This window comes from Delphinapterus leucas, chromosome 1 (assembly GCF_059928025.1).
Source record: "Delphinapterus leucas isolate spDelLeu-1000000601 "Yukka" chromosome 1, BTC_Dleu_Yukka2, whole genome shotgun sequence".
NCBI classification, from domain to species: Eukaryota; Metazoa; Chordata; class Mammalia; order Artiodactyla; family Monodontidae; genus Delphinapterus; species Delphinapterus leucas.
The window spans coordinates 112,050,493-112,122,581 of record NC_143129.1 but is presented as its reverse complement, the minus strand read 5'-3'; the positions used below and the strand labels follow the sequence as shown (position 1 = coordinate 112,122,581).

General features: G+C 37.7%; 1 protein-coding gene across 2 annotated transcripts; it reads right to left on the bottom strand.

The window, feature by feature from the left end:
* Positions 1–40,695: 40,695 nt before the first annotated feature.
* Positions 40,696–62,361, bottom strand: LOC111164036 (guanylate-binding protein 6). 2 transcript variants are annotated; one of them, XM_022553330.3, is made up of 11 exons: positions 62,235–62,361; positions 50,703–50,919; positions 49,777–49,904; positions 47,413–47,522; positions 47,014–47,210; positions 45,413–45,658; positions 44,394–44,674; positions 43,459–43,671; positions 42,454–42,556; positions 41,924–42,117; positions 40,696–40,976 (listed from the first exon to the last, which is right to left on the bottom strand). In XM_022553330.3, exons 2-11 carry the CDS (start codon positions 50,890–50,892, stop codon positions 40,749–40,751), a joined length of 1,890 nt encoding a protein of 629 aa, XP_022409038.1. In that variant the 5' UTR covers positions 50,893–50,919; positions 62,235–62,361; the 3' UTR covers positions 40,696–40,748. The 2 variants fall into 2 exon arrangements, with proteins under 2 accessions (XP_022409038.1, XP_022409040.1); XM_022553332.3 differs by having other exon boundaries at positions 50,703–50,905.
* Positions 62,362–72,089: the final 9,728 nt, after the last annotated feature.

Below are 72,089 nucleotides of genomic sequence, written 5' to 3'. Positions count from 1 at the left end.
GCTCTGCTAGTTTAGAGTCTTAATTCCAGAGGTAGGGACGCTTCTACAAGGAGACACAATAAAGATTCCAATGAGCTAGAAGTTAAGACTGCCATCTGGCCACTTTGGTGTCCTTGTGCCTCTGAATCAACAGGCAAAGAAGGGAGTGACAGTGTTGGCTAGAATGATTGACCCTGATTGCCAAGGGGAAATTGGACTACTACTCCATAATGGAGGTGGGGAAGAGTGTGTCTGGACTATAGAGGATCCTTAGGGCATCCCTTAATATTACCATGCATAATTGTTAGCGAAAGTGGGGTCCAGCTGCTCTCCACTTGAAAGCCAATAAAGAGGCAAGGTTGGTGGAAAGGACAGTTTGCTTTATTTTGGAGGCCAGCAACTGGAGAGAGGTGGACTCGTGTCCAAAGGCCAAATCCCCCCACCGATAGTCAGTGGGAAAGAGCTTTTAAAAGGAAGTTTCAGGGATGTATAGGCAGGAGAAGGGGGCTACATGCAGAAGTAGCACAGTAAACTCTGACAGTCATCTTGAAATTGGTTGTGCAATGGGCTCAGCATCATCTCGATTGTTTTAAGTAGTGAATCTTCAGTTCCAGGATCGGTTTGTTCCCCTTCCCCTGAGGCCAGTTCTCAGAATTGTGGCAGCTTATGTCATGGCTACAGTCTGGTCATCATGTAGTTAACTTCTTTCTCCTGGTGGGGGTCTCAGTACCTAGAAGACAGCTCACACGATATGGCTCCGAATATTATCTATAGCCCTTGAAGAGGGAACTAAAGGTCCTTGTCTTTGTTTAATGTCTAAACTAATATTATTTGGTCTTGTTTGACTGTTTTCTTTGCTTCTATATTTTCTCACTTCTCTGATTAAACTTATTCTTTGCATAAAGTTTTCCTACAGACAAAAGGCAGGCAGAGGACATGGTGGGGAAGGACCAGAGGCCCTGCTCCATTTCATAATGATTAAGGTCAACAGAACACTAAAACAACCCAATCCAGGCAGGACTACTAATGGTCCAGACCCTTCAGAAATGAAGGTTTGGGTCACCCCATATCATGTAAAGAACCATGACCAGCTGAGATGCTTGTTAAAGGCAAAGAGAATATGAAGTGGGTAGTAGCAAAAGGTAGTTATACATACCACATGACTAGTTACAGAAACACAGACTGTAATTGTCATGAGTATTTCCTCCTTATTTAGCTATAATATGTTTGCATGTATGTGTATATATACAAATTTTTGTTTTCTTTCCTCTCTTAGTCTTTCAAGTAACATAAGACTTACTGATTTTACATCATAGTTTTAAGCACTGTTAACTTTACATCACAGTATTTAAGTTATGGGATATCAAGGAGAAGAGTAAACATTACTCAAGGACTTTACCTCCTTTTCTGGGGAAGGGATTAGTGCACTTTTGAACGTGTGTACTATAGCTGTATCACGTTATATGGAACTATGACCTTGTTATTGTCTTTATTTGGAGAATAACTATGATTTAAGGAGCTGTGTATGGGTGCCAAATTGACAAAAGGTGAATTTATGATGGTTAATCTTACGTTTCAACTTGACTGGCTTTGGACTGCCCAGATTAAACAATATTTCTGAGTGTGTCTAAGAGGGTGTTTCCAGATGTGATTAGCACTTGAATCAGCGGACTCAGCAGATTGTCCTCTGTAACATGGTGGGCAAAATCCAATCCACTGAAGACAGGAATAGAACAAAAAGTATTGGAAGGAGGAACTCATTCCTTTTTTTCCCCTGCTGCTTCACTGTTGAGCTAGAACATTTCATCTTCTCCTGCCCTTGGAATGGAATTTACACTAACGGCTTCCCTGGTTCTCAAGCCTTGGGACTCAAACTGAATTCATGACCAGCTTTCCTGGGTCTCCAGCATGCAGATGGCAGGTCATGGGACTTCTCAATTAATTACAAGAGCCAAATCCTTAATGTGTGTGTGTGTGTGTGTGTGTGTGTGTGTGTGTGTGTACAGATAGATACATAGATAGATAGACATATTATCTCTTTATTTTTATATCTATCTGTACACACACACACACACACACACCCCTACCTCTAGATAGGTAGGTAGGTAGACAGATAGATGGATAGATAGATAGATAGATAAATAGATAGATAGATAGATCCATCTCCTATTGGGTCTGCTTCTCTAGAGATCCTAACTAATACATCCCCTAAAGGGAAAATCAGATCAAAGAATGACTCCATTTTATTCCTGTGATATGACATTTAGGTGGTTCTCCAGGACTGGCTGAGACCTTACTGAGTCATTGTCTGATCTATTGTAGCATGAATTTTCAGTCATGGTGAAGGTGAACACTCGGTTTTTGGATTGGAATTTATCTGAGGTAGAGTTGGAAACAGCAGCTCTTATAAACCCTACTCTCAAATGCAGGCTATATAAAAATCATGCATTAAGTGTAGTAGATTCCATTAAAGGTGTACTGAAAGGGGCATCTCTTTTCCTAAGACTTCTTTTCTCATCAGAGCTTTGATGGGTATACAAGCCTTCTGCTCCACCAAAACTCATTCTCTTTCTACCTTGATGACTCCATTCTCTCTTCCTTACTCTGTCTGCTTTCCTCTACTCACTACCTTGCTTTTTGGAACAAACAGGTTTCTACTGGGACTTACATCCTTGTATTTGCTACCTCTGCTCCAACAGGCATGTCAATAAATTTTTACAGACATGCACATTTCCCCTTCCAGCAAGAATTTTGGTGTGAAATGTTCACTGCTAAACATATGCTTTACCTTTTTATAATATGTTATCCCAGTAACTCTTCCACTGCTAGAGAGTAGGAGGCTGAATTAAAAATGTGGGGCATTGTAAATTGTGCACAGACACCTGTGCTCTGGAAACCATGTGAAAAAATGTCCTACAGGAGTCCAGAGGCATGCGGCTTAAAATGAATTATACATTTTGTGAGCTCTGAGCCTTTGGTGATGTTTCCAGATAAGCAGAAGCTGCATGTGAAATTTTTCTAGCCAGGGAAACACAGGGGGCCACAGTGGAAAAAGGAGGTATCTAGTAACCATCTTCGAAGCCATCCTCAGGAACAGTGGCTTCATTGTCCTTTGAACAATTTTTATGCAGTCTGGTACAAGTTTAAATATTTTAAGAGTCATGTTCTTGTTTTGCTAGAACAGAAGAGCAGCTGATTTCCTAGAATTGAGCCTGTTATACAAGTAACTGTTTATTGCTTTCAGTTTCAATCTGAATTCCATCCCAGAACATGCTGTTTTGAGTAACCTTGAATTGACCTAAGGGATTATTTTCCTGGCTGGAAAACATTGAGTAGGAAAACATTTACAGTAGGTCATTTAACAACATAATATCTGGAAATGCCTGTAACTTTTGGGGGCTAAGGAGGGAGTTCCAGCGCTTCCCTTTTTATTGTTGCTTTTCAGGAGCAAGTGTGTGGCATTTAGATCTTTTAAATCTTTCTACAAACAGGCTGGTCAATACAGGAAGCTGCAGAGGGAACAATTGATAGGGCTGATATCATGACTTATAATCATTATTTTTGATTGTTTTCAATTCATTCTCCACTCAGTAGGCAGTGATTTAAAAAAAAAAAAAAAAAACAATGAATCCTGTTGTTTTTATGCCCAAAAGTTTTAAAAAGTTAAAAGCTTCCAGTTGCAGTGCGTATAACATCTAGTCTCCTCTGTGACTTGCAAGAATCGACATAGTCTGGCTCCTGCCTACCCCCTCTCTAAACCCAAGCTATCTCTACTTTACCACATGGGCCTTCATTCAGGACCAAACACACCAAGCTGTTCCTCAGTGAAGAGTTTTGAACAAAGTCTCCTTCTACTTGGAACTCCATTCCCTCCTTCCTTTCCTGACTCAATTTTCTCCTAGTAAAAATTCATCTTACATGGAAGCAACCTGAATGTCCATCCACAGATGAATGCATAAAGAAGATGTGGTATATATATATTCCATGGAATACTACTCAGCCATAAAAAAAGAATGAAATAATGCCATTTGCAGCAACACAGATGGACCTAGAGATTGTCATACTAAGTGAAGAAAGTCAGACAAAGACAAATATCACGTGATACCACTTACATGTGGAATCTAAAAAACGATACAATTAACTTATTCACAAAACAGAAACAGACTCACAGACATAGAAAACAAACTTATGGTTATCAAAGGGGAAGCGGGAAGGAAGGATAAATTAGGAGTTTGGGATTAGCAGATATAAATAACTGTATATGAAAGAAACAACAAGATCCTATTGTATAGCACAGGGAACTATATTCAGTATTTTGTAATAAACTCTTGATATAATGGAAAAGAATCTGAAAAAGAAAAAATATATATATATAATTGAATCACTTTGCTGTACACCAGAAACTAACACAACGTTGTAAATCAACTAAACTCCAATAAAAAAATTCATCTTAACTCTCATTTTCTCAGGGAGGCATTTCTGACCAACAAATCTACATTGGTTACCCCTCTACACTTCTTCATGCATCCTGGACTAGTCCCTTACAATGCTTTTCAGAAGCTGAAATATTACACTTATTGGTGTGACAATTTGTTGATGTCTTACTTGTGAACTAAAAAACTGCATGAGCATGGGGACCATGGCTGTTTTACTAACCACAGTATTCCTCCTGTTTTCCCCAATGCCTTCCACAGTGTCCAGCACATGGTCAGTGGTTGATAACTATTTATTGAATAAATAAATGCAATCATGTTTAAAAGCACATGCCCTATGTCAGTCAGGTCTACATCTGAGTTTGGGTCACAGCATCCTGGGTGTTTGACCTGGTAGGACATAATGTGGGAAATCTACCTCAAGATGCTCAAACATGACTTCATGAATATGACCTCCTTTACTATTGTACTTGTTACCATCATTGTTGTCATCATCATCATTATCATCTTCTCATGGTAGATTTAGCTTCATGGTTCTATGACCGAAAAGAAACCCTTGTCTCTGAAATACGTATGTTGTACAAGAGGCAGCAACCTTAGGGGTTTTACTTAGATTTGTCTTATAATTTTAATGATGGTGTTGGATTTTATTCTGATATAAGTTCTTTACTTAATATTATTCTGAGTAGAAATAAAAAGGAGAATTACAAGATGCTTCTGATTCTGGCAACATTTTTTTCTTTTTTTATTCATTTTTATTTTATATTGGAATATAGTTGGTCAACAGTGTTGTATTGGTTTCAGGTGTATGAGTGCTCTCTGAAGGGTCCAGGGCCCCAGGTCGTAGTGGGTTCTGGTTGTCAGATGGGCTAATTCTGTGTTTCTTGAGGTGCTCCACCCCAAACCTGACCACCAGAATTAGGTGACAGTGGCAGAGCTACCCGGCAAATATTCTTCCCAAAGTGTAGGAGAAATGATCAAACCTGAAGAAAGAGATCAAGTCCTTATAACTGAGGAAAGCTGTAGCTAACTTTTGCTAAGATTGTATGCCCAGTATATTTCACCAAAGTTTGACAGAATCAGCATCCTTGATGCCTTTTTTCTTTCTCTTTTCCTTCTTCTGTCTTGTTCTCTTCCTCTTCTCTCCTTTTCATCCATTTTGCTCCTCCCACTTCCTGGAATATTATACACAGCCTGTTGAATCAGAGATATCTACTTACAACAAAGTTCATTCCACACATTATTTTGTTAGCTGCCATGGATACACCATGTCCAAATAAATATAAACTGTCTGCCACTATGAAGAGGTAGAATCATTAAATATACACACATTATTTCAGACTAGTAATGCTTCTGAAAGGCTATTTTTCTTTTAGGAAACGTGTTTATTTCAAGATGACTCAACGTAGACTCAGGAAAACTGTTTGGAATCATCGACTTAAGTTGAACTTAAGTTCCCTATGACCTAGCCATTTCACTCCTAAGTACACATCCAACAGAAATGTAGTTACATGTGCATAAGAAATAGGGACAGAATGATCTAAGCAGCAGTATATATAAAAGCTCTGAAGCGAATGTAACCCAAATGTCCATCCACAGTAAAATAGCTAAATAATCTGTGATGTATTTGTACAATGGAATGTCTTATAGTAAAGAAAATAGTGAAACTATAGTTAAACCCAACAACACGGATTAACCTCACAGTTATAATATTGAGGAAAACAAACTGGACACAATAGAATACATGTTGTTGAATTCCAGTTACGTAAAGCTCACAAAGAGGCAAACTTAGCTTCTGATGAGAAAAGTAAGGAGAGTAGGCATCTTTGAGCAGGATGGAGGGGTTATTGAGTGAAAGGGGCATAAGAAAGTTTCTGGGGTATTGAGACTGCTCCCTTTTTTATTTTTTTTGCCTAGGTAACAATTACAGGAATGGGTTCATTTTGTGTGTTTCACGTACTGAACACTTTTGAGCTGAGCACTTTTCTGTTTCTATGTTATGCTTTCATTTAAAGCTTTAAAACTTACTGCAAAGGTTCTTCTACTAATGAAAGGGCCACTTAGGACATTTACTTATAAATGCTGTACCACAAAACAAAGTTAAAACAACAACAATAACAACAGCAGCAAAAAAAAAAAAACCACAGAAAATAAAACTCTTGCTTCTTTTATGTCACAGTTAGTAAATAGAATTTGGACCCTTTTTGTGGAAAATCTGGACAATTTAAAACCTGATCTAAAATTCAGATTCTTATCCAAGCTATCAGGAATATAGGCTCAGATGAGGAAATGACCAGTAAGTCAACAGATTTGTGGCTATATGCAGTGTTTATCTAAGAGAAACTGGGGAAGAACTCAACAATTTACCTGTCTCTCCTCTTGCCTTCTCTAACTTCTTCTGTCTAATTAATATTTTGCAAATGATAAGGTTTAAAGTTTATCCTCACCTTCTGTGGGTGTGAAATTTCTGAGTCAACTTCAGGACAAAATTTGATACTCCGTTTTCTATTAATATAACTGAGGATGAAAGTGAAAGTGGAGCAGGGCTACATTGAAATCCGACTAATGCTCGGAAGTCACATGTTTTTCTTCTGACCAATAAAGTCTTCGTTTGCGACAGAGAACAAAAAATCATTTCAGAGACGATAGAAAGGTTATGTGAACTTTGTGATCTGAATTTCCTGTCTACCGATCTAACCCCTTCCCAGATAACCCAAAGTGATTTATTGCATGCAAATAAACTTGGAAATATTGATAAGAATCATTTAATTTGTGGTATGTACAATATGGACCTAATTAAAAGAAACATAAATCAGTAAGGCAAGGATAAAATCCTAGAAGAATAAGCACACTAAAATTAACAGCATTTCTAGGTCATTGCAAGGATTGAAGGGTATTTTTATATTTTTGTGTGTTTTGCAAATTTATTTTCAATGAATGTGAATTATCAATATTTTTCATTATAAAAGTACACATATACGATGATATTTTCCAATTTGAAAAAGAAAACTATTTCAAGTAATATTTTCTGAGAATTTTCTATGTAGCAGGTATTGCAATTCAACTAGTTATTTATTGGCTAAAGTATTTAAAATGCACTAACTACATCCAAAACTCTATCAGACATTAGAGCCCAACTGGCCATATTTATGTTGTTTATACTAAGAGAGGTCATAGGAAATGCTGCTTGGACTGAAATATTGTCCTGGCCCCCATGGTTTGGACAGAACCTGGGCATTTGATGTAGTTGCGTAGACCAAAAAAGCTATTTTATCCTGGTGAGCAAATAAGAAGGCAAAGCTTCATGATGACAGCAGATTAGGAGTGGGACAAATTATTATTTTATCCATGTGATGATTTAAATTATACAGTTTATGCATCTTTTTTTCACTTTACATTGAATCCTGCAGATTTTCTCACATTACTTAAAATAGTATTTCCCTCTTTATTTTAGTGACGGTATTCCTTTATGCATATGTCCCATGACTTACATTTCTAGTACCTGACAGGTGGATTTTGGAGTTGTTTCAATCTTTTGCTCTCACAACAATGCTGCAACAAATATCCCGGGACATAAGTCATTTTCCACCACAGCAAGTATATCTGTAAGATAGATTCCTAATGTGGACTTGCTGGGTCAGAGGTTTTCATGCATTCAGAATTTTGATAAATAATTTTACCATCTGTACTGTAACTAGCAAATATGAGAGATTCCCCTCTCCCCAAACCCTTTGCCAACCAAGTGTCACAACAAATGTGTTATTTCTTGATAATTTTAGAAGTGGAAACATGTAACTCATAGTTTTGATTTGCACATCTGCTTGTTATCAGTAAATAACATCCGTATTTTCTTCTACGATTTTTGCTCATTCTTTTTGTGAAGCCATTGCTCTTTTTCTCACTGATATATGCAAGGATCCTAATGGTATGAAGAAATTACCTCCTTGTCTGATATAAGTTGCAAATGTTTTCTTCATCTTGCCCTTTGTCTAACTTTTTAGTTCGGTTTTTCATGTTTCAACTTGATCCATCTGAAATTTATTTTGGTAAAAGGAATAAGGGAGTCTCCAATTTTGTATTTTTTTCATATGGCTACCTCTCACCAAAGAGGGTATAAAGGGAACATATCTCAACATAATAAAAGCCATTTATGACAAACATACAGTCGATATAGCACTGAATGGTGAAAAGCTGAAAGCCTTCCTGCTGAATCCTGGAACAAGACAAAGATGCCCACTCTCACCACTTTTATTCAACATAGAATTAGAAGTCCTAGGCACAGCAATCAGAAAAGAAAAACAAACTGGAAGGGAAGAGGTAAAATTGGCACTATATGCAGATGACATGATACTCTATGTAGAAAACCCTAAAGATGCCACACAAAAACTATTAGAACTAATAAATAAATTTAGCAACATAGCAGAATACAAGATTAATATACATAAATCTATTGAATTTCTTTAACTAACAGTGAAATATCTAAAAGAGAAGTAAAAGAACAATCCCATTTAAAATTGGGTCAAAAAAAAATAAAATATGTAATTATAAACCTAACCAACGGGGTCAAAGACCTATAAGCTGAGAACAATAAAATATTGATAAAGGAAACTGAAGATGATTCAAAGAAATAAAAGAAATAATACAAGTGAGCTTATTTACAAAACAGAAAACAAAGGGGAAAGAGGGGCAGGAGGGCTTAATTAGGAGTATGGGATTAACAGATACACACCACTATATGTAAAATAGATAACAAGGATTTACCATATACCACAGGGAATAAATTCGATATTATGTAATAGCCTACAATGAAAAAGGATCTGAAATATATATATATCTGAATCACTTTGGTGTATGCTGTACACCTGAAACTGACAAAATATTGTAAATCAAATGTACTTCAACAAAAAAGAGAAAAATGGTATTACTTTTACTGAATTCTCCATATTCTTTCATTAATGCCAAACACCAGATCCATCTAGTATTGAAATTTCAATATGAATTTGAGTCTATTTCTAAACTTTCTCTTCTGTTTGATTGCTGCTTAAATAGTCAGGTGTCAGTACCAGTGTGCTAATTGTTGGATTGTTTTATCATATGATTACAGAGGGATCCCCCTCATGTATAATTGTTATTTCAGAATTGCATGGGATATTCTTGCTTTAGTTTGTGCATGACTAGTTTAAAGTAAGTTTTTCTTCTTTCAAAAAGCTTAACATCACCATGTAGTCCCATAATGATCCCATTGCCAACTTCATCAAGAAACTGAAAATCCTGAGTTTTCATTGTTTTTAGCTGTTTCGATCTCTTTTTTCAGTAGATTTATCTCTTCATTTATTCCTCAGATTTCTTTTTAAATCCTTCATTAAGCAGCTCTTCTTGAACTTGCAAAAGAGACAGTGTACTTTTGAAAACTCCCAATTATCAAGAGGTAAAATATTGCATTTAACAACTTCAGCAGCTAAGGATGCATGTCTGCTTCTCTACCACCTTAGAGTACTCTGTGAGGGGGTCATCCAATATTTTCAGACTTTTGGACCTAGGTACTGAGAGTATCCATCATTTGAATCTTCCTAAGACTTCCTCAGCACCATCTCACTGGGGTAAGGAGAGGTTAATGATAGGCCAGACCTGAGAATTATCCCTATAATGTGTTCGAGTCTGAATGATGCCTTTTGAGAGGTAATGTAGGTTTGATGCTAATTAATTCTCAATTCCAAATGAGGTAGCATGGCCACCCACATTTAAAAAATAATTCAATGCTGACCCTGTGTGAAAAATTGTTCATCAAGCTCCATGCTGAGTCAAAGAATTTTCTTCTCTACTTTATAGGGTGACACATGCAGATCTAGAAACAAACAAAGCAAATTTTACATCGTTCAGGATCCCATATTAAGTATAAGGTCAAATCTGATACTTTCTAATTGAAAGGCTCTATTTAAGATCTCATTGATGGTTGCAACAAGAACCCTGTTAAAAGGCTATTTAAAGATTGTGGATCGAGAAGACTAAGGCCCTATTCAGTTAGGGCACAATAAGACCTTCCTCATCACCACCTCTCCTACTTCCTTTCCCGAAACCATGATTTTGCCTTGTTTCAGTAAGTCAGAGTCATTCTAGAAAATCCCATTTTGAGAGCCAACTGGACTCAAGAGTCCCCAAAGCCACCCTATGGGTTCAATAATTCAATAGAAATAAACAAAAATCTCAAAAAAGTTCTATGCTCAAAGTTACAGTTCATTACAATGAAAGGCTACAAGTCAAAATCAGCAAAAGCAAAAGGTGCATAGAATGGATTCCAGGAGAGACAAGGCAAGACTCCTAATTGTCCTCTCCCAGTGGAGTTGCACAGGCAACATCTAAGTCTCCCAGAAACAATGTGTGACAAGATGTATGGGATATTGCCAACCAGGTCAGCTGATCCAAGCCTTGGCGTCCAGTAGTATAACTGGAGGCAGTCATGTGGGAATCCTTTTAATTACTCAGACTCCAGACCCTTCAGATATCAAACTGATACAGTCTACCCCAAGACCCTCACCATACATCACATTGTCAGCATAAACTACCTGGTATGGCTCTAAGCTCTAAATAGATATACAAAATATTCTTATGAGGCAGGGATTTCAAGGACTTAGAGGTTTTCTTCCAGGAATCTGTCAAGGGCCAGACATTTCTTTGGAATTTGAAGAAGCCCCAAATCTACTGAGTTGGCCTTTATTGGACAGGCTGTAAGAAGGGAAAAGGTGACGTTGTGAGAAAGGTAAAATGAAGGATTTTGTCATCTGACTGGTGGGTATGTCAGTGTTTTATTCTTGACTTTTTTTTTTGGTTGCACCATGAGGCTTGTGGGATCTTAGTTCCCCAACCAGAGATTGAACCCAAGCCCCTGGCAGTGAGAGCGCAGAGCCTTAACCACTGAACCACAGGGAACTCCCTATTCTTGACTTTTTAAAGTATAAATATCCTTCTCTGAAATATGTAACTACCCAGGCACTAGTAAAATATATTTTGTGATGTATGTTTTTAATTTTTAAGTCCTTTTCTTTCAATGTGATTTTTTGCATGGCAACTTCCAATCTGATTAGCTTCTTTTCTCTATATAGAACTAAAGGAGCATTTGGTAAGGAAGACAAGCATGTGAGTCTTGGGAAGTTATAGCACTGATGGTAACCTGGAGCTCTTTATATGGTACAAATTTGTCTAAGATCATTTGGTCCAATATTGAGTTTAAATTTCCTTAGTGAGCTTAAACTCTGGTTGCTGAAGTTTTTCAGGTAATAGTAACCCGTTAAAAAGTATTCCTGTGTCAAGATGGCAGAATAGGAGTATGCGGAATTTGTCGCTCTTCACAAATACCTCAAGAATACATCTACAGATGGAGCTCTTCTCATAGAGCACCCGCTGAACATTAGCAGAAGACTTCAGACACTTAAAAGGACAAGAAAAATCCCCTCACAACTGGGTAAGATGAAAGAAGGAAGAAAAGAGGAATCAAAAAAGGAACCAGCAACCCTGGCAGGAAGCTGAAGGGGAGGGAGGGGAGGTCCCCGCACTCATAAAAACTTCCTCATAGTGGGAAAATCAGCTGGGACAAAAAAGGACCTTCAGGGGACCAAAGGAGAGTGCAGCAGACAGTATGTGAAAGTCAGGACAAAGTAAGAACTTATCGAGTGGTCTACACTGCAGCACCGCGCATTCCAGCCTGAGTCATGAGTTGCCTGCTGTGGAGGGGTGCTGGGTGCTGGAAAGTGGGATTTGGAGTGCGGACCCAGGGAGGGGACCACTGTTGGCTGTGAAAAGACAGCCTGAATGGACAGGAGTAAGGAGCTCCACAACCGGGAAAGTTTGCAGAAAAAGTCCAGGATGCCATAGAAGCAGGGCATCATTGTTGAGTGGTGCTCAAGGGGCGGGGCCACATTACAACCCCTTTCCCCAACCGGCAGCTTCTTCATCCTCCTCGGGCACTGGGAGGGACTCCCATCCGAGCAAGCTCACCCACCCCTCTGGTGGGGGTCTCCTCCACCCGTGTGGGCTCTGCGGGCCTGAGCGCCGAACATCCCAAAGCCTCCTTGGGAATCAACCCTGGAAGCCCCTGCCTGAGATGAGAGTCCACCAATGCTGGTGGGAGCTGAGTGCTAAAGCATGGGGTTGGAAGAGGATCTGGGGAAACGAGCAGTTGGTTGCATGGATACAGCAGAGGGATGGGAGTGAGGGGATGCATGACCAGCAATGTCTCTAGAGGAAGCGAGGTCTGCCTGAAAAGTGAGGCGCCATTGTTGAGTGCATGTGGAGGGTAGGGCCACCACCACCCCAAGCCACCAGTTCCTGCCTCTGTGGGCACTGGGAGGGACTCCCACCAGAGCAAGCGCACCACAGTCTGTTGCAACTGCCTGCTGGTCCCTGCCGCTGGCAACTCATGAACAACCTAATAGGGACAGCCATACCCCTCCCTGGCCTGAGTGAGTAAGTATGCCCCAATCAGCCATTACTTTTGCTCCCTCTTGCCTGGGCAGGGAACAGATGCCTGACGGCGGTGCACACAAAGAGGCAGAGTCAAAACCAAAGCTGAGACCCAGGGGCAGTGCGACTAAGGAACAGGAGCGGAAATCTTTCCATGCAGCTGCACAAACCGTGGATTAAATCCCCAAGATAGGCTTGGTAAATCCTGCATGTGTGGAATAACTGGAGAGACAATGAGAAGTTACAACTGACACCACAGAAATACAAAGGATCATAACAAACTACTACAAGCAACTATATACCAATAAAATGGACAACCTAGAAGAACTGGACCAATTCTTAGAAAAGTACAAACTTCCAAGACTGAACCAGGAAGAAAGAGAAAATATGAACAGATCAATCACAAGTGATGAAATCGAAACTGTGGTTAAAAATCTTCCAGCAAACGAAAGTCCAGAGCCAGATGGCTTCACAGGGGAATTCTATCAAACATTTAGAGAAGAGCTGACACCTATCCTTCTCAAACTCTTCCAAAAAACTGCAGAGGGAGGAACACTCCCAAACTCATTCTATGAGGCCATCATCACCCTAATACCAAAACCAGACAAAGACATCACAAAAAAAAAGAAAGAAGGAAAATTACAGACCAATATCACTGTTGAACATAGATACAAAAATCCTCAACAAAATACTGGCAAACAGAATCCAACAGCACACTAAAAGGATCATACACCATGATCAAGTGGGGTTTACCCAGGAATGCAAGGCAAGGTGGGAGGGAGGCACAAAAGGGAGGAGATATGGGGATGTATGTATACATATAACTGATTCACTTTGTTATGCAGCAGAAACTAACACAACACTGTAAAGCAATCATACTCCAATAAAGGTGTTAAAAAAATAAATGTAATGTTTGAAATAAAAGAAAAAGAAAATTACAGACCAATGTCATTGATGAACACAGACACAAAAATCCTCAACAATATAATAGCAAACCAATTCCAACAGCACATTAGAGAGACCATACAGCATGATTAAGTGGGATTTATCCCAGGGATGCAAAGATTCTTCAATATACAAAAATCAATCACTGTGATACATCATATTAACAAACTGAAGAATAAACATCATATGATCATCTCAATAGAGGCAAAAAAAGCTTTCAACAAAATTCAACACCTATTTATGATAAAAACTCTCCAGAAAGTGGGCATAGATGGAACCTACCTCAATATAATAAAGACCATATATGACAAATCTACAGCAAACATCATTCTCAATGGTGAAAAACTGAAAACATTTCCTCTAAGAATGGGAACAAGAAAAAGATGTCCACTCTCACCACTATTATTCAACATAGTTTTGGAAGTCCTAGCCACAGCAATCACAGGAGGAAAAGAAATAAAAAGAATCTAAATTTAAAAAGAAGTAAAACTGTCACTGTTTGCAGATGACAAGATACTATACATAGAAAATCCTAAAGATACCACCAGAAAACTACTGGAGCTAATCAATGAATATAGTAAAGTCACAGGATACAAAATTAACACAGAAATCTCTTGCATTCCTATACACTAACAACGAAAGATCAGAAAGAAAAATTAAGGAAACAATCCCATTTACCATTGCAACAGAGTGAATAAAATACCTAGGAATAAACCTACCTAAGGAGGCAAAAGACCTGCACGCAGAAAACTATAAGATACTGATGAAAGAAATCAAAGACGTCACAAAGCTGGAGAGATATACCATGTTCTTGGACTGGAAGAATCAACATTTTGAAAATGACTATAGTACCCAAAGCAATCTACAGATTCAATGCAATCTCTATCAAATTACCAATGGCATTTTTCATAGAACTAGAGAAAAAAAATTTACAATTTGTATGGCAACACAAAAGACCCTGAATAGCGAAAGCAATCTTGAGAATGAAAAACGGAGCTGGAGGAATCAGGCTCCCAGACTTCAGACTATACTACAAAACTACACTCATCAACACAGTATGGTACTGGCACAAAAACAGAAATATAGATCAATAGAACAGGATAGAAAGCCCAGAGACAAACCCACGCACCTATAGTCACCTAATCTAAGAAAAAGGAGGCAAGAAAAGGCAGCCTCTTCAATAAGTGGTGCTTGGAAGACTAGACAGATACAAGTAAAAGAATGAAATTAGAACACTCTCGAACACCATACACAAAAATAAACTCAAAATGGATTAAAGACCTAAATGTAAGGCCAGACACTATAAAACTCTTAAAGGAAATCATAGACAGCACACTCTTTGACATGAATTGGAGCAAGATCTTTTTTGACCCACCTCCTGGAGTAATGAAAATAAAAACAAAAATAAACAAATGAGACCTAATTACACGTAAAAGCTTTTGCACGGCAAAGGAAACCATAAATAAGATGAAAAGACAACCCTCAGAATGGGAGAAAATATTTGCAAATGAAGAGACTGACAAAGGGTTAATCTCCAAAATATAAATACAAACCGTTCATGCAGCTCCATATCAAAAAGAACAAACAACCCAATAAAAAAATTGGCAGAAGTCCTAAACAGACTTTTCTCCAAAGAAGACATACAGATGGCCAACAAACACATGAAAAGATGTTCAACATCACTAATTATTATAGAAATACAAATCAAAACTACAATGAGGTATCACCAGTCACAATGACCATCATCAAAATATCTACAAACATTAAATGCTGGAGAGGGTGTGGAGGAAAGGGAACCCTCCTACACTGTTGGTGGGAATGTAAATTGGTACAGCCACTATGGAAAACAGTATGGAGAGTCCTTTAAAAACTAAAAATAGAACTACCATATGTCCCAGGAATCCCACTACTGGGCATACACCCAGAGAAAACCATAATTCAAAAAGATACATGCACCCCAATGTTCATTGCAGCACTATTTACAATAGCTAGGACATGGAAGCAACCTAAATGTCCATCAACAGAGGAATGGATATAGAAGATGTGGTCATATATACAATGGAATATTACTCAGCCATTATAAGGAATGATACTGGGTCATTTGTAGAGACGTGGGTGGACCTAGATACTGTCATACAGAGTGAAGTAAGTCAGAAAGAGAAAAACAAATATCGCATATTAACGCATATATGTAGAATCTAGGAAAATGGTATAGATGATCTATTTGCAAAGCAGAAATAGAGACACAGATGTAGAGAACACATGTATGGATACCAAGGGGGATGGGGGGATAGGAGGAATTGGGAGACTGAGATTGACACATATACACTATGGTTACTATGCATAAAATAGATAACTAATGAGAACATACTGTGTAGCACAGGGAACTTTACTTAGTGCACTGTGGTGACCTAAATGAGAAAGAAATAGAAAAGAGAAGGAATATACGTATAGCTGATTCATTTTGTTGTACAGTAGAAACTAACACAACATTGTAAAGCAGCTATACTTCAATAAAAATTAATTCAAAAAAGTATTCCCAATCATTTTTCAAAAATCAGTAATCACCATTAGCATGGGTCTCCATCCAGTCTCAAATAAAACTTGATGTCAATGCTGAATCCCACATCTTACTGAAATATCTACCACCCAGGCCACACTCTGATACCTGGAATCTGTTTCAAGGCGTCCCCCAGGTTTTCATTTTTGATGTTGGGGTATTGGTTTATCTTCAGTTTCATTATGAAATCCCATACAGTCCAAACAAACCTAGAGAGAAACACAAACTCACTGGAATCATCTAGTTTTGGGGGTTTAGGGGAGGATTTACCTTGAGTAGCTCTTTCAGTCCAGCCATACAGATGGGATATTATCTAAGGAAAGAGAAGCTCTCTAGGAGACAATTTCCAGATGTCACTTAGAAACAAATTTTATAAAAATTCCATTTGGCATCCTCTTATCTTCAACCATGATTTTGAATCACAGGAAAGAGAAATAGTCTTAGTTATCATTTCCTTTAGCTAAATAAAACATGGTCGTTCAGTTCCTGGAAGGATACTGTAGCTGCTTCAGAGCAGTGGTGTTTGATGGTTCTCATGCTATATTGGGCATTGTTGCTGCTCAGAAACACAGCCAAGGCAAAGACCCATGAGTCATTTTTACGGTCAGCCTAAGAAACATGTTGCAGAGAGGGATTTAGGCATCCAATTCTTCATTCAATTGCTCATTCACTATTTCAGCTGAAGTATATATAAACTAAATAGTAGGGCAAAAATCATAACTTTTGAAGACAATCTGAAGTTCAAACCTCAACTTTGGTGTTTATAGTAACCACTCTCAGGGCATCCTTTAACTGTTAAAAGAAATGAATGATGTCGAGGGTTTTTTGCATCTGTATTAATCAGAGATATTGACCTGTATTTTCTTGTTTGGTAGTGTCTTTGGTTTTGGTAGCAGGGTGACGGTGCCCTCTTAGAATGAATTTGGGAGTGTTCCCTCATCTTACATCTTTTGGAATAATTTGAGAAGGATAGGTACTAGCTCTTCTGTATGTCTGGCAGTATTCCCCTGGGAAGCCATCCAGTCCTGAAATTTTATTTGCTGGGAGCTTTTTTTTATTATTAATTCAATTTCACTACTAGTGACTGGTCTGTCCAGATTGTCTATTTCTTCCTGTTTCGATCTTGAAAGGTTGAACGTTTCTAGAAATTTGGGAACTTCTTCTAGATTGTCCAATTTTTTGGCATATAACTGTTCATAGTATTTTTTCATATTTATTTGTATCTCTGTAATATCAGTTGTTATTTCTCCTTTTTCATTTCTTATTTTGCATGAGTCCTCTCTCTTTTTTTCTTGAAAAGCCTGGCTAAAGGTTTATCAATTTTGTTTATCTTTTCAAAAAACCAGCTTATGTTTTCATTGACTTTTTCATATTGTTTTTGTTTTTTATTTTGGTGGGGGTGGTTAGTCTCTATTTTATTTATTTATTATATCTTTATTATTTCCTTTCTTCTGCTGACTTGGGGCTTTATACATTCTTATTTTTTTAATTCCTTTGTAGGTTATGATGTTTATTTGAGATTTTTCTTGTTTCTTGAGGTAGGCCTCTACTACTATAAACTTCCTTCTTGGAATAAATGGAGAAATGTAAATCTTATCAATAAGTGGTGCTTGGAAAACTGGAAAGCTACATGTAAGAGAATGAGATTAGAACATTCTCTAACATCATATACAAATATAAACTCAAACTGGATTAAAGACCCATCCCCTCACTTTCGGTCTGTGTATGTCTAGCTCTGAAGTGAGTCCCTTGCAAGCAACTTGTAGATAGGTCTTGTTTTTTTATCCAATTATCCACCCTGTCTTTTGATTGGAGCATTTAGACCATTGACATATAAAGGCATTATTGATAGGCATGCACTTAATGCCATTTTGTTACTTGTTTTCTGATTGTTTTGTAGTTCATCACTTCTCTTGTCTTCTTCCTTTTGTTTCATCCCTTGTGTGGTTTAATGATTTTTTTTTTAGTGTATGCTTATGTTCCTTTTTCTCTAGCTTTGTGTATCAATTGTAGTTTTTTTATTTGTGTCTAGCATGAGTTTCCTATATATTGGCCTTATATATATACTTGTTTTAAACTGGTAGTGATTTAATATACAATGGAATATTGCTCAGCCATGAAAAAGAGTGAAGTTTTGCCATGGATGGACCTAGAGGGTATTATGCTTAGTGAAAAAGCCAGACAGAGAAAGACAAATACTATCTGATGTCACATATGTGGAATCAAAAAAGTAGTAAATATAACAAAACAGACATTGACTAACATATATAGAGAAGAAACTAGTGGGTATCAAAGGGGAGAGGAAAGAGAGAAGGGGCAAGTTAAGGCTAGAGGATTAAGAGATACAAATTATTCTGTGTAATATAAATAAGCAACAAGGATAAATTTCACAGCACAGGGAAATAAAACCATTATTTTGTAATAACTTTGAATGGAGTATAATCTATAAAAATATCGAATCACTATGTTGTACACCTGAAACTAACATAATGTAGTAAATCAACTATACTTCAATTAAAAAATTGAAAAAAGTGGTTGATGTTGGTGTCAATGTGTGTAAAATATTTAATAGAGTGCTAAGAAGAGAGTAGGTGTACTGTGATATAGGAGCAATTTTTTTAGTAAATTTTTATCAATCATGGGCTATATTAGGGACACTAGTGCTATAAATTAAATCCAACAAGTATTTTGGGGGCATCTACTAAATAACAGCACTGTATTTTGTTTGTTAATGCAAAGTTCAATATCACAGTTCACCTGCCCTCAAGAAGATGACTTCCTAGAGAAGAAATAAACATGTTAAATAAAATGCAACCAAGATGATAATCTCTGCTAGGTGCAGAATCAAAAACTATAATGTAAAGGAAGATGTGGTCAGTTCAATAAATGGGTACAAGTACTCTTTGAGATCAGAACTAGAAGAGAATAAGTCTGACTGGGAAAAGCAGCAGTAGGTTGAAAATACCTGATCTTTATAAAATTTATGACATGTGGACTTGTAAAGATGAAGGGATCATGCCAGTGGAAAGACCAGCACAGGCCAAGTCAGAAATGTTAGAAAGTGCAAGTCCACTACGGGTATTGTAGAATTATTCCACTTGACCAAAGCAGCAGGTAGGTGTGCAGGAGAGGAAGATGAGACTAGAAACAAGACTCAGGGCAAAACAAGAAGGGTCTTGAAAGACAGGCAAATAGAATTAGACAATTACCCAAAACACCATAACTCTAGAGTCAGTAGGTAGTTCTCCTGTCATCCGTAGTTTACAATTTGGTATAATTTTGGCCCCTTGAACAACTACTTAAACGAATGTATCTGGAAGATTGGGAACATTTCTATATTCTGGGGGAAAACCAATTTTCCTTGAAGCAGAAGACCCAGCTAAGCCACACTCAGATTCCTGGCCTATAGAAACTCTGAAGTTATAATTGGTGTTTCACATCACTGATTTGGGCGAAATTCGTTGTGCAGTAATAGAAAACTAACAAAGAAACATTTTTTAAAATTTTTATTTGAGTATAGTTGACTTACAATGTTGTGTTAGTTTCAGATATACAGCAAACTGAAAAAAGTTATATATATATATATATATATACATTTCTGTGTATTATATATATATATATATATATATATATATATATATATATAGGATTACTTTTCCCATATAGGCCATTACAGAGTATTGAGTAGAGTTCCCTGTGCTATACAGTAGGTCCTTATTAGTTATTCATTCTATATATTGTAGTGTGTATATGTCAATCCCAATCTCCCAATTTATCATTCCCTCGCTTTCCCCCCAGTAACCGTAAGTTTGTTGTCTACATCTGTGACTCTTTCTGTTTTGTAAATAAGTTCATTTGTACCATTTTTTTAGATTCCACATATAAGCAATATCATATGGTATTTGTCTTTCTCTGTCTGACTTCACTCAGTGTGACAATTTCTAGGTCCATTCATGTCACTGCAAATGGCATTATTTCGTTCTTTTTTATGGCTGAGTAATATTCCATTGTGTGTATATATGTGTATATATATATATATATATTCCACATATTCTTTATCCATTCATCTGTCTAAGGACATTTAGGTTCCTTCCATGTCCTGGCTATTGTAAATAGTGCTGCAGTGTATATTGGGGTGCATGTATCTTTTTGAATTATGGTTTTCTCCAGATATATGCCCAGGAGTGGGATTGCTGGATCATATCGTGGCTCTATTTTTAGTTTTTTAAGGAATCGCTATACTGTTCTCCACAGTGGCTGTACCAAATTACATGCCCACTAACATTGTAGAAGGGTTCCCTTTTCTCCACACCATCTCCAGCATTTATTATTTGTAGATTTTTTGATGATGGTCATTCTGACCAGTGTAAGGTGACACTTCATTGGAGTTTTGATTTGCATTTCTCTAATAATTAGTGACCTTGACCATCTTTTCATGTGCTTTTTAGCCATCTGTATGTCTTCTTGGGAGAAATGTCTATTTAGATCTTCCATCCATTTTTTGATTGGGATGTTTGTGGGGTTTTTGGGGTTTTGTTTGTTTTTTGATATTGAGCTGCATGAACTGTTTGTATATTTTGGAGATTAATCCCTTGTCAGTTGCTTCATTTGCAAATATTTTCTCCCAATCTGAGGGCTGTCTTTTCATTCTGCTTATGGTTTCCTTTGGTTTTCAAACACTTTTAAGTTTAATCAAGTCCCATTTTAAAATTTTTGTTCTTATTTCCATTACTCTAGAAGGCAGATCAGGAAAGTTCTTGCTGCGATTTATGTCAGAGAGTGTTCCACCTATGTTTTCCTGTAAGAGTTTTATAGTATCCGGCCTTACATTTAGGTCTTTAATCCATTTTGAGTTTATTTTAGGTATAGTGTTAGTGAGTGTACTCATTTCATTCTTTTACATGTAGCTGTCCAGTTTTCCCAGCACCACTTATTGAAGAGGCTGTTTTTTCTTCACTGTATATTCTTGCCTCTTTTATCATAGATTAGGTGACCATAGGTGCATGGGTTTATCTCTGGACTTTCTATCTGTTCCATATCCTGTTCCATTCTATCCTTTCTATCCTGATCTATATTTCTGTTTTTGTGCCAGTAACATACTGTTTTTATTAATGTAGCTTTGTAGTATAGTCTGAAGTCATGGAGCCTGATTTTTCCAGGTCCTTTTTTCTTTCTTGAGATTGCTTTGGCTACTCGGGGTCTTTTGTGTTTCCATACAAATTGTAAATTTTTTTTGTTCTAATTCTCTGAGAAATGCCATTGGTAGTTTGATAGGAATTGCATTGAATCTGTAGATTGCTTTGGGTGGTATAGTCATTTTTACAATATTGATTCTTCCAATCCAAGAACATGGTATATCTTTCCATCTGTTTATGTCATCTTTGATTTCTTTCACCAGTGTTTTATAGTTTTCTGAGTACAGGTCTTTTGTCTCTTTAGGTAGGTTTATTCCTAGGTATTTTATTCTTTTGGATGTGGTGGTAAGTGGGACTGTTTCCTTAATTTCTCTTTCTGATCATTTGTTGTTAGTGCATAGAAATGCAAGACATTTCTGTGTATAAATTTTGTATCCTGCAACTTTACCAAATTCATTGATGAGCTCTAGTGGTTTTCTGATAGCATCTTTAGGATTTCCTAGGTATAGTATCATGTCATCTGCAAACAGTACTCTATTACTTCTTCTTTCCAATTTGGATTCCTTTTATTTCTTTTTCTTCTCTGGTTGCCATGGCTATGACTTCCAAAGCTATGTCGAATAAGAATGGCGAGAGTGGACATCCTTGTCTTGTTCCTGGTCTTAGAGGAAACGCTTTCAGTTTTTCACCATTGAGAATGAAATTTGCTGTGTGTTTGACATATATAGCCTTTATTATGTTTAGGTAGGTTCCTTCTATGCCCACTTTCTGGAGATTTTTTTCCATAAATGGATGTTGAATTTTGTCAAAAGCTTTTTATGCATCTATTGAGAAGATAATATGCTTTTTATTCTTCAGTTTGTTAATGTGGTGTATCACATTGATCGATTTGTGTACATTGAAGAGCCCTTGCATCCCTGGGATAAACTCCACCTGGGCATGGTGGATGATCCTTTTAATGTTTTGTTGGATTTGGTTTGATAATATTTTGTTGAGGATATTTGCATCTATGTTCACAAGTGTTATTGGTCTGCAATTTTCTTTTTTGGTGATTGGTATCAGGGTGATGGTGGTCTCATAGAATGAGCTTGGGAGTGTTCTTTCTCTGCCATTTTTTTTGATGAATTTCAGAAGGGTACGTGATAACCCTTCTTTACATGTTTGAGAGAATCCACCTGTGAAGCCATCTGGTCCAGGACTTTTGTTGGTTGGAAGGTTTTTAATCACTATTTTAATTTCATTACTTGTGATCGATCTGTTCATATTTTCTGTTTCTTTGTGGTTCAGTTGTGAAGGTTGTACCTTTCTAAGAATTTGTCCATTTCTTCTAGGTTGTCCATTTTATTGACATATAGTTGCTTGTAGTAGTCTCTTATGCTCCTTTGTGTTTCTATGGTGTCCATTGTAACTTCTCCTTTTTCATTTCTAATTTCATTAATTTGATTCCTCTCCCTTTTTTTCTTGATGAATCTGGCTAAAGGTTTATCAATTTTGTTTATCTTCTCAAAGAACCAGCTTTTAGTTTCATTGATCTTTGCTATTGTTTTCTTTGTCTCTATTTCATTTATTTCTGCTCTTATCTTTTAACTTCTAAATTCTAACCTCTGGATCCTAATACATAGATTATTGTCTGTTTTGTGTCTTTTTGTGTATAAACTGAATTATACAGTATGCTTATTTTGTGTTGACTTCTTTTACTCAACACTACAACTTTTAATTCATTAAAGTTGTTGGTTTATTTATTCATATTTATTGCTGCATAGTTTTCCTTTTTATGAATATACCACAATTATTTTATCCATTCTACTGTTGATGAGAACCTGAGATGTCATTTATGGCACTGAGCACATAAGTAATATTTCAATTGGTTATATATCTAGGACTAAAATTAGTTGATCCTATCGTATACATTTGTTCCTTTAGTGGTAGATATTATCCAACAATTTTCCAATATGGATATCCCAATTTATACTCTCACCAAAAATGTATAAAATTTCCAGTGCTTCATATTGTCACCATCATGTGGAAATGCCAGACTTCAAAACTGTAGTCATTTTTGTGAGTGTCTAGTTTAAGTTGCGGATTAGTTTGATTTTCTTAGATAATTGTTATTGTTAAATAGTAAGGTGCAGCAACTTTTCACATCTATTGCTTACTTGGATAACTTATTTTGGTCTTACCTGTTCAAGATCTTGCTTATTAGTCTTAGGTGTTTTCTGTCTTTTATTCTTCACTTGATGGTCCCTTTATATATTCTAAGGTTGAGTTTCTTTCTGTGTATGTGTATGCATACATATATACATACATAATACATGTCTGCAAACATACCTGTCCATATATATATACATATATTTAAAATCCTTGATTTGCTTCTCATTCTTTTATGGTGTCTTTGGATGTACTGGGAATCTGAATTTTAAGTAGTTACATTTTTCAATTCTTTATTTGTGGTCAGTACTTTAGTGTCCTTTTTCTAAGCCTGGAGGACATGAAAATAATCTCTCTAACGTTTTCTTAAAACTTGATTATTTTGCCTTTTACATTTGGATTTACAATCCCTGTGCAATTGATTTTGTGAACGTTGTGTTGTAAAAATCAGGCTTTGGGGTTTGTTTCTCCATAGATATAACACTGACCCAGCACCATTTATTCAAAAAAATATGGTTTTCCTATAGTTGCCATGAATCACCCCTCCATAAATGTGTCAGTCTGTTTCTGAGCTCTCTAGTTGGTTGCATCTATCCATTTCTTTACGTGTGCACCAATATCCTGATATCTTAATTATTCTAGCTTTATAATAAGATTTGACATCTGATAGAATAAGTTCTTTTATTTTGTTCTTCTTCACAATTGCCTTGGCTGTTCTTGGGTTTCTGCATTTTCATGTAAGCTTTAGAATAACCTTATCTTTTTGTTCACAAATATATACCCTTTGGAATTTGGTTTGGAATTGCATTGAATCCATAGATAAATTTGGGAATAAATGACTTTAAAAAAAAATGAATCTTGCATTCTTTGATCTTTATATGTTCCACCATTTATTATGCCTTTTAAAATCTATCAGTAATAGTCTGTACTTTTCCATATATAGCCTTTGTATATGTTTGTTAGATTTATTCCTACATATGTTTTACACAAACTTCTTAGGGCATAAATATACATACAGAACAGTGCACATTTCATAAATGTAGAACTCTATGTATTTTCAAACACAACACATCCACATTGCCACACCTAAATACAAAAATTAGATCATAACTGGACCCCCCAAAGTTTTCCTCATGCTCCCATTTTGGTTCTACCAATTCCCATCTCTCCCCATCAAGCATAACCACTATCCTGCTTTAGCATTTTATATGAATTTAATAATAAAATATGCACCTTTTAGTACACTTTTCAATATTATGCTTGTAAGTTTAGTCTATATTTTATATGTAGATGTAGATCATTTATTCTCATTGCTATATAGTATTCCATTCTAAATGTACACCACATTTTATTTATCCACACAAGTGTTGATGGACATTTAAGCATTGTCCAGTTTTTTGGATTATTATGACAAAATTGTTATCAAAATACTTGTACATATCTTTCAGTTCAAATATGCACATATGTGCACATTCTTCTTTTATATATACATAGAAAATGAGCTGTAAAAGCATATGTTCAACATTAGAAGACACTGTCAAACAACCTTATAGTTGTACTAATTTATATTTGCATTAGCAGTGTAGAGATTTCCAGGAGATCCACAACCTCATCAAGCCTAAATATTGGCAGATGTGTAGGGTAACATATTGTAATTTAAATGACTCATACAGTGAGCATCTTTTCACATGTCTATTGGCCATTTGACATCTGCTTTTGTGATTTTGTTATAAAAATGATATCATTTATGTATTGTCCACTGAAAAAAAATGCACAACCTAAAAGTTGAGAATCATGTTTTATTCAGCAGATTTTCTGAGGACTTAAGCCTGGAAGGCAGCCTCTCAGATAGCTCTGAGAGACTGCTCAGAAGAGGAAAGGGAGGAGCAGTACACATGAGTTTTTGCCACAAAAACCAGGTAGTCAGAACACCAAAAGATTACTGTTAATTAAAGAAAACCAGATGTCTCAAGTTAATGAATTTAGCACTTTTCTAAGTATGGTAAGCTGCAAGTGTCTGGGCTCACTGAAATCACTCCTTAGATATGCAATGTAACTATCTAAGGCCAGTATACTGTTCTTTTCCACCCTGAATCCCCTGACGGGGGCAGCTGCAGTGGATGGTGGGCTGGTGGCTGACAGCCTGTTTATCTCCATGTTACCAAATGCAGGTTCAGCTGATCATCACTTGAAAGCCAATACTCGAGAGGCAAGTGTTGGTTGGAAAGAAAAGGTTGCTTTATTCAGGAGGCCAGCAACCTGGGAAGAAGGCAACTTGTGTCCAGAAACCAACTACAGAGATCCTGCTGGACCATGATACTTTTTACAGGGAGAAACATTTGTGGAGGAGAGCAGAGTCTTCCTTATCTTCCACTGTGTGGAGACTTTCTTCTGATTGGTTGGTGATGTGGTAACAGGGCGGTGTTCCAGGAATCTTGTGCTCAGCCTGAAGTTACCTTCCTTCACCTGGGGCGGGGGGGTGGGGGTGGGGGGGCTTAGTTCCTACCGAAGAGCTCAAAGATACTGTTATGTATATCCCTTGAGGAGGAACAGAACCCTGACCTATTGCTGCGCTATTGTTTCTTAGCTGCTCCTCCTTTATGTCCTCATTTCTTCCGTTCCCTGAAAAGCCACTGTTTGAATACGCCCTTTGGAATTCAGGGAAGGTCAAGGAGGCTAAATGAGGCCTGTTTCCTACAAACAAGAAAGGAGGAGCACAGAAAGTATTTGTACCTGAGAGGGCCCCAGGTCCTGTGGTCCTGTGCCATTTCATCCATCCTAGTTCCCTCAGGGCTCACATTTGGGGGCCACTGTGGTGGCTGATGTCTTGATAGCTACAACATCCTCTGTCTGCTGACATGGCAGGTGGCATTCTTTGTCCACAGTATGTAGCTGTTTTTAACAGTTCTTTTTTCACATGATCTTTTTTCTGGTTTTGTTTTGATATCTGTGTGTGGATGTATGTATCCTTGTAGAGCTGTTTATACAGATATAGATATAACATTTGGATTTACCCACTGAAACACATTTAGGCTGCTTTCATTTTCAATACTTCTAAGACCATCCCTAGTTTTTGGCAGCACATGAGTCTGTAGCTCATCCTCCAGTACTTACCTCAGAGCCAATCTCATGCAGAGAACCCAGTCACCAGGACACTCTGCCTTGACACATGAGACACAGTAAAGAGTTTAGAACAGTCCAATATTATGTGTCATGGGCTTCTATTCCCTTCCCTAGGAATTCACTTTCAGAGCTCTTTTTTTTTTATTGTTATTGATTAGTACACGACAGCCTTCTTCACTCTGCTAAGAAGATTTATGGGAATAAAAACTCATTTATCTAATTCAAGCAGTCTGTCTAAGTTACACAGCCTCCCAAAGGGGAAAACAGATCAAGGAGTGCTTTTATTTTTTCCTGTGGCATTTGGGCCATTTCTAGGGCTGGCTGACATCATGCTGTCTCAATGTCTGATCACTTGCAGCATGACTTTTGCAGTCTTGGGGAAAGTGACCTCTCACCTTTTAGATGGTAATTCAATAAGAGTCAGAGCTGCAGATAGCACCTCCTATAAACCCACTGAAAAATGCAAGACCATCCAAAAAGCTCATGTAAGTGTAATAGATTTTACTGAAGATGGGGGAGAACAACTTTATTCCTAAGATTTATTTGCCCAACACAACTTTGAAGGGAACCATGAGCTCTTCATTCCATCAAAGTCCAGCCCTTTCTACCTTGCTGGATCCTTTCTCCTCTCCCTATTTTATTCTTTCCATTACTCACTCCCTTCTTTGGGGAGCAATTCAAATTTCTCTAACAAAGCAATTTAGCAACATTTTTATTGCTTAGATTTCTGCTGATGAAACCTAGCAAGACCCTAAGGGGCCCTCCCAGGTACAAAAGCCCATCTGTGTCTCCTGTTCTTTGTTTGAAGAGAAAAAAAAAAGGTTTTAGTCTCCTAAGCCTTCCCTGACTTCCAAAGAGCAGGCTTAAGCAGTTAATAGGACAATAGAGTCACAGGACTCCTAGTTCCTCTGGAAGGGATAGAGATAATACAAGGATACATGTCTCTGAGTTCTTACACAGAAACTAAGATGCCCAGGCAGGTGGAGGATGGTGACTATATGTTGACCACAAGCTCATAGACCTCAGACTGGTTGGAACCAGAGGTAGAGATTCCAGAGATATCACCCTGTTACCTCACAACAAACATATCCAAAGGAAGACACACATCCTGCAAATTTTACATTTAAAAACGCTTCCAGGAAAACCATCAGAGAGTTTAGGCCTTCTGAGGAGGACCCTCCTGTTTTCCTTGCTCGGCCTTTGCAATAAACGTTCTCTGCTCCAAACTCTGACGTTTTGGTTTGTTTGGCCTCACTGTGTGTCAGGCACAGTGACTTGGACGACACTGACACATCCTTGTTTTCTCCCTCTCTGCTCCAGAAGGCAGGCCAAAACATTTTACAGACATGTGCATTTTCCTCTCTATCAAGTTTTTTTTTTGGGGGGGGTGTCAGATGTTAAAATAATGAACCTTTGTTTTATCTTTTGATAATGTTATCCCAATATCTATTCTGCTATATTCTAAGAGCTCAAATAGTGGCCAGATAACTTTGCTTTGGAAATCTTTGGCAAAATGTACCATAGGAGGACAGAGACATGCAGCTTAAATTGAATTACACATTTTGAATTATACCACTGTGGGAGTTGGTGAAGTTCCTGATGCCGAAAACTCAACCTCTGTGCACGGGGTACCAAATTGAAACTTGGAGACAGAGTTTTGTGTGAAGTAGAAAAGAATAGCTTTATTGCTTTGCCAGGCAGAGGGGGACACAGCAGGCTTTTGCCCTCAAAAGCTGTGTGTCCCAAACTGGAGGAATTAGCTGGGAAGTTTTATAGCAATGGTTCAATGTTGGTGTGGCTAATAAGGATCTTGGTGTGTGCAGGGCCTACATTCTTTTAATCTGGCCTCAGGTCATCTCCTGATGAGCTGTGGTTCTCAAGGTTATCAAACTATCACTTTCTCTCTGGAATGAAGAACGCTTCATCAAGTACTTCATCTTCCATTTGTTGTGGCGTTTGTTCCTTCAGAAGAACTCAAAGATATTGCTATGTGTGTCCCTTGAAGTGGAACCAGGACCCTGCCCCAAGGTTGCACTATTGTTTCGTGACTGCTCCTCCCTTGTCTCTGCATCCCCTCCCTTCTCTGGTTGGCAACTGTTTGAAAGGTTTCCGTGCCCAGGAGCCCCACAGGGTCCTGCTGTGTTTCATTCCCAGCTAAGCAGAAGTTGAACAATCCATGGGATTTTTCTGGCCAGTGAAATACAGTGTACCCCAGAGGAAGGGTGTGGTGTCTAAAGATAATCTGCAGAAGCACTTTAGGGACACTGACGTAATTGTCTGAACACTTTTCACGTTCTGCTACGGATTTAGATTTTCAAAATCAGGCTCTCCTTTTGCTCATACAGAAAACATGCTGATTTCCTAGAGATGTGCCTGTTATAAAAGGAGCTCTTCAGTGCTTTCAGTTTCAGTCTGAATTACGTTTACAAGAAATGCCATTTCAAGTGGCCTTGAGTGATTGAAGAGATTGTTTGCCTGGCTGGAAAACTGTTATTCTAGATCATTTTGAAAACTAATTACTCTTCACCTTAAACATAAACTACGGGCTTCCCTGGTGGTGCAGTGAGGTTTTTAGAATACAAGGTAAGTCACGTCACCTTTCTGCATAAAAGTCTTAAGAGCAGGCATTCTCCATATGGAGGTTACAGGATCCTACATCATGTGGCTCTTGCCCGCCCCTCCCCTCCTCACGTGTTATTTCAGCTTCAGCATATGGCCCTGCCTTAAGGTACCAAACACACCCAACTCTTCTCCAATCAGGAATTTATACACAAACTCTTCTTCTGTCTAGAATTCACTTCTCTCATTTTGTTCCTTATTGTGCTCTTACTAAAATTCATCTGAACTCTCATTCTGTCAGGGAAGGCTTGCTGACTGACTAACCTAAACTGGGTCTCCTTTCTATACTTACTCATAGCACCCTGTGCTGTATTCCTTTACATTGCTTACCAGAAATTCAAACATTATACTTGTTTGTATAACTTGTTTTAATGTCTTATTTATGAGCTAAAAAAAAAAGCATGAGCAGGGACCACGGTTGTTATACTAACCACAGAATGCTCGATGCCTTCCCAAATACCTCCCACAGTACCCAGCACATGGTCAGTGGTCAATACATATTTTCTGAGTGACTAAATGCAGTTATATTTAAAAGTATCCACATTGATGTCATTCAGAACTGTGTATGACTTTTGCTCTCTGCAGTGTAACTTTGTTTTTAAAAAATAGAGAAAATCCATCAATAATAATCAAAGCATGAATTGATGAAGGTGAATCTTGCTAGTATTGTATTTGTTGCTCTTGTCATCATCACCATCATCATTTACATTGGGTTTGCCTTTGATGGTTCTGTGTCTCAAAAGAAAGCACTCTCTCTAAAAGATAAATGTATTATACAAAGCAGGGAAATTTAGGGACTTTACTTAGCCTTGTTTTGAATTAACACTGAGAGTTTTGGATTTTATTCTGAGTCCAGTTGTTTACATAATATCATTCTGAATAAAAAATGAAAAGTTATTGAAAAAATTTAGTAAAGTAGGGCACACTTCCTTCCCCATTAACAAAGCAACAAAAAACAGAGACCTGAGGAAGTACAGCCTGAGTCAGTGGATTGAACCCTGTTACTTTTATCTTCTACACAGAGAGTTAGGCAATTTAAACATATTTTAAGGCAAACAAGACATCTTCTGTAGACATTGTTAAGTGGCCCCTTCCTCCATGCTTTTCTTCAGTCCTTGAGACTGTTCAAACCCTGGAGCACCAATTATGAGATGGAGATGTGTTTGCATACAGATGGTTTTAATTACTCCAGCTCAGTAGCTCCCAATGGCGCTGATTTTGCCTCCAGGTAACATTTGACAATGTCTGAAGACATATTTGGTTGTCATAATAGGCTTGGTTAGCCCTCTTCTCTGGAGAATTTCCCTTGAGTAAATGGGAACTGCTCTGCCCAAAGGGGATGACCCACGGGCAATGCCTGATGTGGTGGGCTATAGATATCCAACCCTTTGCTTCAAGGAGGGACCAACTCTAGTGCTGGTTGTGCTACAGAGATCCCACGGGACGAGGCTGAAGCCAGTTTCTACCTGAGACTATAACCTTTTTAAATTTTTACTTTCTTGCCCTCTCCTGCTTACCTCAGACCCCTTCTGTTGAAAACCCTCCCTCAATAAGTCACTTGCACAAAACTACATCTCTCAGTCTCTGCTTCTAGGGAAACCGACCTAAGATATTACAAATCCTGCCTTGTGGTTTAATATATGTAAACTTCATGTGAAGGTTCCAAGTCTGTTTTAAAAGAATGAGTATTCTGTTTGGGGGTGCAGGCTCTACAACTGAACATTAGGCCAAGTTTGTTCATCATGTTTTTAAAATTTTTTCTAACTTCTCTGACGTTTTGGTCTTTTATTTTATGAATTATTGAGATGTGTTAAAATCATTTTTATACCTCACAGTATGGAACTTGAAAGCCTTCTCTGTTCTTTATCTGATTACAATTTAAGTGAAAAAATTCATGCTTAAATCATCAAACTCAAAATTATTCACCTTTACTCTCCTCCAGGATAATTCAAAGACCTTAGAACACTTGATCTATATCCCACTCTTTCTGAATTATTTTATGTTAATTCTGTCTTCTCATTTTTCAATCCCAGTATATATGATTTAGACTTCCTGTCTCTTGGATCTTTTTACTTCTGCTTAAAGTAAAATATTTAGAACTTCCATAAGAATTGGTCTGCTCATGGTAAACTCTCCTCCAGATATGAATTTTGTACCCATTTTTGAAAGTTTTTTTTCCCTGCATACATCTAGGTTGACAACTATCTTTTTCTTTACCTTGAACTTTTTCTCTTGCACTATCATTCCACTTCCATTGATGCTACTGAGAAATCAGCTTTCTTTTGCCTTGCTGTAAACTAAATGTTTTTCCTCTGTAAATATTTTTCAGACATTCTCATTTGTATGCTATAATTTCACTCTGATTCCTCAGGTGTATATTTACAATTTTTTTCTACTTGGACTTAATCTTGCATTTGCACATGGATGATTTTTATAGTTCTGGGAAATTCTCTGACACTGTATCTTCAAATATGACCTCTGTCCCTTTTCTCTTTCCTCTGCTACTACTTCTGATTACATATAGGCTAGACAATTTGCTCTATTCCCTCCATTACTACCCTAATTTTCAACATGCATCACTTTTTCTGATGTTTCTCTACCTCAATCAGTTTCTCTTCATTTGGGTCTAATCTGCTTCTTAAACATGTAGCCCCTGCCCAGTGACAAAGATGTTCTGTTTCACCAAATATTAGTTAGGTTTCCTCTGAGCACTCTTCTCAAATAGGACTTGACCTTGACCCCTGTCCTTAACTTGTCCTTAACTAGACCAACTTTAATAAGAATCCTGCTAAGTTAGTTTATTGAATTTCCCCACCTTTGATATCAGATCAAAATCCTCAACACCTACTCTTGATGCCGTGGACTGAATGCTTGTTCCCTCCAAGACAGAATTTGGTATCAAGAAGTGAGGTGCTAAAGTTTAACGCATACCTAAAAATGTGGAAGCAGCTTTGGAATTAGGTAATGGATAGAGGGTGGAAGAGTTTTGAAGTAGATGCAAAAAAAAAAAAAAAAACCAATATTGCCATGAAGAGTACTAAAAAGATGATACTGGTGAGAACTCAGACAGAAATGAGAAACATCTTTTTTGAAACTGAAAGTAAGATGATTCTTTTTACAAAGTGACAAAGGACCTGCCCAAATTTGTTCATGTTCTACTATTTGGTAGAAGATAGATGAAACTGGATATTTAGCTGAAGAAATTCTAAGAAAAGTGTTGAGAGAGAGGCTTGATTCCTTCTAACTGCTTAGAGTAAAATATGAGAAGAGAGGGCTTCCCTGGTGGCGCAGTGGTTGAGAGTCTGCCTGCCAATGCGGGGGACGCGGGTTCGTGCCCCGGTCCGGGAGGATACCACATGCCGTGGAGTGGCTGGGCCCGTGAGCCATGGCCGCTGGGCCTGCGCGTCCGGAGCCTGTGCTCAGCAACGGGAGAGGCCACAGCAGTGAGAGGCCCGAGTACCGCAAAAAAAATTAAAAAAAAAAAAAAATATATATATCTATATGAGAAGAGAGAAAATGATGGAGTAATTGTTAACGAAAGAGGAACCAGAAGGTAAAGATTTGGATAATTCTCAGGCTGACGATATTACAAAAAATAAGAAAATGTATTCAGAAGAGCACAGTAAGGTTGTGGAGGCAGGACCATTTGATAAGGAAATCAGTGTGGTGTGAAGCATGGATTTAATTAGCCATCTCAACAAAAAGCAAGAATAGAGATGGGACTGTAACAGCAGAAACACTGCCAGCTGGAACTACAGGCAACAGAGAAAATAGGATAAAATGAAGAAAGACTGTTGGACTTCTTAGACCCAAGAGAACTGGACCATAGTACTATTTGTCTGCTAATATGTGCTATTGTTTAAGATAAGGGAAGAGGAACCCCCAGATACAATTCAGAGATCATCACGGCTGCCATTTCCACCACAAGCACAAAGTGCAGGGACTTGGGGGGTAGAGGTACAGGTCTGCCTTTATTTTCATTTCAAAGGGTGGGAAAAATGCCCAGCAGAGAATCTGTAGCAGCATGACCTCCACCCCACAGAGCCACAGGCACATGACCGCTGCCAGGAGCAGACTCAACCATACAACCCCCACCAGGCAGAATTGTGCAGGCAGGGCTGATGCCCCAGTGGGTCCTGGGGCAGGATTCTGTCCCAATAAATATAGAAGGCAGAGCACTGAGAAAAAGTGGATTATTCTTGTGCCTTAAGATCTAGTAGAGCTTACCTTGCTAGGATTTAGACCTGCTTGGGACACGCACACCTTCCTTCTTTCTTTCTTACTTTTCCCTTTTGGGATGGAATGTCTATCCTTATGCTATTTATCCATGTCCCACCGTTGTATTTTGGAAGCATATAACTTGTCTGTGTTCACGAATTCACAACTGGAGAATTTTGTCTCAGGATGATTCTTACCGCAAGCCTCACCATATCTGATTTAGATTATACTTACATGAGACTTTGGACTTTAGATTTTAGAGCTGATGCTGGAATGTGTTTAAGAATTGTAACTTGGAGCCTGTTGAGATAAAGTGAATGTATTTTGCATGTGAAAAGGACATGAATTTGGTGGAGCCAGTGATGGAATGCTATGGACATCATGTTTGTGTTCCCCCAAAATTCATCTGTTAAAGCCTAAATTCCCAATGTGATCGTACTTGGAAGTGGGTTTTTTTTAAAGTAATTAGATCGTAACGTAGAACCTTCATGAATGGAATTATGCCTTAATAAAAAGAGAGTTAAACATAGGATCTCTTTCTGCTCTCTGCCACATGCCCATACAATGAGAAAGCAGCTAACTACAAACCACCAGACACAGGATCTGCCAGCAACTTGATCCTGTACTTCCCAGCCTCCAGAACTAAGAAGACAATAGGTGCTCAACATCACTAGTCATTCGAAAAATGCAAATCAAAGCCATAATAAGATACATGTCACACACATTAAGATGTCTACTATTTTTTTAGAATACAAGAAGCTTGTTTTTCAGAAAAGAAGTTTTGGTAAGGCTGTAGAGAAACTGGAATTCTTGTACATTGCTGGTAGGAATGTAAAATGAAACAGCTGCTGTGGAAAACATTATGGCAGTTCCTCAGAAAATTAAACATAAAATTACCATTTGATTCAGCAATTCCACTTCTAGTTATATATCTCAAAAGAACTGAAAGCAGGAATTCAAACATGTATTTGTACACCAATGTTCATAACAGCATTATTCACAATAACCAAAAAATGGAAACAACACAGTTATCTATCAACCTATGAATGGGTAAATAAAATGGAATATATTATCACCCCACACTGGTCAGAATGGCTATCATCAAAAAAGACACAAGTAACAAATGTTGGAGATGACATGGAGAAAAGGGAACCCTTGGTACACTTTTGGTGGGAATGTAAATCCGTGCAACCACAGAGAAAACAGTATGGAGGTTTCTCAAAAATCTAAACATAGAACTACCATATGACCCAGCAATTCCACTCTTGGGAATGTATCCGAAAAAAAAACAACAACAAAACACTATTTCAAAAAGATACATGCACCCCAACGTTCATAGCAGTGTTATTTACAATTGCCAAGGTATGGAAGCAACCTAAGTATTCAGATGAATGGATAAAGAAGATGTGGTATATATACACTATATATACTCTTCAGCCATAAAAAAGAATGATATCTGGCCATTTGCATCAATATGGATGGACTTGGATGGCGTTATGCTGAGTTAAATAAGTCACACAGAGAAAGACAAATACTGCATGATATCACTTATACGTGGAATTAAAAAAAATACAACAAGCTAGTGAATATAACAAAAAAGAAGCAGACTCACAGATATAGAGAACAAACTAGTGGTTACCAGTGGGAGGCGGGAGGGGCAACAGAAGTGTGGGGGCAGAGGAGGTACAAACTATTGGGTGTAAGATAAGCTACAAAGGTGTACTGTACAACACAGGGAATAACTGTAAATGAAGTGTAACATTAAAAGTTGTATAAAATAAAGTTTTTTAAAAAAATAAAAATAAAATTCAGTATCCATTTCCCATGGAATAATATTCAGCCTTAAAGAGGAAGGAAATTCTGACACGTTACAACATAAATAAACCTGAGGAGATTATGCTAAGTGAAGTAAGCCCAAAGACAAATACCGTATGATACCATTTATATGAGGTATCCAGAGTAGTTAAATTCATAGAAATAGAAAGTTTACTAATGATTCCTGGGAAGTAGGTGGGAGGGAAATGGGGACTTATTGTTTATCAGATACGGAGTTTCAGTCTAGGGTGATGAAAAGGGCTGGAGACAGACAGTGGTGATGACTGTAACAACCATGTGAAGATATTCGATTCCACTGAATTATACGCTTAAAATAGATAAAAGAGTAAATGTTAGGTTGTGTATATTTCACCACAATGAAAAAAAATTAATATTTTAGGTGGAAGGAAAATAGAACTTGATAGTCTCTGCATTTTATATATTAATGTACAGTCAACAGGGACAGAGAGAGATTGGGACCTCTCCTACTCCAAATATATCAGGGGAGGAATTCATTAATTCATGTTTGATCTGGGCCTGTTCCCTAGACCAATCAACTGGGCCAAGAGTGGGCACCATATTCAGTGCAACCTGGGACAAGTGAGCACAAAGACAGTGGTCAGGGAATAAGATGATATTGATGAAGTAAAAGGCTTCCATTCAAATAACAATACTGAGTAAGGAAGCCACACTTCCACGGAAGGGGGTACAGAGTCCAGAGTTGATATATCAGTCATGGTACAGCACAGAAACCACTTTAGTTTGTTTACACATAATACATTTGTACAGGTGATAGAGGAATAGAGATCAAAGACAGGGGCCTGTGACGTAACCCCAGGGCTAAGTAACTGCAGGAAGAAGCAACAGTCTAAGGCTGGAGAGACAAGGGACAAGGTGCTGATACTGAAGCCCAGAGGCTTGGGCCTCACAGCAGGAAGTGATGCGTCACAGGGCCTCTGCTGGGGCAGTTGGAGCCGCAGAGGAGATGTACCTCCTCCCAGATACTACCTGAGGAACACAGGAAGCAGAGACCCCAAATTGTCCCTTCCTCCCCACTCACAGTTTTCATCCAAGGCCTCATATCTTGGCTGAACCCAGCAGGCAGGCAAGGGAAGGGAGGAATATGTGTGGTGCTGAGATTTAATTTCCACAGGCATGGAGAGCAACAGGAAAGGAGCAGAACAGATCTCAGAGCAAACAGGCAAAGACCAGCAATGATAAGCACTCCAGACACTACTGTTAGAGAGACAAAGGGATCTTTCTATTTTAAAAAGGGCTGGAGGGGCTTCCCTGGTAGCGCAGTGGTTGAGAGTCCGCCTGCTATTGCAGGGGACACGGGTTCATGCCCCGGTCCGGAAGGATCCCACATGCCGCGGAGCGGCTGGGCCCATGAGCCACGGCCGCTGAGCTTGCGCGTCCGGAGCCTGTGCTCCGCAACGGGAGAGGCCACAACAGTGAGAGGCCCGTGTACCACAAAAATAAAATAAAATAAAAAGGGCTGGAAAAAACTCATTTTAGCTAGTTAAAATGTTCCATCACTCAGACCTTAGATGGAAAATCACATTGAGTATTTGCCTAAGGTCAGAAACCTCTTGTCCTAGCCTCACTCTGGGACCCTGGAGTTCGGGTTCAGAGCTATAAAGCTCAAACTCTGCTCTGTGAGAGAGTTTGCTCAGTTTTCAGCTTCCTTCAGTCCAGCTATCAAGAGGCTGGCATCAATCCAAGGGTCTTAGATTTGAGATCTTTTCTGTATTTTGTTTCCATCAGATGGAAAAACACAATATTCTCAGCAAACACCTTTACTATTTTGACTATGGGTAATGGTAGGGATATTTATTACCCCTTGAAATGATAAAGAAATATTACACTCGGTTATTCATCCAAACATTCATCTATTTATTTATTCTTTCAATCACCATGCATCTGGGTTTTACTATGCTTTAACGTTATCATATTTGGTCCTTAGGATTCAATAATGCACAATTATATTCCCAGGCAAGATGGAGTAGATTGAAACCAAACTTAAAGAAGGAAGGACTATTTGGTTTCTACTCTGAGTCTTAGTCACTATCCAGGCAAGATATATATATATATGCAACATTTATTACTGCCTAAATATTGCCATAATATTATGTAACTTCCGTATAGGGGGTAACCTGCATGAGAACAAGATCTTTACTTTGCTCTCTTCACATAATCCAGAACAATGGCAGGTAGGGCATGAGAATTTAGTAAACAGTGTAAATAATTGGAACTAAGTATTCCTTAATGAGTACTAGATGTGTGAATAAATTGTTAACTACTTTTGAAAGCCTTTTTCTCTTTTTAAGTGATCAATACAAGTTGTTTTTATTATTTTTTATTGAAAGGAAATAAAAACAGTATTTCAAAGAGATATCTGTACTCTCATGGTTATTGCACTGTTATTCACAATAGCCGAGATATGAAAACAACCTAAACACTAATCAACAGATGAATGGATAAAAAAGAAGTGGTACATGTACACAATGGAAAATTATTCAGCCACAGGGAAGGAGGATGTTCTGCCATTGCGACAACATGGATGGACCTTGAGCCCATTATGCTAAGTGAGATAAGTCAGACAGAGAAAGACAAGTACTGTATGATGTCCCTTATATGTCAAATCTAAAAAAGTCAAGACTTCCTTTTGTTCTTCAGTTCGGGGTGTCTCTAGTCTAAGGGATTAGAACATCTGCTTAATTCAAGCTCTCAATGAGAACAGATACACAATATTTCTATAGAACAGTTTGCTTTTTCATTAAAGCCTACCATTTATTGGCCACCTATTCATTACTATATGGTTGCTTCCTTAAAAGTCAAAGCTATTCTTCCTTCTGAACACTTGAAGCCACAACTGGATAGAGTCATTTAAAGCTCCAGTGAAGACGTGTTACCATCCTTGCAGAGGCACAAAAACTGTGATACACGAAGTCACTGAGAAGACTACACCAGAAAAGTTTCTTTTGCTCTGCTAGCCTTTAAGACCTTAAAGGTTTAAAGGGTCACCTTAGAGACCTTAATCTAGTATGTAAAATCCGAACTATCTATTACCAAAGACGCTTAGAGTGTTCATAGAAATCTGGCATGATAAGTCACACATGTGTCAGTCTTTTGTTTTTCCAGCAGATTCTTATGTAGTACACTCTGTGCCTAAACATACTCTATGAAGATGTACAGAAAAATATGTAACAGTTTCTGTCCTCAGATGAACTTTACTTTTATTTGAAAACAAATACGAGACCAAATTAGTTGCATGGCACCTGAGCCAAGACTGCATTTATTACCAGGATCCTGTGTGCCTCTACTTTAACAGGGAGACTGTGAAGTCTTTTCAGGATCTGAGTATCACTGCAAACTTGGATCCTGATTCCAAGAGTCACCGAAACGTTTGGCCATTCCCATTTCCCAGCACACAGGTACCAAGTGAATTTCCAGAGGTCCCCTAGGAGGGGGACTGGGGAAATCATTATCATTTAACCTTGTTCTAGAGTTGCAGAGTCCTTTCTCTTGGGATCCTGCCCTCTCCTCCAGGTGATAGGTTCATGATCTGAAATTGGTTTAGATCAAGGCTATGGACTGTGTCTTTTTTATCGAGGCTACCTCTCAGCCTCCTGGTAAACATCCTTGTCTCCATTTGATTGTTTCCTCCCCTCCCTTTTGACTCTACAGACACCCTGTTCTATTTGCCATATTCAGAGTTTTCTCTGCTCAGGTCTGGCTGGCTGCCACTCCAACCACATTATAGACTGAGTGCTTGTGTTCTCCAAAACTCATTTGAGGAAACCCTAACTTCTAATGTTCCAATGTACTTGGAAGTGGGCCTTTGGGGAGGAAATTAGGTAATGAGTATGGGGATTTCATGAATCTGATTAGTGCCCTTATAACAAAGAATCATGAGGTTCTCTCCCCGCCTCCTCCCTTTTCCAAAAATGTGAGGACACAGTAAGAAATTTGCCATCTGTAAAGCTGCCAGAGGACCCTTACCAACAACACAACAGTGCTGGCACGTGCTTTTGGACTTACAGCTTCCAGAAACGGGGAAAAATAAACGTTCTTGTCTTAGCCACCCAGTCTACGGTAATTTTGTTATAGCAGCCTCAGCTAAGACAAACCATGATTCTCATCACTATGGTATGTACTTGGGCTTCTGATGTTTAAATGCTAACAGGTGGCCTCCATGCGTCAGGGTCTATAATCCCCAGTACTATCAAGGCATCCAGTTCTTCAATGATACATCACGTCTTTGGCCCTTGCCTGCAGCAGAGAGTCAATCAATGAACATTCAAGAACGATGGGATTCCTCTCACCAGTGCATATTCTTAATGTTTAGTAATTTTCTTCCAATACCTTAGAAGTGTAACTCAAAGAGAGGAAGTGAAGGCTCCTCTAGCTGAGATTTCAAGGGGTAACAGGAAAGTTTATATCTTCTTTTTGAAGAAATATAAGGGATTAAAAACACAGCCAAAGTGAAAACAAGATTAGGATGCAAATTTTATGCTTTCTAGTATTCTGATCCAACTCATTGAAAAGACTGATGTCATTTCTAGAAACAATGAGCAATTTCATCATCTAATAGTCAATTTCACATTCCATTTATCATTTTTAGTATTATACTTTATGTTTTCTTTGTCATTTGAGAAATGATAATACAAGCTTTCTTTACAAAATTGAAAAGATAGAGGATATAATGAAAAGTGTGTGTCCCTTCCATCACTAATGCCAAGCTGTTCTCCCCAGAAGGAACCAATGATACCACTTTCTAATGAATCTTCCAGAGGCGTTCTATGTGTACATATATATGAGTGCACATAATAATTGCATTTTTTATGGTGAACAGATTATACAAACTGTTTTGTACCTCATTTTTTTCACTCTACTATATATCTTCAAGGTTGTTCTATATTTATACATATAAACCTCCACTATCAGTTTTTTTACTGGCTACATAGTATTCCAGTATATGTACATGGAAAATGTATATTACCAATTTATATAGATGGACATTTAAGTAGTTTCCCATCTTTTGCCATTAAAAGGGATGCCTCAACAGGCCTCTTGTATGTATGTATGTATATATACATATATATGATTTTGCACACATATATTTCCTAAAAGTGAACATGCTATATCAAAGTGTCCATGCATTTATTCTATCTAATGTGGGCCAGGCATTATTTTCTAGTAACCACTTTTTATATTTAAAGATTTTCTGAACGAAAGTGAAAAGCATTCACACCAAACATAGGCCAGAGCATGTACATATATTGTGTATCTGTAATTTCTTTAAAAGAAGACCTACTTCGTTTTAAATAGGGAGCTCACACCACTCACAATATGACCAAGAAGTTTGCCTGGAGTGCACAATAGTGAAGAGACCTCTTTGCCAAATTTGTCCAAGGCTACTGCCAGCCAGGGAGTATCATCATCTTTAGTATTATCAATCATACTTTTCAAATGATTTATCTCTGCATTCATCTCCTCAGATTTCTTTCTAAATCCTTCTTTAAGCAGAGCTTCCTGGACCTAAAAAAAAAAAAAAAAGTGAGAGAAGGGAAGTAAAACTTTTTAAATCCCCATTTTTTTCCAAGGGTTACATTTTGTCAAACTTTAAAACTTTGCAAATTATCTTTGCTTCACTGCTAAAATTGTTCTTTCTTACTCAGTCATGAAAGGAGAATTTTGTAACACAGAATATCTACTGGTTTGGACCTAAACACTAAGAGAAAGTATAGTTTACAGCCTTACTAATATTCACATACCATTGGGTTTTGCCAAAAAGCTAAGCCTGACATGAGGACAAATATATGTTCCAGCCAAAAAATGAGAGGTGAGAGGTAACCTTGGTCTGATTGCATTAATTCTCAGTCCCACTCAAGATGGTGCAGTCAGCCAAATCATAGAAATCTGTTATAAACACGTCCAGATGGACAGTGAGAAAATCCCCTCTATGTCACGTGATAGCTTGGGTATCTATCCACACCTGGAGACATTGTAGCAAGTTTAGAAGCCGTTGCCTCTCTATGTTTTTAAGTCTGGACATTTCCAATAGTTTTACGACAGCATAGATCTACCTCAGGGTCTCTGGGTGGTAGCAAGGTTCCTGGTAATTGGCAATGATCCTGGTAAAGCAAACCAGTTGCTGCTCATATCAAATATATGTGGTTGGAATATCTGTTTAATGAAGCCTCATGAGATCATTTAAAAATTCTCAAAATGGATATCCAAACACTATTTATATTCTCCAGGGGACTGGAGGGGCCATAATCATGCTGAACTCTCCAGAGTCTACTTATACAGTAGAATTCAAAGGCTTTTTGGAAGGATTCAAAGGCTTCAGGATTTTAATATATCACAAGCAGTAAATGGCAGGGGTGCTTCCCTCCATAGTCTTGCTGTAACCTTCGCCCACCCCTTCCTGATGTACAAGGGTAATGACCGTCAAGCACTACTAAGGCCACAGCCTGACCTACCTTCAGCTTATGCTCCAACATCATATTGTGCTCTCTCAGTAGGTTTTCTCTTCCCCTCGCCAGCTTCTCTGTCAGCTGGGCTATGTTTTCCTGGAGACTCCTCTGTCGTGCTTCCGTCTGCTGCTCCAGTTCCTGCAGTTTCTGTTTCAGCAGCTCCTGTTCCCTCTCAGCTGTCTCCCTCCTGGTCTGCTCCTCTGCCCCAAGAAGGTTTTAGAGAGGGATGAAAATAAGGTAAGGACTGATCTCTACCCTCCTGACTTCAGAGACCAAATAAAATTGGAAAGGGAGGTAGGAAATCTCTGAAATCCGCCCCCTGTGTCCACACCACCAAGAGCACATTTCAGAATGTGATGGGAGAGGCTCTGTCTGGCTGACATCTAACCATGTCCAACCACAACTCCCCTTGCTGTTTTTGGATGTAGCAGACCTGTCCCACAGATGGAGAAGAGGCTCCTTCTTCCTTATCAGGAAGGTTTTGCTCTCACACCTGTCAGAGGGAACTGCGGGACCGCCAGAGCCCTACTCCTTACCTACTACAGCCTTCTCCCCATCACTGAGGGCTTTATCTGCCTGCAGGATGGATTTCTCTATTGCCACCTGTGACAGCAGAAAGTTCTGGAGGACTTCGTTTGCCTGAGGAACCAAGAAGGAGCACAGAACTTAAAATTCCATTGAGGAGATTAGTGCTGCAGAAACAAGTATGTCCATGTAATTTTTTGCTTCATGTTTAAAATTCTACAGTGGTTCACTACAAGCCTAAGCTCCTTACGGCGACCTGTCTTCCTCCAGTATCTAGCCCCGTGCTCCTTCCTTCTACCCACTCCAGATTCCAGCCAGTCAGAACTATGTTCAGTTCTACAAGCCCAGGATCTCTGGTGCTTTCCCATATTGCTCTTCCCAATGTGAAATACTGCCTCTAAAACGTGCTGCTGTTTTCCTCTGCTACTTGCTGTCTGTAACTTTAGGCAAGTTAGTTTGTTGACAAGTTAGTTGACAATAAGCGTAGATGCTTCTTAATGTTATTTGAAGGATTAAAGAGTCTAGCGAAAGAGCTTAGCATTATGGCTATAGGCAATAACAGTTCAAAATATGTCAGCTGCATTCTTGCTATCATTCTTACTTTTTTATTAGTACATTTGTTACTATCACCTATGTAGCCCATTTTCACAGGTTCAGAAGAGTTATAACTTTGTATGCAATTGTCTGTGTATTGGACTTCCTCTCTTGTGATCAGCCTTGAGTACAAAGACTCTGATTTGTAGATCGTCTGCACTTGGCACATCAAAAAGCATGTTGTTGGATGAAGAAATGAACAATTTCTGTTCTGCCTCGTGAACTTTAGAAATCCATAGTCATTTTGGGGGAATGGACATTTCTCCTCAGGAATAAAGAACATTGTATGGACCTCAAGTGCTAAAACTGTCATGATACGCCCATGCTCTCTCATTACCCACACCTGGTGCTGTGCTCTCAGATTTTCAGGAACCCCCCTTGACTCTATTCTGTAGACTCCCCATGCTCCCCTTATTCCTCACCTTCACTCCTTTCCTGGGCACTTGGCAATACTCGCTTTCAAGCATTTCCTTTGCTTTCCTGTAGAGTTCATGACCTCCAGGAACAGAAAAAGTGCCTGCTGAAATATTTTCCATTAGGGCCTTGGAAAGCTCCTGAAGTTTAGCCTGGCAGTATTCGACAGATGCCTGTTCATTCTGCAGCAAGAAACCCTCCTTCTTATCCTTTAAGATTTCCTGCAAGGGAAATGTAGAGAGATGTCACCAGAAGCAAGGAACAGAGGAGATACGTTTCCAAGGAATCTGGTAGAAGGACTGGTGTGACTGTGGTCCTCAGGAGAAAAGCATTCTGTTGGAGTACAGGGAATAAAACAGCAATCACAAGATCTGATCTACTCACAATCTTGAAAACTCTCTGTAAGACCACAGGAAAGTTTCTTAGCCTCCCTTCAGGCTCTTCATCTGAAATGTTGGAGTCACATTATCTAATCTCTGTGGTTCCTTGCAGCTGCAACATTCAGTGATTCTATAGTCAATGATACAAGGAGCAACCTAAGTTGAAAATGGCCTGGAATGAGGGGCTGATAAGAGAAATTTTGCGTGCTGGTCATGGGAATGTGTTCACAGGAAAAGAAACCAGCTTCAGAATGACTTTTGGATGCTCTGGACAGCCTTGGAATCCACAGAAGTATTTACTTTATGAAGATATCTATACTGATTTTACATCAGAGATGAGAGACATTTCCAGATAAACTGCCTGAGGCTTGGCAGAAAAAAGAAGGAAATGTAGTCCTTTGAAGCCCTATATCCCTGATGGGAACACAGACTACTTTATCCTCGAGAGAGGGATGAGCCATGGGTTCAATAAAGGCTCTGCTAGGCTTTTGACAGATGCCTCTTCAGTCTGTCATATTCTCCCCTTCTTCAAGAGAAGGGGACAAATAGTAAAGAGAAATTACCACAAGATTCTTCTGGAATTCCTGATTTTCATCCTTGAAGGAGCGCTCCATAAAGATTGCAATGGCTTCCCTCTCACAGGCTGCGTGCACCTCCAGAAGCTCCTGGAGCGTGTCCGTGGGGAGCCTCAGTTGCTGGGCCATCTGCTCACTGTAGTGGTCGGCTGCCTTCTGCGCGGCCGCTGAGTTCTCCAGCTGGGCCAGAGTTGTCACTGCGTTCTCCAAACAAGGTACAGCTCCAGTATTGATGGTATCCACATAGGTCACAACCAGAGTCCTCAGACCTGAATAAACCAGGACATTTAAGGGATAAATATTAAGTTATCAGTCAATAGGCACCAGGGTTCTGAGGCTACATTTCTAAGGTCTCACACACACACACACACACACACACACACACACACACACCACTTCCCCCTTCTACTATCCCTACCTTCATTTCCCTACTGGCTCTTCATTTTTATGGTTTTCCAGCCCACAGGGCTGAAAAAAATTAAAAATTTACCTGTATGTAAAATACTAGGGGATATCTGAAATATTGAAAGCAAGATAGATTACAGAGGTATTAGATGAGACAGGGTATATCAGATTATATCAGATTATATTTATTCCCAATTCTGGGGCTTTGAATGGATTTTTCAGTGATTTATGGGCTAATATTTATTTTTGGACCACTGTAAACTCCCAAAATATTTTTTGTATTCTCCTTGTGAAGAACACTTACTATACAAGACTTCCCCTGAGAAAATGGAATTTTGTTTTTATACCCAGATAGTGAATTTTTTTCTTAGTGTAGGAATTTTTCAGATCAGTGGAAGCCACAGATTTCAGTGACAAAACTTGCAATTTGGGGGAGAGATTTTTAAATCTCCCAAAGTAAGATAAGTATAAAATATACACATTTCTTCATGGAGTATGAATGTCTGTAGAACCTAAATTCTATACGGAATCACACAAAACTACTGAAAAACACATATATAAAATATTCAATGGTCCCACGGAAATGGGAAAAAGAGTCTCACGGTTCCCAGTGACTGTGATTCCCTCTCTGAGGGTCTTGGTTTTTGCATTGGTGAAGATGTAAGAACAGAAATTGTTTGTTTGTTCCAGGAATTTAGGATCCAGTTGGTCTTCAGACACATTCTCAATATCAGCTAGAAGTTCTTTGTCATTTGTTGGCCGGTCAAAGACAAAACATTTCCGTGTTGGAAAGAAATGCCTGATACACTCTCTGGGTAGATTTGATGTTTGGGCTTTGGGATTCTTGCCTGAGGGACAGAAAAACAGAGATTAGACTGGGAAGACTCTTGGGACAAGGGAGCTAATGGTTTTTACGACAGGGATTTGTGTATCTTTGCTGTCTTCTATGTTTATAACTCCTTTAACATAGACATTCAGTACTTCTATGCACATCAAACTTATACCAATGATGTAACTCTGGAGAGAAATTTGGGGAGACTTCTGATCCAGTAAAAGAAACCTATGGCTGGTATCCCCAGACCCGCGCATGGTAGAGTAGTTGTCTATTAGATGTTTACTGAACTAATGGCTAAAAGAATGAAAGGTCAAGTGTGACTTTTTGCTCTACTTAATCTCATGTAGGAATTGAGCTGTGGGACTAAAAAGAAGAGCCACAAAAAAGGGATAGTGAACAATATCAGGAATATTAGGAATGACACCAGATTATTTAGGGGAAATGATTTTGATGCTAAAAAATAATTGGTACAGAGTTAGCTAATTTTTAGTAAAAAACACTGAAGGGTAAATGTACCTAAAATGTAATTTTAAGATGTCACCACTAATCAATAACCTCTTTGACATAAAGGATTATATTTGATCTGACAGTTGTCTTCTCCCACCTAGCCAGTTTCTCAATAAATATTTAAAGAAAGCATAAATAGAAAAATGAAAACAAAAAGGAATAAATCAGAATTGATATATCTTTCAAGATTTCATCAGATACACCCACTGTAAATGTAACCAATTAAAATAATTTATTAATTTGTAATTAAAGCATGGGTAAATATATGGGAATTAGGAGAAAGGTGTGATATGGAATGTAAAATGAATGTTCTAAAAATTATTGCAAATATTGAAAAGGCATAGATTGAAAAGACACACACTTCTTCAGGATTACTTAGAACATAAAGTCATTTTGTAGATGATATACTATACAGGATTAGAAAGTTCCCTCTTTGAGAAAAATAATACCTAACTATGTGAAATGCACTTTTCTTTTCATTAGGTTGACTTTTCATTTTAATTTCATGTCTAACAAGTATCTTGTCAGGTTTTTTTCCTCAACAAAAAAAGCAGAAGCCAAAATAGGGAACTCAAGTGTCTGGTCTTTAGAAGAATTAGCACCCATTGTAATCTGGATGCTAAGTTAAAAATGGTATGAAAAACAAATTGGTTTTGAATAATTTCACTTTACCTTACACTTTACTTTTCTTAAGAGAACTTAGACTCCAGTCCCTAGAGCTTTGCAATCTGCTTTCCAGCCACAGTTTCTACAGACTTTGATCGAGTCTCAAATACAAATGCAGCCCCAGAGATGGTGGACGGTGTGTAGTAGATCCCACCCTCTATTGGACCATCCACTGTCCAGGCCATGCTCTGATACCTGGAATCAGCTTCAAGGCATTCTCCAGGTATTCATCTTCTGTGATAGGGTGACCGTTTAACATCAGCTCCAGGGTGAAATCCCGTACAGTCCAGATAAAGTCTGGAAAGAAACTCACAAACTCTGTGGAATCTTCTAGTACACCAGGTCTTGAAAAGGACTTGGCCCTGATGAGTTCTGTGAGCTCTGTCACATAACTAGGAACTTGGTTAAGGAAAAGAAAACCCCTACACACAATTCCCACATTTCCCTAATTTAAAAGTATTATAATCACTCTCTTTTGCTGTGAGTCCCCTCCACTCCACTAAAGGCAGCTAAATAACAGGGAAGGAGAAACTGACTCTACCTCCATTCCCAAAAACTCAATGAAACTTGGTGGTTCAGTTCCTGGAAGGATACTGCAGTTGTTCCAAGGCCTGGTGGTTGATGGTGCTCATGCTGTTGTAGACAAAGCTGCTACATAGAAGCACAGCCAGGGCAAAGATCCACGAGTCATTCTTAGGGTCACCCTAGAAAGCACATTTGAACACGAGACTTAGGAGTTTACTCCTAAATTAGAAATTCATTCATACACTTATTCTATCATATTTTCATTTATTATTTCAGCTGACATACTCACCATGCAAAGAAATTGTTTGAAGAGAAACATAAATACAGATAACAGCTTTGACAATTACAAAGACATTTTTATGTTTCCAATTTTTTCATATATAAAATCCTTCTTATCTTCATAGTGCTTTTTTTCCCCTCAATTGGATGAAGTAAAATAACATATACATAAAATCTAGTACAGTACTTGGTGTGTAATTATGTATTCAATGATGACTGTTAGCACTTATTTATTCTACAAACATTTATTAATCACAGCCCATATAAAATATACCACAGTTGGCATAACTGGGTGTTTAAATTGTATCCAGTCAGTAAATATCTGCAGGAAGTTACTGAATGCTCCCTACTGTTTCTTAGATTTCAAAAAGCCATGTTAAAAATGACAGTTATTCCTTTCAAGATGCCTATTTCAAAGCAGTGACAAAATCCATAACAATAAATGCAACAAAGATGACAATACCTATAAAAAGCTTACATCTTAGTAGTGTATATAAGCAGTTGAACTTATAGCTATAATATTAAATTAAAATTTGTTTGTCAAGGAAGAATAGAGCTATGAAAGCTGGAGAAAGAATCTATGATATGAAAGCCTCCTCAAAGTCTTGAACTGAGTATTAAAGAATTGGCTGAATGTGGAATTGAAGAAATGAAGGTGGTCCCATAGATAGAAACACTCACAGAAGCAAAATTAGACATGGGAGCATACAGGGGTCTTGTAATGAAAATAGAGTCATTTCATCTGACTGGAGCAGAGGTTGAGTGGAGAAGTACATTTGAGCTCTAGTGCAGCCTGATGAAGGGCCTTAAAGGCCAGGCTAATTTGTTTGTATAAATCATAGCACTGTCTAAGTAATAGCGTAAATCCAGAGATCATTTCTACTATAACGGTTGTGAAGCTATTCCCTAGAACAAATGCAAAAACTGTGATTCATGTCAAGAAGAGTCTATATTGGAGTTTGGGGGGGAAATAGTCTATTCATCACTTTATTTCCCCAAAATGCAATTTTTAAAAATAATCAATTAGGATAAGAAGAAGTGGTATTTATGACAAACAATAAATTATTTCAACAACAAGACTATATCATTGCTTGATATATGATTTTAAAATAAATACAGAATTTCTAATTCTCCTTTGGGAAGAAATAGAAAGCTATAGAAATTTAGACTATTTCCAAATAAGTCTCAAAGTAAGTGGGAAAAAAGTAATTTATTTCATCCATTAGTAGAAAGCTAAAATACCAAAAATCCATCTTAAAATGTTTCTTGTAGGACAAACACATGCCTTTATAGAAACAGCACATTCAGAGGTATCTTACAGCATTCTACAATGCTCTGTGAGTAGTTGATGAACTTCATCATAGAAAATATAAACCCATCTCTTAACTCTAACCCTCAAATACATTCTTCATCTGGTAGCTAAGAAGGTGAATCAGAAAACTTTCCTCACTCCCAGGTTGATGTTTCTCCACTTTCTTACCAAGGCATCCTTACACTTAACTGTAAGTTATGGAAACTGTGAGGTGCTGCCTGGATCACCTTTCAAGACTAAAGGACTTAGTCCCCCAGCTGTTGGGAGTGCTGGTGAAAGACAGTCTTTAGGTGTCAGGCCTCTTAATTAGAAAGGCTTCCAGAGCAGGCTTCCAATAATTTATCAGCACCCTTGTCCCAGCTCAGGATAACTCAAAAGGACCGTTCAATCTAGAGCTCACATGGAATTGACAGAAGTTGGAGATTGCAATGCAGCACTTCTTCCTCTCTCCAACCTGCTTCTTTACCAATCATACTTTATTAAACCCGACTGCATATGTGTGGCCTTGTCAACTGGACTAAAGACTCTTCGAGGACAGGACCTTTATTTTGGTCAGTGATATCTACAGTACTAAGTTCAAAGGTCTAGAATTCAGTTGTTCAACAATTATTTATTAAATGTAATCAAGTCATCCACACAGTGCCAAGAAATAAAAGATTTTATCTAACATACCATGATACCTTACCTAGAAGTGAGATTCAAACAAACCATAGTCTGCCTCCTTTACTATAGGTGATTTCTAGACTTTACAAATAGACAACAGCAGTTAAATGTCTATGATCGTCAAGCAATAAGGAGAAAATCCAGAATAAAAAGGATTTATCTGTGATTTTCTGCCTTACTTTTTCCACATCGCCCAGGCCCTCTGTGTCCAGAAGGACCAGGGTATGGTCTGACTTGGAGGGGTGAGGCACACACCACATCCAGATGCCCTTTGTTTTAGACTGCACTGTAGAGCCCAGAGGGAAACCTGCAAGGGGAGGGGAGAAAGCAACTTTCAGTTACAGCAGATAATCTAAGCAGCCCAGGGGCTAAAACGTCAGACTTACTGGAGTTTAAGTACCCCAGCATACAACATGGTGCTTTCTCTATTTCCTCAAGAATGTCCTACTTTGTCTGTCACCTATTTCAAGGAGGAGGGGAAATTAATTGTGAGAATGATGCCAAGCAAGGGATCAACAAGGAGACAAAGAGGTATCCATGAATCAGACAAAACAGAGGTCTCAGATAACCATAAGAAGAGTATTTTGAAAGAATGGTGAGGTTCAGAGACAGAGAGAAGTGGATTGCAGTAAAATATGGGCAGGTAAAAAAGTGGAAAAAAGAAATTGAGATTATATTTTTTGCCAGACAAAATAATTTTTGAAAAGGGGAAGAGGTATTAGCCACAATAGGATATGAAGTCCAGGAAGGATTTTTAAGATAATATATAATGAAACATCTTTATATGTTGATGAGAATATTCCATAGAAAAGCAAAATGTGTTTCGAGAGAGAGAAGACACAATTGCAAGAGCCCAGTACTTAAGCAGGTAGAAGAAGGTAGGATTTTTTGCATACATAGGAGAAACATTGCTTTATAGGAATAAAACAAAAAATATGATAACAGATCACAATAAGGTAGTGATTTAGTGGTGAGAATTAGAAGTGAAACGGTGGTTTATTGAGAGGAATTTTGTTCTCCCTTCACATGACCAGGGAAGAAAATTAAGAGGCTGAGATATCAGCTAGAGTCAAACAAATGGATCCTGACCAAGTACAACACTCACCATTGTTCTGTCCTGTAAGACGGTTCATCAAGTAGGATTTGCCTGTACGATACAGTCCTACAATGGCCACGACCACCAAAGGCTGTGAAATCTTCTCAAGAATCTGTAGAGCTTCCTGGTTCACTGACAGCAGCTCATTGTCATGTTCCACCAGACAAATGGGGTCCCTCATGTTGGGTCCAGATGCCATGGCAACCTGCTAACTTAAAAGTGCTTCCTAGTAGAAATAAGATTATAAAGTCATTCCCTAACTCAGAGTCATACAAGCATTTGTCAACGTTGGACTTGGTAAGAATTCTGTACTTTCCATGAGACGAAAGCTAACCTAGAATTAGCAGACTACAGAGGTTTTCCTCCATCATTCCCTCAAATCTCTGATGAGGTTTGTAGTGAAACACTGGCTATTATCACTCTCTATAGTTTTACTTCAATAATAATAATAAAATTCAAGTTATTGTTACTACACACTGAAGGCCTACGATATACCAAGCCCTGTGATACATAAAGTACATACCCACCTAAACTCATACTTAAAAGAACCAACCATGATATTAGAGACATGGAACATTCAGCTTCATCCCCCAACCTCTGGGGATCAGAGAAGAGCTGAAAGTTGCATAATCATCAATGACTAATTGTTTAATCAACCATCCCTATTTAATGAAGACTTCATTTAAAAAACTGAAAAACCCTAATTAAAAGGGTTCAGAGAGATTCTGACTTGATGACCATGGAGGTGGTCAAAGGATGGCATGTCTAGAGGGGACATGGAAGCTCCACAACACTTTCTTACCTTTCTCTATGCATTTCTTCTATCTTGCTGTTCCTGGGCTGTATCCTTTTTTAATAAACCAGTAATCTAGTAAGTAAACTGTTTTTCCTGATTTCTGTAAACCATCCTAGCAAATTATTGAACCTGAAGAGGAGATGGTGGGAAGCTCCAACGTATAGCCAGTTAGAAGTCCAGGTGACAACCTAGACTTGCAATTGGCATTTGAACTGGGGGCCAGTCTTGTGGGACTGAGCCCTTAACCTGTGGGGTATGGACTAACTCTTGGAAATTAGTGTCAGAAGTGCTTAGTGTGAAAAAAATGCCCAGATATGTGGTGACCAGAAGTGAAGTATGGAGAATAGAAAGTTGAGAGGAGAAATTGAATTTTTCCTTTTCAGGGTGGAGACAAACAATAGATGATCAAAAGACCCAAGGAGAGAAACTTTGGGAAATTAAGATATTTAAAAGCAGCATATACAGGGGAAAACTGAAAAGGCACACACAGGTTCAGGGAAGATGCATGCTCAGAAAAGCCTAAAAAGACTTTATGGTTTCTCCTTAGCTTAATCCCAAGCCTCAAAACCAAGGGCCAGCTTAGTGAAAGAATTCCTTGGCACAAAGCCAGTATGCAAAGAATGGGAAAGTTAGCTGCTTTTATAAATGCCCAATTTTCAACAAAAGCAACAACAAAACAAAAATCACAAGGCATACAAAGAAATGTATGCCCATTCAAGGCATACAAAGAAAATGTGGCCCTTTCAAAGGAAGAAAATAAAGTAGTATGAAACACCCCTGAAGAAATACATGCACTAAGTGTTCTAGGCAAAGACTTTGAAATAACTTTCTTAAATATGCTCAGAAAGCTAAATGAAAACACAAAGAACTAAAGAATACCAGCAAAACAATATGTGGGGACTTCCCTGATGGCCCAGTGGTGAATCATTTGCCTTCCAATGTAGGGGCCACAGGTTTGATCCCTGGTTGGGGAACTAAGATCTCACATGCTGCAGGGCAACTAAGCCCATGTGCCTCAACTACTGAGCCCATGCGGCACAACTAAAGAGCCCGCATGCCTCAACTACAGAGCCCACGCGTTCTGGAGCCTGCACACCACAACTAGAGAGCCTGCGCAGTGCAACTACTGAGCCCATGTGCTATGGAGCCCATGCACTACAACTAGAGAGAAGCCTGCATGCCACAACGAAAGATCCCACATGCCGCAACTAAGACCTGAGACAGCCAAACATTAAATAAATAAATAAATAAGCTGTAACTCCATCCCACCCACACATTTCTAAAAAAAAAAAAAGAAAGAAAAAGAAAGAAAAGAAAAACAATATGCGAACAAAATTTTAAAATCAACAAAGTGATAAAAATAATAAAAAGGAACCCAGTAGAAATTCTGAAACCAGAAAATACAATAACTGAATTTAGAAATTTTCTAGAAGGGATCAGACTTACACAGTCAAAAGAAAGAATCAGCAAACTTAAAGCTAAGATATCTGAAGTTATAAAGTCTCAGGAGCAGAAGGAAGAAAGAATTTTTAAAAGTAATATAGCCTAAGAGATTTATGGGATATTGTCAAGTAGACAGATACATGCATTATGGAAGTCACTGAAGCATAAGCGGAGAGGCAGGGCAGAGAGATTCTTTGAGGAAATAATCACTAAAAATTCCCAATGTGATGAAAAAACACGAATCTACAAATGCAAGAAGTTCAACAACTCAAATAGGATAAATAATTAGAGACCCATGCTGAAACATATTATAATAAAACTGTCAAAAGACAAAGAGAGAATCTTGAAAGCAACAAGAAAGAAGCAACTCATCACAACCCACCACCCAAAAGAATCCAAAAGAGAAGAACAAACAAAGCCCAAAGTCAGCAGAGGGAAGGAAATAATAAAGATCAGAGAGGAAATAAATAAAATGGAGATCAAAAAACAATAGAAAAGATCAACAAAACCAAGAGCTGGCTTTTTGAAAGGATAAACAAAATTGACAAACCTCTAGCCAGGCTCACCAAGAAAAAAAGAGAGGACCGAAGTAAACAAAAAAGAAATGAAAGAGGAGAAATAACAACTGCAACCTAAGAAATACGAAATAACATAAATGGATACTATGAATAGTTATATGCCAACAAATTGAACAACCTGGAAGAAACTGACAAACTTCTAGAGACATAGAGACTGCCAAGTCTGAGTCAAGAAAAAACAGACAATTTGAACAGACCAATCACTAGAAGTGAAATAGAATCTGTAAAAACAAACAAACAAACAAAAAATCTACCATAAAACAAAAATCCAGGACTGGATGGCATCACTGGGGAATGCTACCAAACATATAAAGAAGAACTTATACCTATCCTTCTCTAACAATTCCAAAAATTGAAGAGGGAACACTCCCAAATTCATTCTATGAGGCCACCATTTCCCTGATACCAAAACCAGACAAAGGCACCACAAATAAAGAAAATTACAGGCCAATATCTTTGATGAATATATATGCAAAAATCCTCAACAAAATATTAACAAACTGAAATCAACAATACATAAAAAGAATCATACACCATGATCAAGTTGGATTCATTCCAGTGTCACAAGTATGGTTCAATACAGGCAAATCAATGTGTTACACCACATTAACAAAAGGAAAGACAAAAATCACATGATCAATTCACTAGATGCAGAAAAAGCATTTGACAAAATTCAATATCCATTCATGATAAAAACTCTTGTCAAAGTGGGTATAGAGGAAGCATATCTCAACATAATAAAGTCCATTTACGAGAAACCCATAGCCAACATAATACTTAATGGTGAAAACTTGAGAGCCTTCCCACTAAATTCAGGAACAAGACAAGGATGCCCACTCTCATCACTTCTCTTCAACATAGTATTGGAAGTCCTAGCCACAGCATTCAGACAAGAAAAAGAAATAGAATGTATCCAAATTGGAAAGGAAGAGGTAAAATTGTCACTATTTGCAGATGACATGATACTCTCTGTATAGAGAACCCTAGAGTCTCCACCCAAAAACTATTAGAACTAATAAATGAATTCAGCAAGGTTGCAGGATACAAGATTAATATACAGAAATCTCTTGCATTTCTATACACTAATAAAGAAATATTAGTATGAGAAAATAAAGAAATCTCATTTAAAATCACATCAAAAATAAAATAAAATATCTAGGAATAAACTTAACAAAGGAGTTGAAGACTATACTCTGAAAACTATAAAATATTGATGTAGGAAATGAAGGTGATTCAAAGAAATGGAAAGACATCCAGTGCTCTTGGATTGGAAGAATTAATGTTATTAAAATGGCCATACTACCAAAGCAATCTACAAATTTAATGCAATCTCTATCAAAGCATTTTTCACAGAACTAGAGCAAACAATCTGAAAATTTATATGGAACCATGAAAGATCCTGAATTGCCAAAGCCATCTTGAGAAAAAAGAGCAGGGTTGAAGGTATAACCCTCCCAGCCATCAGACTACACGACAAAGCTACAGTAATCAAAACAGCATGGTATTGGCACCAAAAAACAACACGTAGCTCAATGGAACAGCATAGAGACCCCAGAAATAAGCCCACACTCATATGGTCAATTAATCTGTGACAAAGGAGGAAAGAATATACAATGCAGAAAAGACAGTCTTTTCAACAAGTGGTGCGGTGAAAACTGGAAAGCCACATGTAAAATAATGAAATTAAAACATTCCCTCACACCACATACATAAATAAATTCAGAATGGTTTAAAGACCTAAATGTAAGACGTGAAACCTTGAAACTCCTAGAAGAGAACATAGGTGGAACATTCTGACATCAATTGTAGCAATATTTACTTAGATCAGTCTCCTAAGGCAAAAGAAATCAAAGCAAAAATAAACAAATAAGACATAATTAAATTTAAAAGCTTTTGCATAGCAAAGGAAACCATCAACAAAACAAAAAGACAACCTACAGAATGGGACAAAATATTTGCAAATGATGTGACCAACAAGGGGTTAATATCCAAAATATACAAACAACTCATAAAACTCAACCTCAAAAAGCAAACAATTCAATCAAAAAGTGCACAGAAGACTTGAGTAGACATTTTTCCAAAGGAGATATACAGATGGCTAATAGGAACATGAAGAAATGCCCAACATCACTAATTACTAGAGAATTGCAAATCAAAACCACAATGAGCTATCACCTTACACCAGTCAGAATGGCTATCATCAAAAAGATCACAAATGACAAATATTGGAGAGGGTGTGGAGAAAAGGGAACACTCATACACTGTTGGTAGGAATGTAAATTGATGCAACTATTAAGGAAAACAGCATAGAGATTCCTTAAGAAACAAAAAATAGAACTACCATATGATCCAGCAATCCCATGCCTGGGTATATATCCAGAAAAAATGAAAACTCTAATTCAAAAAAGATACATACACTCCAATGTTTATAGCAGCACTATTTACAATAGTTAAGGCATGGAAGCAACCCAAGTGCCCATCAACAGATGACTGGATTAAGAAGTTGTAGTATATAGACAATGGAATATTATTTGGCAGTAAAAAGAATGAAATACTGCCATTTGTAGCAACATGGACGGACCTAGAGAATATTGTGTTTAGTGAAATAAGTGAAACAGAGAAAGACAAATAATATCAGTTATGTGTGGAAACTAAAAAATAATACAAATGAATGTATATTCAGAAACAAATACAGAAACAAAGTCACAGATGTAGAAAACAAACTTGTGGTTACCAAAGGAAGAGAAAAGAGGGGAGGAACAAATTAGGGGTATAGGACTAACAGATAAAAAGTACTACGTATAAAATAGATAAGCAGCAAGGATATACTGTATAGCACAGGGAATCACACCCATTATCTTATAATAACCTTTAATAAAATATAATCTACAAAAATACTGAATCATTATGCTGTATGCCTGAAACTAACACAATATTGTAAATTAACTATACTTCAATTTTTTTAAAAAAAAAACTTTTTTAAGAAAAAAGAACTCTTTCCATAAAAACTGCTCTCAAAATTGAGGTAGAGCTTAAGACATTTCCAGGTAAAGAAAAGCTGAGATATCCATTACTACTAGACCTGTCCTGGTAGAAATGCTAAAGGGTTGAAATAAAGGACACTAGACAGTAACCAGAAAACTATATGAATATAGAAAGATCTCTGGGAAAGGGAATTTATCAGTAAATATAAAAACCTGTATTATTGTAATTTGGGGTTTAATTACACTATTTTCTACAGTGTATAAGAAACAAATACATAAAAATTATAAATCTATGTTAATGGATAGACAATATATAAAGATGTAATTTTGTCATTAATAACATAAAGTGAAGGAAGGAAGAGCAATGAAAAAGTAGAGTTTTTGTATGCATTTGAACTTAAGTTGGCACCTTTTCAAAATAGATATTATAAGAGTGTTACTGTAATCACCTCAGCCATCACAAAGAAAATATCTATAGAATATACACAAAAGGAAATGCAAAGGGAATCAAAATATGTCAGTACAAAAAAATCAACTAAACATAAAAGAAGGCAGAAATGAAGAAAATGAGAAACAAAAAGCAATAAGACATATAGAAAATAAATAAGAAAATGGCAAAAATAAGTTCTTCCATATTAGTACTAACTTTAAATGCAGATAGATAAAACTCCCCCTAACAAATGTAAATGGATTAACTCTCCAATGAAAAGGCATAGATTGGCAGAATGGATTTTTTTAAAAAGTGCTCCAACTACATGTTGTCTAACTCACTTTAGATCTAAGGACACACACAGGTTAAAAGTGAAAGACTGGAAGAAGATATTCTATGCAAATTGCAATGAAAAGAGGGCTGGGGTGGTTATACCTATATGAGGCAAGAGAGAATGAATGTACTTCAAACATTATTAAAAGAGACAAAGAAGGACATTATGAATAGGTAAAAGAGTCAAGTCACTAGAATATAAAACAATTCTAAATATATATGCCTCAAACATCAGAGCTCCAAAATATATGAAGCAAGCATTGACAGAATTGAGCAACAGAGCACTCAAGAATAACAGGAGACTTTAAAACCCTACTTTCAATAATGGGCAGAAAAACCAGACAGAAGATCAATAACAAAATAGAGGACTTGAACAACACTACAGATTAGTTGGACCTAACAGACATATATGGCACACTCCTATTCAACAACAGGAGAATACACATTTTCCCAGATGTGCATGGAATACTTCCAAGGACAGACAATATTTTGGGCCATAAAACAAACCTTAAATTTTAAAAAGTCTGAAATCATACAAAGTATCTTTTCTGATCACAGTGGAATAAAACTAGAAACTAATAGCTAGAGTAAAACTGGAAACCTCACAAGCATGTGGAAAATAAACAACACACACTTAACCAACGGGTCAAAGAAGAAATTCCAAGAAATATTAGTTAATATTTAGAGACAAATGAGAATGAAAGCACAACATAACAAAACTTATAATATGTAGCAAAAGCAATACTAAGATGGAAAGTTATAACTGTAAATGATTGCGATAAAAAAGAAAAAACCTCAAGTCAACAACCTAAGTTTACTACTTAAGTAACTAGAGAAAGAAACAGGTTCAGGGCTAGCAGAATGAAGGAAATAATAAAGATTAAGCAGAAATAAACAACAGAAAAGCAATAAACAAAATTTTAAAAAGCAAGCATTGGTTCTTCAAAAAGATCAGCAAAATTGACAAACCTTGAGCTAGACTGACTAAGAAAAAAAGAGAAGTCATATTACTAAAAACAGTTATCAAAGTGGGATACTTCTTGGACGATGGCGGAGGAGTAAGATGCGGAGATCACCTTCCTCCCCACAGATACACCACATCTACACGTGGAACAACTCCTACAGAATAAAAATTTATAAATTAAAAAAAAAAAAACAGCAAAAAAAATGTGATTCATAAATAGGCAAAGGACCTGAACAGACATTTCTCCAAAGATATACAAATAGCCAATAGACACATCAAAGGATGCCTAACATCACTAATCATTAGGAGAATATGAATCAAAAGCACAATGAGATACCACCTCACACCAATTACGGTGGCTATTACCAAAAAAAAAAGGCAAACAAGTGCTGGCCAGGATGTAGAAAAATTGGAACCCTTGTGCATTGCTGGTGGGAATGTAAAATGATGCAACCACTGTGGAAAACACTATGGTGGTTCACCAAAAAATTGAACATAGAACTACTATTTGATCCAGCAATTCCACTTCAGGGTATATACACAAACGTATTAATAGCAGGGACTTGAACAGATATTTGTACACCAATGTTCACAGCAGCAGTATCTAAATTAGCCAAGAGGTGAAACAACGCAAATGTCCATCAAGGGATGAATGGATAAACAAAATGTGGCAAGTCATACAATGGAATATTATTCAGCTATAAAAAGAATGAAATTCTAATATGTTACATTGATGAACCTTTGAGACATTATTCTAACTGAAATAAGCCAGACACAAAAGGAAAAATATAATATGATTCCTCTTATGTGAGCTACCTAAAATAGTCAAATGCATAGACAGTAAGTAGAATAGTGTCTAGCACGGGCTGCAGGGAGAGGGAATGAGGAGTTATTGTTTATTTAAAGGGTACTGAGTTCCCATTTGGGATGGTGAAAATATCTGGAGATGGATAGTGGTGATAGTTGCGCAACTATGTGAATGTACTTAGCACCACTGAACTAAGTAAAATGGTTAAAATGGTAAATTTTATGTTAAATATATTTTTTCACAATAAAAAGTTAAAAAAAAAAGCAGACAATCTATTTTTCTGTGCCATGCTACTGCAACCAATTAATTGGCAGAATTAATTGCAAATTAATTGCAAATTATTTGCAACTGCAAAGACATTGGTTATCCTATAAGTTCCTTTATCAATAACCAGTGGTAGCTTTCAAGTGACCATCATACACCAAAATGTGCTAACACTTTAGTGTGATCCTACGTGCTCATCTTTTACCTGCAGGTATAGAAGAGTGTTAAGTAGAAGAAGCAGCAGCTGTGTGGGAATGAAGTCAAAAAAAAGGATGCAGCCTCCCTTTCAAAAAGAGAAGGCAGGAGACAGGAGAATGTCTTGTATCTTAAGGGATTCAGGCTGAAGTATTTAGCTGAGAAGGGTCAGGTTTTTTTGCAACTTAGTCCCAGAAATGAGAATACGAATAAAAATGCAAATATCATTTTATATTACATTGAGAGAGATATACATATATTTAGAGAGAGAAAGCAAATCTAGCAAGAGATCACCACTGGGTAAAGCTAGTTGAAAAGGATATGGGATTTCCTTGTCATTGTTTTCCAAGGCAAAGTTTGATTTGAAAAGTTAAGTATTAAAAGCACAATTATACCATGGGTCTCCTAGCATATTTTTGATTGCTATTATATTAAAAGTTTCCTATAATATCTATGCATGTTTCATTATCAGAATATATAAACATGATATAATATTCAAATATCTCAAATATTCAGTTTTATATTTATAGGTCAAGTATTCAAGATACATCTAATATTATCAAAAAAAACCCCGAGAAAACAGCTCTATCAGTTACTACTCATGTGGCCTTAAACAAGGAGTCTCACCTAGCTAAACCTAAGTTTTTAAAGATTGGGGGTGGTGGTGGTGGTGGTGGGATGAACTGGGAGACTGGGGTTGACATATATACACTAATATGTATAGAATAGATAACTAATAAGAACCTGCTGTATAAAAATAAATAAATAAAATTAAATTTAAAAAAAAAGATAATTATAGGGGTAATGTGAGAAAAATTATAGGTCCCACCTGGAGAATATTTTGATAATAAAATTAAATACTATAAGCTTATATCTGAGCATAGCATGTGACACAAAATAGGATTTCAGTACATGTTTGTTGAATTAGATGGAGATTTATCTATAATAATTGCACTGAACAAGTTGGTCCATTGGGTGCATTTGAACACAGTCTGTGAACTCTAGGTTACTAAGAAACAAGGTCTACAAATAGAAATTTTTTATCAGAGCAAAGCAGCAAGCAAATTCAAACACTGCTCCTGCACCATCTCCTTTTGTCTAATTCTTCAGTGTGGGGAGTAAAGAATACAAAGGAAAACATGGGCCTCTAGCAGCTACATTATAATTTCTGCAGTTGTCCAGTCCCCTCTTTAGAGTGAAGACTAAAGGAAGCTGTAGGAAGATGTGAGAGGAATAACTGCAAACAACTTTATATATGGAATCTAAAAAAAAAAAAAAGGTCATGAAGAACCTAGGGGCAAGATGGGAATAAAGACGCAGACCTACTAGAGAATGGACTTGAGGACACAGGGAGGGGGAAGGGTAAGCTGGGACAAAGTGAGAGAGTGGTAGTGTATATATGGACATATATACACTACCAAATGTGAAATAGATAGCTAGTGGGAAACAGTCACATAGCACAGGGAAATCAGCTTGGTGCTTTGTGACCAGCTAGAAGGGTGGGATAGGGAGGGTGGGAGGGAGGGAGACGCAAAAGTGAAGAGATATGGGGATATATGTGTATGTATAACTGATTCACTTTGTTATAAAGCAGAAACTAACACACCACTGTAAAGCAATTATACTCCAATAAAAACGTTAAAAAAAATAAAAGACCCCACCCGTTCAAAGGGCTAAAAATAAGATAAAAGTGGGAAACAAAAAACCCTGCAGGGGTGCCCCACACTCTCCTCTGAGTGTTTCCTTTTGCCTTTGCCTCAATAAACTGCTTCTTTGTTCTCTTTGCTCCAAAAAAACAAAAAACAAAAAAAACAGATCTGTGATTTCTTAGCTGTGAATAGGCTACAGAATTTTTAACTTCAATTAACAAAGTACAACTGTTCAGTCCTGCTCAGGAGTGGTTTTCAAAATTTGATCTACAGAAGAATCATCCAGAGGGGTTGTTAAACCCAGATTGTATAGATTTTTTAAATGCTGCAAAAGACTCCATGTAACTATGAAAAACAAACCAACAAACACGGGGCGTGGGGGAGAAGAGAGAGGGAAGAGAGAGAGGAGGGGGAGCCAGAGAGAGAGAAGGAAAAAGAGAGAGTTTTGAAGAGATTTTTAATTTTTAACTAATAAAAAATCAGCTATGTGGGGACTAAATTTATCTCTACATAGATATTTTCAGAGCTCTCGCTACGAAGCTTTCTTAAGTATGACTGATAGAAAGATTAAAAGATAATTGCCTATAACCTCCTTGGCAGAAATTGTCTTTTTTTTTATTTTGCTGTACGCGAGCCTCTCACTGTTGTGGCCTCTCCCATTGCGGAGCACAGGCTCTGGACGCGCAGGCTCAGCGGCCATGGCTCATGGGCCCAGCTCCTCCGCGGCATGTGGGATGTTATCGGACCGGGGCACGAACCTGTTTCCCCTGCATCGGCAGGCGGACTCTCAACCACTGCGCCACCAGGGAAGCCCTGCAGAGACTGTCTTATTCTCTGAATTCTAATGCCAGCCACAGAGCTGGATAAAGCAAGACAGGCAAACTCCCATGAGGACTCTTTCGAGGAGCAGCACATCCAGGGAGACAGAGTGTGCCCGTCACTTTGCAGATCTTACTGATCCAGAGAAGCTGAGCGTCCTCCAAACTGAAGCCAGCCATAGACCTCTGCACCCCAGACAATAGGCAACCTGCCCTCTCTCAATTGTCACTTTGAATCAGAAATCAATTTGGGGTTGCACATAAAAGAGATAGACATACCTGCTCCACACACACCAAGAACAGTTCCAGTTGCCTCTCACCCCTTGCTCACTTGCTCCTTGCACCTTTCTGTCCCTCCTTTATCAAAGCTAAAACAGACTGAGCAAGCCAGTCTCCCCTTCCAGTAGAGTAACGGGATAAAACTGAAATTGAAAGTAATTCACGCTGTTTTTGAGACAGCAGAGTCGTGCCAGATTTAGTGACTACAGCACAAATATGGGTGTGGGGTGCAAGGTGAGAGGAAGTTAGAAAAATCCAGTCATCCAACAGTTGCATCCTAACACATTCCACCAGCTTTCTTTGGGCCTCCCCACATTGAAGACTTCCCTGGCCTCTCTTCTTGATACACCTCTCTCCCGGGTGTAAGGTTGCTTATGGTGGCTTACGTCTCCTTGACAAACAAGAAAATTAGAAAATCCATGGCACAAATGTAAGCAAAGCAGTATAAACCAAGTATATTTCAAGTATTTTTCGCTTAGCGAGGATTCCTGAGTGCTGTGTTTAGTGAAGAGCTCTTAACATTTTAACCTGTTCCCTAATATATATATATATATATATTTAATGAAACAAGTATCTTTTATAATAATTAGAAAATAAAGATAAGTAAAGATGAAAATGAATAACCTTCATGGTATTATCCGGGGATGCTCACTACTGGCTTGGCATTCTTGTACTTCCCCAAAACATGGACCCTCTCCTAACATAGGTACAGCTCCTTTTCTACAGAAGTTTAGCCAATTGGACCAGTTTCAAAGGGATTTATTCAGTCAGATAAGAAAGTGATTGGGTGTGCCTGTTTGTTAGTGAGGAAGGAAATGGAACAGCTTATAAGAGAAAAATGGAGGTGCAGTAGGAAGACGCCCAAGGAAGTCAGGCTGTGAGAACAAAGGAGTCCTCCTCCTTCCTCCTCTTCTCCACCTTCCTCACCATTCTCCTTGTCTATGGAAACTTTTCCATAAAAGGCCAGATAGTAAACACTTTAGGATTTGCAGGCCACAGATCTCTGTCACAACTATTCAGCAAAAGTATCCATAGACAATGGGTAAACAAATTGGTGTGGCTATGTTCCAGTAAGATTTTATTTACAAAAGTAAGCAATAGGGTGGATTTGGCCTATGAGCTATAGTTTGTCCACCCTTGGTTTAGGTAAGTGTGATGCTACTACATGCTAGGGGTTGTCACTGTCTCATGTATCATTGTTTTACAGGCCAAGTGAACTTTGGTCTAAGTCCAAAGTCTCAGGCTGAGTATCTGCTTCTACGGCCATTTGGGTCAAACAGTATCTAACTATCCTTATTGTTTTGGAGCAGAGAGATGGAAAAGGAGTGCGTTTACTGTCCATATGTCTGAGCATCATCCAGGTGAGTTCCTACCTGGGTGCCTGAGCCATGCATCCACATGTCTACATAATTGTCCAACTCCCAACAACATATGACTGCAAGTAGCTCCTAAACAAGCCAAAGAGAAACAAGTGGTGATAGAATATATTGAGTGGTAGTGATTAAGAGGCTGGTTTGGTTGTGGGACACCTGGCCAGGTCTACAGGCCTCTGTGAATGAGTGAGGAAGCCTAACATCTGGGTACATGTCAAGGTGACTTCAGCTAGCCTGAGTGGGCTGTGCCTTGGTGAAGGTTATACAGACTTTTCTGCCTGCATTTGCTAGACTGTCCATTCCAAGAACAGATTAAAGAACACAGTTCCCGAGGATGCGGCACAAGGCCAAACCTAAGATATAAAGGCTTGCAGACACTGCCATCATGTGGTAACTCAAAATCATGACCTATCCAGTAACATATGAATGTTCCTGTGAAAAGTACTTCACTGAATTCAATATAAATTCAATATAGAATCTATAGAAATTCAATTATAATAAAGTAGAAATCCATATATACAAATGTATCACATGCATGCAATGATAATTTTGCCTTTATATGTTTCCTAATGTAAACATTGGCTATAATGTAAGTTCTCTAAAGGTTAATTGAAATGAAGAGAGAAGTAGTACGGTCTTAAGCTCCTTTGGAGAAAATGTTCTACCTGGGTTTTCCCTCTCAGAAAAGAGACTTGGATGCACATAGTTATTTGAGAAGTGATGACAAGAAGCCAGAGGAAGGGAGAAGCGGGGAAAGGGAGAGTAAAAGGGAAATGGAAAAGTCAAAAAGGTGAATTATTGAGCTGGTTACCCTTGTGGGAAACTGGAGATCAATCCCAACATGGATATTCTGAAGAACTACATGGAATGCATTTCAGAAGTGTCCCTTTGAAGGGAAATGTGAGGATTTTCCCAACAACTCATGTTTCCCATTGATTGAGAGTTACCATAGAGGTCTTTAACCCCTCTAAACTTACAGCTGTGAAGAAAAGCCTGAGAGAGAATAGATGAAAGACACTGGAGTAGGACATAGAAGTATGCTGACTGGTACCATGAGTGCACTGCTACAGTGGGTTTGAGAATAGAGGCAAGAGACAGAATGAACAGATAATAAGCACTGGAAATACTGAAGCCAAAGAATTGGGAAATACAGTGACCTAATCTGAATAATGTTTTCAGACAAAGTCTTGTACTGGAAACAATTTACAATTCTGGATTTTAAAAAGTATCTTTTTAAAAGCAATAAAATTTTTTGGCAAACTAGTAATGAATGACATCATTAGGTCAAATTTCATGGGAAAGTGGGAACTCAAAGAGTTGGGTGGAGCATTAAAGCTGCTTTTTCCTGATAGCGTTTGCCAAACAAGGGAATGTACCATCAGTTTTGAAGGCATTATGAGATTAGGGGCCAGAGATCAAAAGCCAAAGCTTGCCCAAAGAGTATATGAGGCTGTAATATACTACAGTTAACATGGTGACTATAGTTAATAACACTGTATTGTATGTTTGAAAGTTGGTAAGGGAGTAGATCTTAAATGTTCTCATCAAGTGAATAGAATCTGTAATTTTTAAAAGCTCCCAGCAAACAAAAAACAAGAACCAGATGGCTTCACCGGGGAATTCTACCAAACATACAAAGAATTTATACCTATCCTTCTCAAACTCTTCCTAAAGATTGAAGAGGAGGGAACACTCCCAAAGTCATTCTATGAAACCACGATCACCCTGATACTAAAACCAAAGACACTACCAAAAAAAAAAAAAAAAGTACAGGCCCAAACTTCCACAGACACTTTATAGCAGCCAATATGTGTGTAGTTGTAATTGTAAAAAAAAGCCAATACTGTTAGGGTGGGCATATACATGGGTTTGAAGCTTACTTCTTTTATTTATCTCTTGCGGGTTATCACATTAATGATCTAATATTTCTGTAATGTTATAACACTGATGAAATATTGTAGATATTTTTTTCTATCTCTCCCCTCTCCTAGACTATTTCCTCAAAGACTGAAGTCACTGTTGTTTACCATGATACATAATATATACTTAATAAATGTTGAATTCTTTATCATCCAAAAAGAGAGTTCTCACTATAAGAAAAAATATTATAGCATTTGTGGCAATGGATGTTATCTAGACTTATTGTGATTATCAATTCACAAATATATGCATATATCAGATTATTATTTTATACACCTGAAAGTAATATAATATTATATGTCAGTTGTATCTCAATTTAAAAAATAACATGAAAATGCACCAAAATGACAAAATATTATAATTCAGAATCAAAAACTGCTAGTCTATGGCTAACAATAAGAAGAATAAAAGGTAAAGAACTTATGCTTTATAACATGATATTGAATCAATTATGATAAGTAAAGGCAATATAATGGAATGGATAATTCTATACTCTTGCCTCTCAAGAACACTGAAGATTAATGAGATGATAACACAGTGCCATTCGACACAAAAGGTGATGAAGCTTCAACGAAAATGTGTCTTTATTAATGAGGAAACATGTTTTGTTTGGACATTAAAAATTCTAAGCTTGGAATTCCCATACGAGATCCCTAGCAAAGTATTCTTGCTGTGACTTTAGATGCTTGCACTTCTGCTTCAAAAGATAATCTCAGATAAGGATGCTCCTTAATCTCTATGAGGCAAATGAATAATTGTCTTTTTCTTAGCTTTATAGAGAATAGACACTGCCTCATCCTTCTGAACATTATCCATTATTTCACATCTCTTAGAGTCATTAACTAGAAACCCAGCCTCATTTAATAATAAAATTAGAATGGGTTTTATAATGTATAATACTATATATTATATTACATAGAAAACATAATAACAGTTTAGTATATATTAATCACTCACCATATTCCAGGCACTGTGCTAAACTTGTTCAATGTTAGCATATTAAGCATGGTCACTATATACCTCATGTGATCCTCAGTGTGATTGTGTTGTTGATCAATTCATTGCTTCCCAACTCCAAGTCTAGCCTTCATTCTGCATTTTGAAAAAAATAGAGCTGACCGCTTTAAACATTTTTCCTTTGCAAAATGGCACAAAGTTAAGTTTTGTCAGTATAGGGTGTTAGGAGGACAAAAAAGAGTCTTGTAGAAGACCTCTTTTAGATGTTAAAAGGCTAAATCAGTAATTCTTAACATTTGCTGCACATAAACATCAATGGGATGCTCTCTTAAAAATGCTCATATTTCACTTCTGGACTATCACCAGTCTCTGATTTAAAAGGTCTGGATTTTGAGCTGAGCATGAATGTTTTTTAAGGCCTCTTCCCCAAGTGATTCTAATTGCAGTCAAGGATGCAAACACCTGGAGTAAACCTGCAAAGAAAGTGTGAACTAAAAGTAAATCTGCCATCCCTCACTCTCAATGCCTTATGTCCAAGGTTGATTTGCTACATATGGAAAAGAGAAAAAAGAAAAGAAAAAAAGATCACTGGCTATCACATATATTTGCAGCCTGGGGTTTGTTTTTAAAAGAAGATTTTATTATTCAAATATGGTAAGGCCAACACATCCAGAGATGATTGCCATTGAAAAGACAGTTTGTTGCTTATAGTTCCCATGATGAGAGAATATGCCATGCCATGCATGGCCACACAGTAAAGCATGAGGGTCAGTTAGGAACACAGGGAGAAAGATGAAACATGGGCAAGAGCTTTATTGTGATTTCTGCAAGAAGGAATAGGTATGGCAAACAGGGTTAGGATTGGCTAGTTGGAATAATATCAGTGGGCTCTAGGTTACGGGGGTATCTATAGTTATCTGATATCTGACCCTCAGGTGATTAGGACTGTTATATAGTGGCCAGAGTGCAAGGGCTGATAGAGGAGATGGTTGGAATATGGGCTATGGATTGGTTGGTTTGTATGTCAAAAGCATACTTGCAAAGGAGTCAGTCCCTTTCTATCTCTAAGAATTGGTTAGCTCTGGGATGTTCAACCTCTCCAGGGACAGCAAATTCCCAAGATGCCAAAGCATTAAATACAGAAGATAGAAAATGTAGTTATTACAGGGTTGCATCTCTTTGATGGTCCAGAAACTCAAGCCAAGATCCTGGCCTGAGGCAATTCTGGACTAGTAATAGTCACAGGTCCCTAAAAATTAAGCTTCAATCCTCCACAAAGGAAGATAACCTTACCCTATTCATCATACAATCCCGACAAGGAATTTTAAAAGAAATTAAACAGAAATAAAGAGAAAAATAATCAAAAAGAAACAATGATCAAACACTCCCCCACCTCAAAAAACCCACAAAGTGTAAAAAGAGACTAACAAATTTTAAATATTGGAAATATTGAATACAGATTACAAACTCATAGGGTTTCTCCATTTATACAAATAAAAGACAAACTTTAAAATATTTACAAGTTACAGGAAACTAGATAAAGTGATGTAGAAGATTTCAAAAGGAATGGAAATTTATTTAAATGAAAAATGGAATAGCTGAAATTTTAAATCCAAAATATATTATTCAAAGCAGATTAGAGACATGTGAAGAAAGAATTGGTGTACTGGAAGACAGGTCAGAATAAAATATCCTGATGGCAGCACCAAGAAGAAGGAAGAGGAAGCAGAGGAGGAGAAAGAGGAGGTGGAGGGGAGGAGACAGAGAAGAAGGAGGAGGAGGAGGAGAAGGAGGAGGAGGAAAAAGAAAAGGAGAAAGAGGAAGAGAAAGAAGAAGAAGAAGAAGAAGAAGAAGAAGGAGGAGGAGGAGGAGGAAAAGGAAAAGGAGAAAGAGAGGAAGAGAAAGAAGAAGAAGAGGAGGAGGAGGAGGAAGAAGAGGAGGAGGAGGAGGAAGAAGAGGAGGAGGAGGAGAAGAAGAAGAAGAAGAAGAAGGAGGAGGGTGAGGAGGAGGAGGAGGGGGAGGAGGAAAAGGAAAAGGAGCAAGAAAGAGGAAGAGAAAGAAGAAGAAGAAGAAGAAGCAGAAGAAGAAGAAGGAGGAGGAGGAGGAGGGGAAGGAGAAGGAGAAGAAGAAGCAGAAGAGGAAGGGGAGGAGGGGGAAGGGAAAGGAGAAGGAGAAAAAATTTAGAAGAGAAGAGTAGAAGTGAGGAGTCTTGGAGGATAAGGCAAGAAAACCTAAACTACATTAAATGGGTGTTCCAGAACAAAAGTGAGGTAATGCAGAGGCAATATTAAACAAATATTAACAAACAGAAAACAATTAACAAGTGGCTATAATTACATACCTATCAATAATTTCTTTAAATGTAAATGGACTAAATGCTCCAAACAGAAGACATAGGGTGACTGAATGTATAAAAAACAAGACCAATATGTGTTGCCTACAAAAGACTCACTTTGGATCAAGACACACACAGACTGAAAGTGAAGGAATAGGAAAAGATATTCCATGCAAATGGAAACAAAAAAATCTGGATCACAATACTTATATCAGACAAAATAGATTTAAAACAAAGACTGTAAAAAGAGACAAAAAAGGACACTTCATATTTATAAAGCAGCCAATTCAATAAGAGGATTTAACATTTGCAAATATCTATGCACCCAACATAGGAGCACATAAATACATAAAGCAAATATTAACATATATAAAGGGAGAAATTGACAGCAATACAATAATAGTCAAGTACTTTAACACCTCACTGACATTAATGGATAGATCATCCAAACAGAATATCAATAAGGAAACATTGGCCTTAAACAACACTTTAGACTAAATGAACACTTTAGACCAGATGTACATAGAACATTCTACCCCAAAACAGCAGAATACATATTCTTTTCAAGTGCATATGGAGCATTCTCCAGGATAGGTCACATGTTAGGCCACAGAACAAATCTCAATAAATTTAAGAAGGTTGAAATTATATCAAGCTTCTTTTAGGATCACAATGGTATGAAACTAGAAATCAATTACAAAAAGAAAAATGGAAAAAAAACACAAACATGTGGAGACTAAACAGCATGCTTCTAAAAACTCAATGGCTCAGGACTTCCCTGTTGGCTCAATGGTTAAGAATCACCTGCCAATGCAGGGGACACGGGTTTGAGCCCTGGTCTGGGAAGATCCCACATGCCACAGAGCAACTAAGCTCATGCGCCACAACTACTGAGCCCATGTGCCACAACTACTGAATCCCATGCTCCTAGAGCCCATGCTCTGCCACGAGAGAAGCCACCACAATGAGAAACCTGTGCACTGCAACGAAGCATAGTCCTCACTCACCGCAACTAGAGAAAGCCCACGCACAGCAGCGAAGACCCAACGCAGCCATAAATAAATAAACAAATAAATAAATTTAAAAGTGTGTTATGAAAAAAAACCTCAATGGCTCAACAAAGAAATCAAAGAGGAAATTAAAAAGTACCTTGAGACAATGAAAATGGAAGCACAACATTCCAAAATCTATGGGGTTTGGCAAAAGCAGTTCGAAAAGAAAAGTTCATGGTGATACAGGTCTACCTCAGAAAACAAGAAAAATCTCAAATAAACAATCTAACCTTATACCTAAAGGAACTTTAAAAAGTAGAGAATAACAAAGCCCAAAGTTAGTAAAAAGGAGGAAATAATATTACATGATGCTATATATAGAAAATTCTAAAGACTCCACAAAAAATTATTAGAATGGATAAATAAACTCAGTAAGGTTGCAGGATGCAAACTCAATATACAGAAATCTCTTGTGTTTCTATACACTAATAATAAACTAAGAGAAATTAAGAAACACAACCCCATTTACAGCTGCATCAAAAGAATAATATATCTAGGAATAAATCTAACTAAGGAGGTAAAAGAACTGTTCTCTGCAAGCCATAAGATATTGATGAAAGAAATTGAAGACAATATAAATAAATGTAAAGATATACCACAGTCATGGATTGGAAGAATTAATATTGTTGAAATATCCATACTACCCAAAGCAATCTACAAATTCAATTCAGTCCTTATCAAAGTGCCTATAGCATTTTTTATAGATCTGGAACAAATAATCCTAAAATTTGTATGGAACCACAAAAGACCTCAATAGCTGAAGCAATCTTAAGAAAAAACAAAACTGAGGTATCACACATCCTGTTATCAAAACTACACTACCAAGATGTAGTTGTTTTGTTGTTTTGTGGCCTAACATGTGATCTATCCTGGAGAATGCTCCATGTGCACTTGAAAAGAATATGTATTCTGCTGTTTTGTGGTGGAATGTTCTATGTACATCTGGTCTAAAGTGTTCATCTAGTCTAATCAAAACTATATGGTATTGACACAAAAATAGACATATAGATCAATGAACAGAATAGAGAGCCCAGAAATAAACACACACTTATATGGTTAATTGATTTACAATCAAGGAGCCAAAAATAAACAGTAGGGAAAAGACAGTCTCTTCAATAAATGTTGTTGGGAAAACTGAACAGGTACATGAAAAGGAATCAAACTGGACCACCTTCTTTTACAATATATATAAATAAACTCAAAATGGATTAAATACTTAAATGTAAAATCTGAAAGCATAAAACTCCTAGAAGAAAACATCAGGAGTATGCTCTCTGACATTGGTCTTAGAGATATTTGGGGCAGGTGGGGGGTGTCTGTCTTCTCAGGCAAGGGAAACAAAAGCAAAAAAAAAAAAAGGGGGGGACTACATCAAACTAAAAAACTTTTGCACAACAAAGGAAACCATCAACAAAAGCAGAAAGCAATCTACTGAATGGGAGAAGGTATTTGCAAATTATATATTCAATAAGTGGTCAATATCAAATATATATAAAGAACTCATACAACTCAATACCAAAAAAATAAACAATCCAATTGAAAAATGGCAGAGGACCAAATACACATTTTTCATAGGAAGACATAGAGATGGCTAACAGACACATCAGAAGATGCTCAACATCACTAATCATCAGGGAAATGCAAATCAAAACCAAAATGAGATATCACCTCACAACTGTCAGAGTGGCTATTCATGGCTATTATCAAAAAGACAACAAACAACAAGTGCTGGTGAGGATGTGGAGAAAAGGGAACATTCGTGGACTGTTGGTGGCAATGTAAATTGGTGCAGCCACTGTGGAAAACAGAAAGGAGTTTTCTCAAAAATTTAAAAATAAAACTAATGTACAATCTAGAAATTCCACTTCTGGATATCTATCCAAATAGGACAAAAACACTAATTTGAAAAGATATGTGCTCCCCTATGTTCATTGCATCATTACGTACAGTAGCCAAGGTATGGAAGCAACATAACTGTCCATCAACAGATGAATGAACAAAGAAGATATGGTATACATATACAATGGAATATTTCCCAACCATTAAAAAAGAATGAAATGTTGCCATTTGAGACAACATGGATGGACCTAGAGACTATTATCCTCAGTGAAATAAGTCAGGTGGAGAAAGCAAATACCATATGATTTCACTTATATGTGGAATCTAAAACACAAAACAAATGAACACACAAAACAAAACTGAAACAGACTCATAGATA

What these genes read in the sequence shown, in the direction of transcription:
- LOC111164036 (XM_022553330.3), bottom strand. Translation starts at nt 50,892, where the DNA reads ATGGCATCTGGACCCAACATGAGGGACCCCATTTGTCTGGTGGAACAT. An exon ending in AATTCCAGAAGAATCTTGTG is followed by an intron (nt 43,672 to 44,393) that starts GTAATTTCTCTT and finishes TTTCCCTTGCAG; the next exon opens with GAAATCTTAAAGGATAAGAA. An exon ending in TGGGGAGAAGGCTGTAGTAG is followed by an intron (nt 42,118 to 42,453) that starts GTAAGGAGTAGG and finishes TTCTTGGGGCAG; the next exon opens with AGGAGCAGACCAGGAGGGAG.